Below are 72089 nucleotides of genomic sequence, written 5' to 3' on the forward strand. Positions count from 1 at the left end.
GAAGCTCGGCATGGCTCGGGCGATGCTCGGGCTCCTGCTGTTCCTGGGCTCCAGGATGGCACAGGATCCTGTCCAGGCACCCGTTGAGCTCCGGCTGCCCTCAACTGCACAAGGCAAAAATGTAATAGCTGTAAGTGGAGCTGTAAAAGAGCCAAAAACTCGGTGAACTCCATTACAGCCACTAATACCAAATCAACAGGAACTTCAAACTTTTGCACTCTTACGTTCAAACTTTTTTGCTACAGCGTCTCGGGCACCAACAACCATAGAGACTGGTGGTCTACCTTCCTAGACATGACACGCAGTTCTGGAGAAATAGGTAGAATTGCCAGCTGTGTGCATCTCCAGAATGTTTACTATGCATAAAGGCAAAAACATATACATTCGTTTTTGCGTAATATCGCAAATACAAGCAAAATATATATATACAGCAATTATTGGCATATAAGCACCTGGAGACACACACACAGCCGCCGGCCCTGCTCCAGAGTGGCGAGCGGCAAGGAACTCCATTACAGCCACAGGAAATTCAAACTTTCGTGCTCTTATTGTGCTTCGTTGCAAAGGGGGAGAGGAGCATACGTCATATCTTGTGGACCAATTGGCTGATAGGGGGGAGTGTTATGGGCGGAGCTGGGGGAAAGTGAGAAGAAGTACGGGTCCTCTCGCTGTGTGTGCGGGCACAAAAAAAGTATTTTTTTTAATCGAGAAAGAGCGAACAAACAGGCAAAGTGAAGACTGTCAGATGACAAACCGGATATGGAAAACATGGATTATCCTGCTCCGTTTGGATGAGCCCATAGATTTTGCCCTGATCTGAACAGTGCTTGGAAATAATGGGAGACATGCTGAGGTGGAGAAAACACCTGACCTTGATAGTACTGATGGATCACTGACCCTGCTTACCAAGTATCTTACCAGTCATTCTCAATATTTCATATTTTTGACAAGTGATGCTGCAGCATGTAAGATACTAAGACTTGTAAACAAAGAAGGGTATAGTTGAAATCTACTTCTGCCATAAATTCCTTGGGCAAGATACTAAGCCTCAGTTCCCCAGCTGCAATATTTCTAAAACAACAGTGACCTACAATATAGGGTTGTTGTAAAGATCACAAAAATAATGCATATGAAATGCTTCAAAGTATGAAATGCTAAAAGAGCCTGTGGCGTGCAAACCACAAAAAAATGATTGGACAGTACATGAAATACCTCATTATGCTTAAATGATGCCAGTTATTTATTGTTTATTCTGATTTGTTTGCAGAGAAGTTATTATCTCAAACCTTCCAGTGCATTTTGCCATCTCTTTCCTTATTACAAAAAGACCAATGGGGGGGGAGAGTGGGTTTGCTGCATGCTCTCCCTGCCTCCGACCTCCACAAGTTGATCTGAAGGTCAGAACAGAGCCCACGTGCATACAATTTGCATACAAGAGCTGCTCCAAATCAACGTTAATTATGCAGCCTGAATTTGCCATTTTGTGAACTGAATCCCAACCAAAAATAGTGACAGCTTGGAAGTACCTTAAGATTTAACTTGTCGGTTCTAGCACATGGGATAAGGGAAGGTACTACTCTGGCCTTTGCCTCAGGCAGCAAAATATCTTCAGCCAGCCCTGCTGCTGATGCTATGGCTAAGAGAGCCTTAGCACAGCTGATCCCATTACAGAAGTACCATGCAGCTCTGCTAATGGCTGCTACAGTGTCTGGGTTGCAACAACTCCTTCTACCTATCCTATTAACTGTAGCTAGAGAAGTTAATTTAATATATATATATAAATATATATTGTTCTCACACTGCCTTGTGGCCCCCCACCCCATCCTAACCAGACACCATCCCAATTTATTTTATTTTCTGTGTTCTTGGGTAGATAATGATAAAGAAACTGTGCTGTCAGAACTGACAAATGTTAATGAAGAATACTTTGCCGATTTATGCAAGGTAGCAGGAAGCAGTGTAGGAAGGCATCGCTCAAAGAATACAGAGGAGTACAATGTAGGCCAGTTTTTTAGTTGCTACCATACGGCTGTGAACAACTCAGCTATTTTTATCCTCAGTTCAGCCAAAGAGGACTGCCAAATGATCAAACCCTAACTACCACACAAGTCTTATTGAAGGCTATTATAGCTGCAGGGAGATGCCATGCCAATTACAGATAGGTAGGTTATAGGAAAACATTACACAATCAACTCACGCAACCCTGCCCAAGTCCCTGCCCGATCTCCCTATATAAACATGTACTTTGGCTCCTTTTTTTTCCAGAAAGGAAATCATAATCTCACCGGGTTGAGTACTTTCCCTTCAGGACTCCATTCCAGCTCTTCTGTATTCCCGGCCATCTTGGATCTAGTAGCAGGGTTCAACACTAGGGCCAGCTCCAGGTTTGAGTGGGGTGCTAGGCAATGCTTTGAAAGTTCATTTTAAAAAGGAACTAATTCTAGTTCAAGTTCACCCTTTTATAAAATGAACTAATTCAATGCAAGTTCATCCAAATGAACTTTTTGGTTCATAAAAAAATCATCCCTCAGGGGAAAAAAACCAGCATTCAGAATGTCACAAGCCATTGTGCCGAAGTATAGGGTCCAAAGGTAAATCAGGGTCTATGCACAAGTAATAAGATATCTGACAGACAGAATGTCAACAGGTGAAGCTTTCCCGATAATTGTATTTCCATACTAGAAAGGGCTTACCCTGTTTTATTTATGCCACCTACACAGCTGATAAAAGCACAAGGCATCATTTGTTTTGTTTCTCTAACTGTACTTCTGGCTACAAGCGCCTCCTGCTGGAAGACAGCAATTTTCTTCAGCAGGAAACATACAGGAAAAGCCCCACCTTCCTTCTTTCTGATTGCTTAGCCACAGTGATTAAGCATTTAAGCATTAACAGCACCTCTGTATCTACCTAATAAACCTTCAAATTGGTCTGCACATTTTACTTTCTAACTTTATTTATATATTATATATAATATTGTATATTATGTCCGATTCACTCAATTGTAAAAAAAAATAAAACTAAGAATCCAGGCCTCCTGCCAGTGGGGGAGGGGTTGAAACTGTGGATCAGGCTGGACACAATCTCCCAAAATTTTATATAAGGATCCAACCTCTGTCACATCCAACCAGGGGTCTATGGAAATCAGTCTTCCCCAACTCCTATCCTCCCTAGCCTTTGGCCATGGTGGCTGGGAATGATGGGAGTTCTAGTTCAAACTATTTGGAAGGCAGCAAGTTGGGGAAAGCTAATCTAAGTCAATACTGACTAGCAGCAGCGTTCCAGGGGCTTCTTGGGCAAAGGGAGGCCTGCAACCTCAGAGTGTTTTAATTGATCTTGACAGGTATTGAAGTCGGCAGCTGATGTGTGGAAAGTATGTGCTCTGCCACTTAAGCATAAACTAGGAGATTGCTACTATCATTTATGCCATTAGTATATGTGATACTAGGCAGAGTATCATAAGCAAAAGAAAATTTAGATATGTCTGTGAAGCAAAAACCACAGAGGGCAGGGAAAGATGGAGTTACAGGTAACAAAGGGTAGTTGTCAGCAAATGCAGTTATATATAATATTATTAAATTTATACCCTGCGTTTCTACACAGTGCTGTAAGCAGTTTAGTCTTAAAAACAATAGCATCTGAATACAAAATAAACAAAACCACAAAAGCAGTATTAAGACTGCAAAAATGGGTAAAAAGAGCAGATTAAAACAAATTCAGAAATAGTAGTAATTAAATGAGAAATAACACCAAACCTCTGTGAAATCTGATTGAAATAAAATTGCTTTCACTACCTCCCTGAAGGGGGCAACAATGGGGCCAGGCACATCCAGTACTTGAGGTTTCTTTCAAGTCCAGATGAAGACAAAAGGGCTGTCATACAGTGTCAGAGCATCTGGTTTCCATCCAGAATGTCACTGGTTTAATCCTTGCCTTCTCCGGGTAGGGTTTGGGAATGATTCCCACATGAAACCCTGAACAGCCAGTGTCAGTCACTGTAGGGTCCACTGTGGGTCCAATTAGGCCTGGCAGGGGTAATTTAGCCTGAGAGTCCATTTCTCTCAAACCATGCTCACCTGTCCCACTCCTGACATCGTATGGTAAAGACATGGTTGCAAAGGAAGAATCAGGAACTTAGTGTGCTCTCAACTGTTCCTTGGCAAGCAGGCCTTGAGGATCAGCACTGACAGCAAGCTCCTTTGAAGTTGTCCATTTGCCAATCTGCAGAGGAAAAATGTCCATTTGCAGGAACAGTGTGAATCCGCACTTACTACTGTCAAGGTGGCCCAAGGGGGACAGGGAGATCTGGATCCAGCCTGCCAACCGGATTCACAACCCCTCTTGGGTATAGACAGTTCTGAGCTAGATGGGACAATGGTGTGACTCAGGTATAAGACAGCTACCAATGTTCATAAAGGGTTAAGCCATGGGTGGGAAACCTGTGGACTACAACTCCCACCATGCCTAATCATTGGTAGAGGTTGATGGGGTGGATTCCAACAACATCTGGAGAGCCACAGGTACCCAACTCCTGGGTTAAGCCAAAGCCTCCTGGCAAGTTTTCAGGGAAAGAGGGATGTGGCGCCACATAGTTTTCTAGGAGATAGTTAATGTGACATTTGAAGATTTTAATTTCAAAAAGTCTTTTGAGACATGTGGCACTGTTAGGATATGAGTCACTAATAAGATAATGAATCCTCTCTTATTATTCCTTCCGTCTATGTTCACTTTTATTATTGTTCTGGAGGAAGTCCTAGGGACCAAATTTTGAAATTTATAGACAGCATATTTATAGCATACGTCAGTGAGCAAGCATCAGGAAATATCAGTTTTATAGGGAAATTAAATGAGGTTGTTATAGTCAAATTTATTGTTTAATCTGCGAAAGCACCATAGACCTATCTAAAGGTTAGAGCACTAAGTCACAAAGAAAGAGCATCACAATCGTCATCTCAATAAGCAGTATAACATGGATGTAAAATAAGAGGGGACAGGAAGTGACAGAAATGTCATAGCGATGCCCACACACAAAACATACACTTGCACAGGCTTTGCCAGGGAATCTAAGATTGCTAAATTACAGAGCAGCCATACCCAACGTTAATACAGACTTGGTCGTTTGTTTTTCATTTTCTGAAACCCTGATTTAAAAGTTTGCCGTCCAATCTAGTTTTTGTAAGAGGAGAATATGTATACTCTCAGAACTGTTTCTTTTACCTGTGGTGGATTTACAGCTACCAAACAACGTGTCCAATTTGTATCATGCTTCAAGCTAGACAATATAGAACTTTATTGTCCTATAGAACTATATTGACCTATAGAACATCAGGGACATGTTCCTTGGTAACTAATACAAATTATGTCCATTACATGAAATATAAAAAGGCAGTAAGGCTGCATTTAAAGTTAACCATTCTGAGGTATATCACAGAATATGTTCCTGTCAACAGGGTGCTCAGATTATGTTGAATTAACAAGGTTACACAATAATATTGTGCCACATTGAAGCTCTTCATGAATATGCAGTTTGTTTGGTTAAACAATTGGGATATTTTAACTAAACAAACTTCACATTCAGCTATCTGTAATCTATTTAACCCAAGTCAAGACAATGGGCATGGTCCATCCATTGATTTCAAACAGATTGTATAGAAGTCAGTGGGACTTAGAAGACTTTCCTTTGCCTGGATTTTGCCCAATGTGATATTCCATAATTTTATGCAAATGTTTCTTGCTTGTGTATTATAATGTTTATGGTAAGTGGGTTGTTTAAGAGTATTTGAAGTAAGTGGTGAGTGTTGGAAGGGGTGACGAGTGAGCAGAATGTTAGAGTATGCTGGATAGGGATTGGCTGAGTGACTGAGTGTAAGAGGTATATATTTATGTGACTGTTAGGTAATTAGAAAAGAAGGGACTGTTAAGAGGGACTGTTTGGCATTAGAGAGTGTAGGGTCAGCATTGTTTATTATTTTTGGATTAGTTGGTGAAAGGGTGGATCTAGTGTAAGAATATTAGAGGGGTAGGCCAGGTAGGGCTTTAAAGTGATTAAGGAACATACCACAGCTTAAGATCATGAGGCAATTTTATGAAACCACATGCTTATGAACAATAACTGAACTTGCTTCTTTTCAAATACATCCGTTATAAAATGAATATTGTTTTCACACAAGTGCGTCTTCATTGGCTATCCTAGAAGTTGAGTCAGATGCTTAGGGCTTATCCAAAAGGAGCGGGATAATCCACGGTTTCCATATTCGGTTTGTCATCCGATAGTCCTCACTTTGCCTTTTAGTTCGCTCTTTCCCAATTAAAAAAAAAACGCTTTTTTGCACCCGGACACGTAGCGGTAAGACCCCTACATTCTTTTCGCTTTTTCCAAGTTCTGCCTCTAAAACCTCCCCCTATCAACCAGTTGGTCAGCAAAAAAATTATGTATGCTCCTCTCCCCCTTTTCAAGGAAGCACAATATGGCTGTAAAGGAGTTCTCGCCTCGGAAGGAAAGGCTGCTGGTCGGTTTCACTCCTGCCTTGTTTGTATTTGCGATATTATGCTTAAATGAATGTATGCTTTTTTGCCTTTATTGATATTTAAGGAGATACACACGCTGGCAATTGCACTTATTTCTCCAAAAAAGCAAGAAACGTGTCACCCCCCCCTTCTCCCTTTCCTTCCCAGGAGAATGAAATTGACAAAGCTTTCCAGAGCAGGCTTGAAACCGACCAGAAGCCCTTTTCTAAGTTTGTATTTGCGATATTACACTTAAACCAATGTATGCTTTTCTGCTTTGAAGCAAAAACCCCAGCAAGTAGAATGAAATTGACAAAGCTTTTGGAGGCAGGCTGAAACCACCACCCCCTTTTCTTGCTTGCTGTGCATTGCAGATCTCACCCAGAGCGGCCGTCCAGTTTGCAGGCTGGCAAAAAATAAAATGCATCTGCGCAGTAGTTGCAGACCCCCCCCAACACCCCACCATTGCGATGATTGGTTCAATTTTCCCAGGCTTATTCTCACACATGCGCAAAAGTGCAGATACGTGATTGGCTGGAATGAGGAGAAGGGGCAAGGGGAAATGCCCAAGAACCGCCCATCAGCTGTAAAGTCTGCAGTATTGCATCCTAACTCCTGAAGGCACAGCGGATGATTCCCGATTTTAAACAGCAAATTGCATTTTTGCTGGTATTGCAAGGAGCGGATTTAACCCCCAAAAATGCATAACAGCGCGAGACGTCATTTGGACGACCGAAAAATAATGAACACACATAGCGGGCATGTCACACATTTTGCAGTTGTCTGGATGAGCCCTTAGTATCTGTGGTGGCAGCAAATTCCTGAAGGAGAATTTAATATCAGGTTATGAGGCCAAACTCATAGCTGTGACAGCTATGTGTCACAGGAAGTGGAGGTTTGGCTTTACACCTGGGCCATATAACAACGCCAAGAGTGTTGAAGTGAATCCTTGAATAGCATTGCTATATTGGGTAGTGTGAAGAGTAAAAAAAACCCGCATGTCCCCTCTCTGCTAACAGAAGTGAGTTGGTGAGGGAACAGGGGCGTGACACCCAACTTTTACCCTATTTTCTAACTTTATATTATGAATTGACCATTGTAGCATTTCTTACATCAAGAGATAAAACTGAAAAGTACAATACATTTGTTTGAAAACTGAAAGAATTATTGGAGAATTGTTTAAAATTGAAAAACAATGTTAAGAAAGAGTAATGCACCTGACTTCCGGAAAGGGTGACTTCGCTTGTGCCTGCTTTTGAGACGGGCTCCCGCCTCAGAAGAAGCTTATCCAGATATAAATCAGTCAGAACATTTCTTTTTTGACTGATGAAATTTCTCCCAGGTAGGGAGAAATATAGAGATCAACCTCAAAAGCCTGTTTTTGTTGGGAGGACTGGATTTCATTAATTTATGAGAAAAGGTCCACCCAGCAATGCCGGACAGACTTCCGAATAAGCTCTATCTGATTAATGCGACACGTTTATCTTTTCTTCAAAGAGAAAACGGAGTAACAGGCAAGCACCCTTCTTTCTATTCTTTTTTTTACTTGGTTTAAATTGTTGCAGCAAAAAGAGATTTGTCAAATGAATCAGCTTTAAAGAACTTCTGGGTGAGCTATAACTCTTCTCTGTTATTCACGAAATTAACAGCTTATCTCTGTTTCTATTGCAAAAAACTGTCCTGGAAGTGCATTCTAAAGATATAAACAGAAGAGGGATTTCTATTCCGAGGAGAAAAAAATAAAAAATACGAACTTTGGAACATTATACTGTCTGGGACTATTCTCTTTTTGGTCTATTTTATTTTGACGAATCTGCTTCTTCACGACGCCACTAACTGTTTTGATGCTGGGAACTAAATTTGTTTTGTATTCTTGAACATAGAGAGATAAGGCAGGCTGCTCTGTTTATACTGTGATGTCATCAAGCCTGGAATATTAACCCAATTGTTGCTGAAATAAGAAGTGGTTCTTCTTTATTTTTGTTTTGTTTTGTTTTCGTGGTTTTAAAAATGGCAATCAAGAAAGTGGCTGAGAATCTGGAAGTAATTATGTTTCAGAAAATAATGGATGAGATTGAGATAACGAAACAAACCCTGCGACAGGGCAGTAAGGAGCTGAAAATTGAACTGAGCAAAATGACGCAGGAGCTTAAAGAAATAGGGGATCCTGTGAGAGAGGAGAATGAGATCAGAGATGAGAAAAGAAAAAATAAAGGGAAGATACAAGCCCTGGAGATTGGAACAAATGTGAAATTGGAAAAAGATCTGGAGTTTATGGATATTAGAAATAAAATCTACTGTTTGGAATTTAACGTTATCTCTGAAGAAATTAATGAAGATATTAGAGATAAAGTTATCAATGGCTTGGATAATCTTCTGGACTGGAATGACGTGATGGAGCTTGATATAGAGAAAATATATGGAATTAACTGCAGCCATGTGACAATGGAAAAACTCTCAAGAGATGAGCCAGTGCATTTTGTAAAAAAGAAGAACAGAGATATGACTTTACAACAATATTTCAGCAACTTATTCAGAATTGATGGCAAGAAAATATTTGGGATAGAGGAAATTCCCATCAGACTCTTATTCTATGACTATGGCTATGACAGCAAGATTATTATGAATACTGATAATGGAAGATTGGACACTGAAATTACTGGACTTAACAGGACTATTGAAGATGGAAGATGGAATTAATAGGGATAATGGAATAATGGCTATTGAAATTATTGGACCTAACAGATTTTGATGAGATGGATTAATCGATATGTTTATTTGGACTATGGTTATGACAATAAGATTATTATTATTAACGAGATGGATTAATCGACATGTTTATTTGGAGAAAAATTGATAGATATATTTCTTAAAGAATTGAAACCTCTCTTTGACTTTTTGTGGAAAGAATAAAGTAATGTTTATGAGATTTGATGATTAATTAAGATAACTACTGGAGGAAAGTGATTTTATAATATAATTTAAGAGACAGGATTGTTATATATTGTAGACCTATAACTGATCTGCGACAAATGGGAAGTCAACATTTTATTTTTTTGTTTAATCATTTTTGTTTTGTTTTGTTTTTTGTCTTTGAATGTTTTATGATTTTGTTTTGTTTATTTTATGAAAATTTGAATAAAAATTATTGTAAAAAAAAAAAGAAAGAGTAATGCACCTCAAGTCTATGAATGTAAGTACCTGAAACTGAAAGTAAGATTTATAAAATATCCAAAATAGATATGAAAGAGACTTTAATCAGACTGCATCCTTTTCTGCGAATTAAGCTCCTGCAATTATATAGATTTAAAGGCAATGAATACAAGTTGATATAAATAGGGTTAATTTGTTGAGCTTTTAAAATGCATTCCAACTAAGAAACTCATGGTCATCACAGAAATTTCCAGGCATGCCAGCTAAAAATATACTCAGTAGGGTTGCCAGGCTCAGGGCCTGAGAATGATACTGTGTCTTTAACAGAAGGGAAAATTCAGCCAAGTGCAGGTTTTCTTGCAACACCGTAATGGGAAAAACCACAAGGTGCAATTCTCCCTTCCCCCTGCACAACTTTTAAAGGTGCAGAAGACCTCTTGGTTGCCAGGCCTGGCCTCCAAGAGGTCTTCTGTATCTTTAAAAGTTGTGCAAGGGGAGGGAAAATTTCACCTTGTGGTTTTTCCCATTACAGCGTTACAAGAACTCCTACACTTAGCTGACTTTCTCTTCTCTTAAATATACAGAATCATTCTCAGGCCCTGAGCCTGGCAACCCTAGTTCCCAGCACCATGTTTTTCTCAGAATGCTTCCTATATGCATCTGGTTGGCCACTGCAGGAAACCAGATGCTTGACTAGAATGACCATTCATCTGATCCAGCAGGGCCTTTTCTTATGCTTCTATGGTCACCAAGCTTATATACCCCAAACATCATACCCTATATGATGAAAAAAAAATCTAGTGTTATATTACTGCAGGTAGCAGCAATAGGACTATTGCTTGTTGAGAGGTGAATACCCACTTTAGCCTCCCTGGCCCTTCCACCTGCTCCTGCACCAGGAGAACTGCAGCCTATTGAGGAGCCAGAAGGTTGAGCCAGCTAGCCCCACCCTGGAAACAAACTATAAGAACTTTGCTCCAGATGTAGAAGCTTCCAGGAAGTTTATGGAGGATAGGGGAATTGTTTGTGAAAGGCAGCTCTGTTGGGAGAACACAAATCATAGAATAGTAGAGTTGGAAGGGGCCTATAAGGCCATCGAGTACAACCTCCTGATCAATGCAAGGATCCAAATTAAATTAAATGCAACTCATGAATGTATAAAGGGTGATTTATGCCTGTTAGTTGTTTTGTATATTAATTGATTTATTATACTATACCTTTGAATTTGTATTTACTGTAATTTTTTTTTTTTGCATTTTTATTTGTATTCATCTCTTTACTTCTTCGAGCCCATGGCCAAAAAGTGGTATAGAAATAACTGGTGGCTGATAATTTCTGAGCTTTCCGGCTGCTAACATAAGCTCCAAGGTGCGTGGGCAATGTCTGATGAAAATGCTGAAGGAAGTAGCATCTACTGGAAAAAGAAATTCTGTAAGATATTCAAAGACATATAAATAGGCTTAATTTGCATATTTAAAGAGATTGCAGGTTGTAGCCAACTAAACTCTACTCAAAACAGACCTGTTAAAATTAATGAACCTAAGTTACTCATGTAATTAATTTCAGTGGGTCTACTCTCAGTAGGGCTAGTATGGGAGACACTGCTCTGTAATTTGGCTTTTCTTGACACAAAATTTGGGTAAATGGGGGCAGAATTTTGCATGTCAGCTTAGTATCGAACTTGCCCTGGCTGCACGTGAAAACTATGTCTTAAAACTATATACATGCGGTGACCTTGTATTACTGGACTTTTATTGCTACGTTTTGTTATTAAATTTTATTTCACCCCCCTAGTTTTTATTGCATTTTGTATTAATTGTGGTTTCAATGTTCTTATGCTTAAAATTTTTTTTTAAATGACTTAGCTCAGTGGTGGGGAGCCTGTTTCGGCCACAGGGCCCCATTTCCTGCTGGGCAACTTTTGAGGAAGCATGTGCCAATGGTGGGTAAGGCCAGAGGCAAAAGCAAGCAGAGCAATGGATGCAAACTCTACCTTTATACAGTAGGGTGGTTTTGACACATGCTCACATACCTCATCCAGGCAAGCAAGAGGCCTAATCAAGGTTCAAGGATGCTTTCCAGCCAGGCAAAAGCACTGGAGGAGGGCTTGCAGCAGGGCAGTGGCAAGTGTAGCTGGGAAGGGGGTGTGGCCTGGGGAGAATCCAAGGGCCGGACTGAGGGGTGTGGAGGGCTGCATTCTGCCCCCAGGCCTAAGGTTTCCCATCCCTGCCTTAGGTTGTTCTGCCATTAGCAGACCTAAGCATGGGAATGGCACTTTGGATATTATTAAATAAAACAAATGGCTTTGCTTGCTATACTGCTATACTGCCAAGGCTTTGATGAAGAAATGCCAGCCAAAACTGAATTTTTATTTATTTATTTATTTATTGTATTTACATCCCACCTTTACTCCAAGGAGCACAAGGTAGCAGACATGGTTCTCCCCCTCCTTATTTAATTCCTACCACAACTCTGTGATGTAGGTTGGGCTGGGAAGCAGTAACTGGCCCAAGGTGAGCTTCATGGCCAAGTGGGGATTTGAACCCTGGTCTCTTAGTCCAACACTCTAACCACTGCACCACACTGGCTCACTTGAGTATCTCTTTTGAGACCTTGCCAATAAATACCAAAAGTATATTGGTTTGACATATAGTATATACTGAGAACTTGTAAATTAGCATCTTATATCAAGCCATAGGATACTGTAATGGGAGTAAAGAGCTTCCCCATATTCAAAACCACTATCCTTTGCTTCAGTGGAAGGAGCAGATCTGTTTGTCCATTCCTCTTTGTGTACAAGTATGTGCACTCTCTCTATAAAAGTGAAGGGGCAGTCTCTTGTGGGCCAGGGCTTGATTTCTGTGTGTCCATTATAGAGCCCCTATCATTACAGATGAGTAAGACTGCAATTTGCAAATGAGAATGGGATTCTTTAAAAGAGAAAAACAAGCAAAGCATTTTAATCAATTTTGTTCTAGGACATCGTCCGATATCTTAAATCTTAAACAATCCTGTCTTTTTTATGCTAATCAGAGAAGACATACAAAAGACTTTGAGTGAAAGACAAAGGTTGAAGTCAAGAAAAAAGACTTATGTAAAGAATGAAAAAAGCCCCTTGGACAGGGAATGAATGGAAGAAAGCACATCAGTCAAAAGTGATAGAAGCAGTAAGACACTAGATTGAGAAGATGAGAGCTGAAATCCTCTCCACAAAAGTCAGGCAAAGTCATCCCCTTCCCCACTATACAATCACTACTCCGAGTAAGTCAACTGATAAGAGAAATTTAGACCCACACATTTATTCTTTTTAATTTCTCTTACACAACGCTGGGATTTCGGTCCTATTTCTATTTCACATTTAGGGCTTATCCACACAGGAGCATTATTTCGCACTAAAGATGGTGGTTTTACCTCGGTTTTTTATTTGCACCATCCACAGTAAGGGCTCAATGCCAGCTGCAAACACCGTGTTTTCTATTCACACTGAGGGGAAAGATCAATCACACAGTTTCCTAATGACCACACCCTCTAATTTAACATTTCCACTCCCTCTGGTTGCTTGGCAACTGTTCATGCTCAGTTTGTTCTACCAGCTGCAGTAGGTTCCATTTTTAAAAAACAACAACCTGGAAATGTGATTATTTGTATTTTCACTGGTACAACACAGCTGAAATACAAATCTTTATTTGAACAGTGTTAAGCTTTGCACACAAGTTGGGGGGGGGAAGAAAAATAACGGCACAGTTTGCAGCAACATTACCGCCCTGGGCTGCTACTGGGAGGAAGGGAAGAACATAAATATAATAAATAATAAAAAAATAAAAAAGGCTAGCAGAAAGGAGAGCAGCCAGAATTGCTTGTCAGCCCACAGTAAATGAAATGAAAGAAGGGAGGAGATTATAGTTGGCATGAAGAGGGGAATGATTGACATGCCCACCTAAAAGCGGAGCAAAGCATCTGCAAGGAGGAGGGCAATGCAGTGGAGATGGTTTTTCCTTCTCTTTTTGTTTTATCAGAGGATTGGGTTAGTACAAATTTAGAGGGGGAAAACTGTGTGATAGCTTTTGTTAGCCAGTAACATCATGTGAACCATGCAAATTAAAAGGAGATGTGAGTAGCACCAAACACACAATAAACCACTGTGTAGATAAGCCCTTACTGTGAAGTGCTGGCTGTACAATAATAGGTAGTTGTGATTAGGCTTAGGCAAGAATGGGAAAAGGGGAACATGCAGAACAAAAGTCAGAGGCACTCTGTGCATGCCTGTGTTCTAAATAGATATAGAAGACAAATAGAAACTTTCCCTTCAAGCAAGACACCATCCAGTTTAGGCAGGGCTCACAATTAGGAGACAGCTGTGCTACTGCTGAGGCTCAGTTTCTTTTCTGCTGAAGTAGCATAGGAACTTTATGGTTGCAGAGCACAGCCTGAGCCTCAGAGTTCAGACTGTACCCCCTGTACTCAGAGTAGAGACACACTTACTGCTGTGCCAGTTCCCGTATGTCTCCACTTCTGTTTTCTGAAAAAGGAGCACTTCCGGGAAGGGTTGCTTTGCCTGTGCTGCCTCTGAGACGAGCTCTTGTCTCAGAAGAAGCTTTTTCAGCTTTAAAATCAGTCACGACGCTCTTTTTGACTGATAAAGATTTTCTCCCGGTCAGGGAGAAACGTGAGATTAAACACAAAGCCTGTTTTTGTGGGGAGGACTGGATTTCATTTATTTATGAGAAAAGGTTCAAACTGCAATGCCGGACGGACTTTCATTAAGCTCTTGCTGATTACAGCGACACGTTTATCTTTCCTTTAAAGAAAAACGGACTTCAACAGGCAGATAAGCATCCTTCTTTCTATTTTCTTTTTTTACTTGGTTTAAATTGGTGTAGCAAAAAAGAGATTTGTCAATGAATCAGCTGTGAAGAATTTCTAGGTGAGTTTATGGCTTTTCTCTTTCACTAACGAAATTAAGGAGGAAAGAAATAGAAAAAGCTTATCTTTGTTTTTATCGCAAAAAGCTGTCCTGGAGGTGCATTCTAAAGATACCAACGGAAGAGGGATTTCTATTTCGAGGAGGGGAGAACAAAAACTTTTTTTTTGGTCTATTTCATTTTGACAAATCTGCTTATTCACGATGCCACTAATTGATTTGATGTTGGGAACTAAGTTTGTTTTTGTATTCCTGAATACATAGAGATAAGGCAGGCTGTATTGTCTACACTGATATAAGCAAGCCTGGAACATTAACCCAATTGTGGCTGAAATAATTTTTGTTTCTGTGGTTTTAAGAAAGACAACCAGGAAAGTGATTGAGAAATTATGTTTCAGAAAATAATGGGTGAGATTGAGATAATGAAACAAACCCTGAGACAAGGTAGACAGGAGATGAAAATTGAATTTAACAAAATGACACAGGAGCTTAAAGAAACAATGGATTTTGTGAGAGAGGAGTTTGATGGGATAGGGAAGCTACAAGCCCTGGAGATTGGAACAAATGTGAAATTGGAAAAAGATTTGGAGTTTATGGATGTTAGAAATAAAGTTTACTGTTTGGAATTCAACGTTGTCTCTGAAGAAATTAATGAAGATTTTGGTTGTAAAGTTATCAATGTCTTGGATAATTTTCTGGACTGGAATGATGTGATGGAGCTTGACATAGAAAAAATCTATGGAGTTGGCTACAGATATGTGACAGTGGAGAAACTCTTAAGAAATGAGCCAGTGCATTTTGTAAAAAAGAAGAACAGAGATATGACTTTGCAGCAATATTTCAGCAACATATTCAGAATTCTTGACTGGAATGATGTGATGGGGCTTGACATAGAAAAAAGTTATGGAATTAACTACAAATATGTGACAGAGCAGAGATGCACCCAGAGCAGAGATGTGACTTTACAACAATATTTCAACAACATATTCAGAATTGATGGCAAGGACATATTTGTGATGGGGGAAATTCCCATCAGACTCTTGTTATATGAATATGGCTATGACAGCAAGATCATCATGGGATACTGATAATGGATGAATGGATACTGAAACCACTGGATTTAACAGGACTATTGAAGATGGAAGATGGAATTAATATTGATAATGGAAGAATGGTTATGGAAATTATTGGACTTAACAGATTTGACGAGATGGATTAATTGATATGTTTACTTGGACTATGGCTATGACAACAAGATTATTATGGGATACTGATAACGGAAGAATGGCTACTGAAATTACTGGACTTAACAGGATTATTGAAGATGGAAGATGGAATTAATATAGATAATGGAAGAATGGCTATTGAAATTATTGGGTCTAACAGATTTGAATTAGATGGATTAAGCAATATGTTTATTTGGAGAAAAATTGAAAGATATATCTCTCAAGGAATTGAAACCTCTCTTGGACTTTTTGTGGAAAGAATAAAATAATGTTTATGAGATTTGATGATTAATTAAGATAACTACTGGAGGAAAGTGATCTTATAATATAATTTTAGAGATAGGATTGTTATATATTGTAGACCTATAACTGATCTGCGACAAATCGGAAGTCAACATTTTATTTTATTGTTTGGTTGTTTTTGTTTTGTTTTGTTTCTTGTCTTTGAAAATTTGAATAAAAATTAATGATAAAAAAGGAGCACACAGTGCTAGTCAAACTTCACCCCTTTTTACTGTGAAACTGTGGTTGGATTAGCTTGACTGTGTGTGTTTTTTAAATTCAGCTTCAGACATATTTCACCACTGACTGGCAGATCAACCCGTTTGCCTACCAAGTGTGGCCAATGGAAACGCTTTGCTGTAGGCAAAGGCAAAGACAGTTGATATCAAAAATGCCAGCCCCCTTGCCAGTGAATGCACAGGGTTGAAGGTTATTGTTTTCTCCCTTCCTCCATGTCAATATAGAGCCCTTGTACTGTTATGTCAATTATTAGTTCATCTAAGCTCATAAATTATCAACAGCAGTCATCTGATGCAGGCGGAGAATAGAGGAGACCCCACTCAAGAATTCTTGAGTCTTGGGAGGTACCAGAGATTTTCTGTTTGGGAGTCATCTCAAAAAGGATATTCTAGAGTTGGAAAAGGTTCAGAAGAGGGCAACCAGAATGATCAAGGGGATGGAGCGACTCCCTTACGAGGAAAGGTTGCAGCATTTGGGGCTTTTTAGTTTAGAGAAAAGGCGGGTCAGAGGAGACATGATAGAAGTGTATAAAATTATGCATGGCATTGAGAAAGTGGATAGAGAAAAGTTCTTCTCCCTCTCTCATAATACTAGAACTCGTGGACATTCAAAGAAGCTGAATGTTGGAAGATTCAGGACAGACAAAAGGAAGTACTTCTTTACTCAGCGCATAGTTAAACTATGGAATTTGCTCCCACAAGATGCAGTAATGGCCACCAGCTTGGAAGGCTTTAAAAGAAGATTAGACAAATTCATGGACGACAGGGCTATCAATGGCTACTAGCCATGATGGCTGTGCTCTGCCACCCTAGTCAGAGGCAGCATGCTTCTGAAAACCAGTTGCCGGAAGCCTCAGGAGGGGAGAGTGTTCTTGCACTCGGGTCCTGCTTGCAGGCTTCCCCCAGGCACCTGGTTGGCCACTGTGAGAACAGGATGCTGGACTAGATGGGCCACTGGCCTGATCCAGCAGGCTCTTCTTATGTTCTTATGTTCTTATGTTCTTATGAGTCAGACTTCAGACAGCAGAACAGTCTCTATACTATATGCTATTTATTAATATATTGCATACCACAACTAATAAAATACATTTTAAGTGGCCTTACCCATCATTGCAGAAACAGAAAAATAGAAATACATATCAGCATGAAGGAAGTTGCTGGATATCCATTTAACATCAGAGTAAAAGACTTAGAAGGCACATCTTAGTTAAAACAAGTTACAATAGATGAAGAACTAAGTTAAACTCTAAGACATATTACAGAGCCAAAGTTACAAAGTACATGGGAAATAATGTCATAATACATCACCCATCAGATATCACAGATGGAATAGATGGATGATTCTCCTGCATTCTTTGACACCCCCCTCTCCAGCAGAGCTGAGGGGTAATGAGTGCTGTAAAACCTGGCCTTTAATACACTTTCTTATCAAAGAGAAGAGTTGTTCCCATGGCCTTATCAATTATGGTTACTAGAGGTGGCACTAGTGACCTTTCTGCCTTATAGAGATTACTAGAATGCTCAATATAAACTACTAGTAGAATGTGGTAGTGTTAACCATACCATATAAGGAACTTCCTCTTTAAAATGCCGGTTTGAGTGTTGACATTTTACCAGACATTTGTTGTCTGCCCAGACCTCTTATCTCTATGTGTTCCAGCTGCTTTCATAGGAAAATGACAGCTTTAGTCAGGAGACAGAAGAAAGGGGGGGCACTACTCCTTTCTTACTATTAGGGTCTTATGCATGAAGCAGACTTTATAAGCTATTTCAGTAAATCTTAAGCATATTCTAAGCAAATATAAGCAGATGTAAATGATTTCAGCATAATTTATGCATATTTCAGGCCGTTATCTGGGATGGCCCATTACAGTGATTGGCCTAGCCCTTTGCTGTGGGTGGTCCAGAAAGGTCTGAAGTCAACAATGGGGAAGAGTTGCTTCAAAATGCACCAAGAAAAATTGTTCTTGCTGCTTTTCAAGAGACTGGTGTGCCTACAACCTCAGTGTTGCCTGAGTCCAGAGCTTGGAAGATTACTTTTAAAAAGTAATAAATTACAGTTACAGTTACATGGCCCCCAAAAAGTAGTAATTACCTTTACAATTACTCTTGCTCTGAAAGTAACTGATTACTTTTATTCAAAAGTAATCGCTACAATTACATTTTAGTTACTTTTTTAAAAAGAATTGCCTACAAGATGCTGGCCTTGGCTGCTGCACATCTAAGTAGCCTAAAACAACATTAAAAATAAGCACGCACACACAAACAGAGGGTAGTAGAATAAAATTTTTTATCTGTAAGATTACCAGAATGGCATAACAGAATCCCACATCCCCACCACCCCACCGCCAGCAATGATGATACTTCCAACACACATATAATTCACTTGAAATCAAATTTTACACTTGAAATGCTGCTTTTACAATACATTTCTGTTATGTCTCAGAAGAACAAGATGCTCAAAGAGCATGTCAGACAAGGAATGTCTTTTTACAGATTACATTGCCACCAGTACTGAACAGGAGTTCTACTGCAGCACCTCTTCAACTAAAACACATTTTGATCAATATGGAAACCCCCTATCATCAAAGAAAAATGCAAACTTCAGTACTTTAATTGTTGCTTTTGTAATTTTTTTTGTCAACAGTATAACTTAGAGGTAACTTAATCCTGTACATACTTACCAGGAAGTAAGTCCCATTGAACTCATTGGGTAGACATGTATGCACAACTGAACTGTCAGAAGCAGAACTTAAGAGACATAATGTAGGTAAATAGAAAATGCACATATCAAAAGTAATCCACCAGCATAAATGTTATCCCTTCTCCTGCAATTAAAAATGTGGTCTTGCCCAGCATATAGTGAAACTATGGAATTTACTACCACAAGAAGCAGTGATGAGCACCAACTTGGATGGCTTTAAAAGAGGATTCAACAAATTCATGGAGGATAAAGCTATTAGCGGCACCTACCAATGATGACTATGTTCTACTCCACTGTCAGAGACAGTATGCTTCTGAAAATCAGCTGCTGGAAATACAAGTGAGGAGAGTGCTGCTTGTGCACTCAGGTCCTGCTTATGGGCTTCCCTTTAGGGCATCTGATTGGCCACTGTGAGCACAGGCTAGGCTAGATGGGCCACTGATTGGATCCAGCAGGTTCTTCTTATGTTCTTGTATGTATTGCAACAAACAACGAAGGCACTTGTGGGACCTTACAGATCAGGGATAGCTGACATGGTGCCCTCCAGATGTTGCAGGACTACAATTTCCATCATCCCTGTTAACTGGCTATGTTGTCGCAACGCTGAATTTGGTTCCTAGTTCCCAGTTCCTTATTTGCTTGGAAGTTCAAAACACTAAAAAACAAGAAAAGTTCACAGCTACAGCAACTCCATATGAAAGTTAACATGTCTCTGAACCCCAAAAATATATATATCACTGTGATCTGGGGACTCTCCCCATCAAGAATAACAAATTTACTCAATCAAAATTATCAGGCTTCTGAAATACTCATGCTGTACCAACTACAACTACCACTTATGTACATATATTGTCTCAGCCTAAGCTACCTCATAGGGTTGTAGCAATGATAAATGGGGGGAGGGAATGGCAATGGTCATGGCATTCACAAATCAAAATAAATCTGGGGAGGGGGGCACATACAAGTAATAAGATATCTGACAGTTGGAATGTTAACAGGTGAAGCTTTCCCCATAATTGTATTTTCATACAAAAAAGGCTTACTCCATTTAATTTCTATCTGCTCCACAGCTGTCCATAAGAGCCTGGTCTCCTGCAATTCTACCCCTAAACCATGCAAAGATCTCAAGTAAAAAAACCAACAACCACAGAATTTGGACATTTTTTTTAAAAAAAGAACATCTGTAACAGTATGAAATACGACATTTTCAAGCAAAAGGAAGTTATGAGACAGTAGACAAAAAAAACCCCACACAAAGCCTTGACAAACAGCGACAAAAATATTCTGAGCATGAGCATTTTCACATTTTAAATTTTTACTCATCATTGTTTTTTGCTTATTTATTGCCTTGGGCCAGTCCCTAACTCTCAGCCTAACCTTCCTCACAGGGCTGTTGTGAAGATACAGAAGTCAGAATTAAAATGGGGAAAAAGGAAATTAAGGCTGCAATGCAATACATGTCTACTCAGAAGTAAGCTTTATTGGGTTCAATGGGACTTACTCCCAGGTAAGTGTGTACACAATACACACTTGTCTGAGTAGACAAGTACTGATTGCAGGTTGGTCATTTTATTACATGCATCAAATTTTACTGGCCTTAACCACTTTGATGCATCTTTGTACTATAAAGGGTCATATTTTTTCTCTTCCCCCCCACCCGCAAAATGGTACAGCTTCAGTCAGTCCTTATATTGCCTGATTATAGCTAGGGTTGCTAGGTTCAAGGCCTGAGACTGATCCTGTATCTTTAGGAGAAAAGAAAGTCAGCTAAGTGCAGGTGTTCTTGCAACATTGTAATGGGAAAAACCACAAGGTAGAATTTTCCCTTCCCCCCGCACAACTTTTAAAGATACAGAAGACCTCTTGGAGGCTGGGCCGGGCAACCAAGAGGTCTTCTGTATCTTTAAAAGTTGTAGAGGGGGAAGGGAGAATTCCACCTTGTGGTTTTTCCCATTACAGTGTTGAAAGAAAACCTGCACTTGGCTGAATTTTCTCTTCTCTTACAGATACAGAATCATTCTCAGGCCCTGATCCTGGCAATCCTAGTCTGGGAGTTTATGCATTATGGCAGCTCCGTGCACAGACAGCACTGTTCCAGTTCAGCACAAGTATTGCCTTTTCTTTGAAGTGTTCATCAAGAGCAGTAATGCTTTGTTCAGAGCTTGGAAGTAACTAGTTACAAGTAACGAATTACTTGTAATTCATTACTTTTTTGAGCAACGAGTGGGTAATTCCTTTACATTTTGATTGTAATAGAACTAGGAGTAATTTTACTACTTTTGTGGAGTAATTGTAACGTTTCCAGAATTACTTGTGAGCATTACTTGGGGGGCAGCAGGGGAAGTCTTCTGCTCCTCTGATTTGTGGCTGAAAATCATGTGCCTCAAACTGGACTTCTGCGCAGTGTTGCTCTTTCCTCATGCTCTGTGGATGGGTAGGAGGTGACAAGGGAGGAGGTAGAGCATGAGACGTGGTGGAGTGGAGAAAACAATTATTTTAAAAAACGGATAGTGGTGGTGAAGAATGGAGTGGAGGGGGAAAGGATTCAGAGGTCAAGAACAAATCCATTGTTGTTTAGCTTTACAGCTGAGGACCACAGGTCAATGGTGCACACAGATAAACCTTTGAGATACTCAACGACATTGAATGAAGAGAGTCAAGGTTGGAAATACTTCACTAGCCCATGAGTAGCTTTACTTTTCAAACATAAAAATGACTAAATAGAAATAACAAACTAAAGAAGGGAAAATGGCCTAGAGTTGCCAGGTTCAGGGCCTGAGACTGATCCTGTATCTTTAGGAGAAGAGAAAGTCAGCCAAGTGCAGGTGTTCTTGCAACACTGTAATGGGAAAAACCACATGGTGGAATTCTCCCTTCCCCCTGCACAACTTTTAAAGATACAGAAGACCTTGTGACGCCCTTCCCTGGCTCTCCCTGTCAGGTTCCTACCTGCTCGTGGCTACTGCCTGTCACTAGGCACCACTCCACCAGTCCGGACTGTCCTTTTTTATGGTTTCCCTCTCCGCTCTAGCACAGATCTCAATAGATCCCCCTGCTAGGCAGCACCACCAGTCACGTCCTATAACCAGTATCCCCAGAGACTCTGCCTGAGTCTCTCTCAATCAGGTTACCTCTGTGACTGCGTGCTTAAACTGTCCCAATCCCTTTGATCTATACAGAATGCACATAATTCTGTTTTGCTCTGAATACTTGTGGTATTATTTTCTTCCCTTCACCGCTGCCACCATTTGTTACTGTTTCCCTTCAGCCTTGGTTATTACCTTACCCTCCCTTCTGGTCTGTGAAACCCCAGCCAAGGATCAGGCCTTTGGTAAATCAAATAAGTATTTATTTATATAACAAAGATAACAAGATTACTTTATAAAGGCACATAAGCATATGGTTTCATCTATTACTATTCCAAACTCCACCTCCCTCCTTCTCCACACTCTCCTGACAAACACCTCTCAAACAACTCACTAACGTCCACCCAGATTTAACTGTCATCCTTCCATTTATACTCTCAGCCATTCAAACACTCAGCCAATCATCCAGCATTCTAATGCTCATTTACTCCCCCCTCCTCTTTCACTCCACTTACCACATATCTTCTATGCAAACAGCACTTACCATATATACATTAATATAGGAACATCACAGACCTCTTGGAGGCTTGGCCTAGCAACCAAAAGGTCTTCTGTATCTTTAAAAGTTGTGCAGGGGGAAGGGAGAATTCCACCTTGTGGTTTTTCCCATTACAGTGTTGCAAGAACACCTGCACTTGGCTGACTTTCTCTTCTCCTAAAGATACAGGATCAGTCTCAGACCCTGAACCTGGCAACCCTAAATGGCACACAGGTATGTAAAGAGGAATATAATTAAATGTTTCTGTGCTGATTCATCAAGGACAAGGGTGGCTAATCAGTGGCCCTCCAGCTGTTGTTGGACTCCAACTCCAACCAGCCTGAGCCAGCATGACCAATAGTTAGGAACAGCTGTTGTTGTCAAGCAACATCAGGACTAGAGAGTTACAGGTTAGCTACCCCTTATTTAGGGATAGGCATAGGGAAGAAATTCGATTCAGTTCCCATTCAAAGCTGAATCGATCAAATTTGCACTGTCCAAAACAATATGAGAATTGAAACACAGCCATTCACACTTATCCAAATTTTGCAGTGCAATTCTCCAACCAAACAATGTTTACAAAATGCCTAGATTAGGAGAAAGTGTGCATAAAAATGACTATATTAGCAAAATTAATATACAAAATGCATTACATAGGAGAAATTGCTTGCAAAAAACATGTACATTTGTCAACACTGCATACAAACTCTTAAGAGACATTCACACTGAAATACTGACTTTTTATTTAAAAAATACAAATGCAAACACTGGTGTGAGGAAGCATTAACCCCATTGCTTTGGCATTGGAGTGTTGTCTGCTCTTTTATGAAATTCAGAGCATAGTCTGATGCACAAGAGGCTACCACTTTGTTGAAGCAAAGTAGGTCTGGCTCCAGACCACTTGGGGATCACATGTTTACAGCTGTGGGTTCTATGATGGAAGAAATGCAGGACATAAATTCAATAAATCAATTAAATAAATATGTTACTTTAAAAAACAATAAAAGGTTGTGACCAATTGCCAAAAAGAGCTAGGCACTTTAGAGTCAAGCGGATTAATGCAAGGTACCCCTTTTTCATTTTAGTACTATATTCAATATTTTGTACAAGTCACAATTTAAGCACTAATTATAAAAGCTTATCTGCTTCCTGGATTCCAATGCCAAGCATTGTTTGTGATACAAAACGAACAATCCCTTTTCCAAAAGATGAAAGAACACACAGGGGTTTTAATCATTAGATAGTTATATCAAATCATTTAAAACAGTTGGGTGCCCAAGTAAGTAAACAAGCTCTCTCCAAGAATAATGTTAAATGGAGCAGCCTTACTTCAACTGAGAGATATATAGATTTTTTTTTTAATTACAGAAATTGATTACTCATTTTTCATTAGCCCCTGTTCTTTTCAAGACAGCTTTCAAGGGGGAGCAATAATGAAGGAGCAATTAATGTGAGATGAGAGAAAAGAAACACATCACTGTGAAAAAAGATATACTGGACAAAGGACACAATAGGTCCGATGCAACATTTAAGAAATTGAGCCAGCACTCTCAGAGTGTTAGGGTGATAGGGTATATCTACTACTTTCTGCAGATGGGCAGATCTTTTGACTGTTGCCACAGCATAAAGGCATTGGTGAAACAGCTGGATGAATTATTTCAACAACCAATTTACTTTTTCTGGTCCCACTGAGTAAATCGTAGTTCTCTCCAAGGCCATAGGACAAAGCAGAACAGAACTCTTGCTATTTTATTTCTAAGAAAATGTTCATGGTCCTACTATTTTGAGGTTTTTTAAAAAGAGGTTGTTGGTGATGGTGGTAGTAGTAGTAGTAGAAGAAGAAATAATAATAATAATAATTTAATTTATGTGTCGCCTATCTGGCCTGCGGCCACTCTAGGCAACGTACATCTCGGTTACAATAAAATACATCATAATAATACAATACAAACGATAAAAATTATAAACAATGACAGTTCAGAGTAATGGGCAATTTGTCATAAGGATTAACCCTCCCCGGAAGTCCCGAAGGCCTGTCTGAAGAGCCAGGTCTTCAAGGCCTGGCGGAATACATTCAGGGATGGGGCATGCCGGAGATCATACGGGAGGGAGTTCCAGAGAGTGGGGGCCGCCACTGAAAATGCCCTCTCTCTTGTCCCCGCCAACCTAGCTGTTTTAGTTGGCGGGACTGAGAGAAGGCCCTGTGTGGCTGATCTTGTCGGGCAGCATAATTGGTGGCGTTGGAGGCGCTCCATCAGATAAGCTGGGCCAAGACCGTGTAGGGATTTAAAGGTTAATACCAACACCTTGAATTGGGCCCGGAAAACAACTGGAAGCCAGTGCAGGTCGAATAATAATAATAATAATAATAATTTAATTTGTGGGTCGCCTACAAGAAGAAGTATATTTATAGCCCACCATTCCTCCAAGGAACTCAAAATGATGTACATGATTGTTCCCCTCTCCGTTTTATCCCACAACAACCCTGTGAGGTAGGTTAGGCTGAAAGACAGTGACTGGCCCAAGATCACCCAATAAGCTTCATGGCTTAGTGGGGATTTGAACTCTGGTTTCCCAGGTCCTAGTCCAGCACTCTATCCACTACACCACTACATCTCATTAGTGCCATGCCATCAAACTCCTCTGATTCAAAACTGCTCATGAAGTGAACACAGAGGGCACACTCCACTCCACAAAGCGAAAACGACCATTTTGTGACAACCCATTCTTTAAAAAGGCCTAGCTTTAAAAAGTCATCCTGAAAGCTCCTTAGCTTGGAAAACAAACAGCCAGGGCTACCTTCAGGTTTGATGGGTCATGAGGGGACTGATATCCTTCAGTTATCTTTCTCTAGATGTTTCTGGCTGAAGTTGAAGCAGCTCCTTCTTCCCCCTTCTCTGACTCCCCTCTCCCATCTAATGGACTTATGATAACATTACGCTTGTGCTTTGCCAGCTGCACCGGTCTCCTATTTCTGGGTTCAATTCAAAGTGCTGCTTTTGCCCTTCACCACTTGGGATCAGGATACCCAAAGTACCTGCCCTTCCTTGGCTGGTCCTGCCACCTGAGATATGTCGAGTGGCTACAGGGGAAAGGGCCCACTTAGTGGTGGCCTACCCTGTCCATGGAATGATCTTGCCTGGCACGTCCCTTGATGTCATTTTAGCACAAGGCAAAAAAAGTCTCTTCCCAGCCTTTTTAATCCTCTCAAAGTTGCTATTATTGTATACTGCTTGGTGTTTGCTTGTATTTCTGCTGCTTTTATACTGCTCTTTTATATATTGCCAGCACATAACTTTGGTGCTTAAAAGTCTGCACTAGCTGTCCATTTGTTACTGGGCCTGGTTTAAGGTTCTTGTATTAATTTGCAAGGCTCATAACCACTTGACTTCAGGATATCTTAAGGACCGCCTGATCTCTGATCTTTGGGGGAGTCTCTCTTGGTGGTCCCCCACAGCTCAGATACATGTTGTGGGCCCAAGCCTGTGGAACTCCCTCCCAAGTGAAATTAGATATACACTCTGCTGAACCTCAGGCACAAGTTTGACAAAAACTTTCTTACTCCAGCAGGCATTTTAAGGTAGTGGTTGGGTTTTTCCATTTGGTTTTGTGATGATTCTATTGTTTTATTCTGTTTGTTTTATTTTATGTATACCGCTTAGAAATGCAAATGATTAAGCAGTATATAAATGCCATAAATAAACAGTGGTGTTTTAATATTTGTGTTTTTTTAGCCTTTTTTGTAATTTTAACTTTGTGTAAGCTCTCCAGGGAACCCATTGAAGGGCAGGGTTAAATAAATCAAATGAATAATATAAAGTAAAATAAAGTGGTTTTCTTTCAGGTGACACCAGAGGCCCCTTATGTAGCTACTACTGATGACTTGCCTGCTTGAAGCAGATGGGTGAATAGTGAGCTTGGCTAGGAGCAACAACAGCTATGCCACCACTTGCTTTCTCTATCTGTTAAGGAGGACAGGGAGGAGTTTCTGCCACAGATAGCTGCAGCATGGCCCCAAAGGCAGGAGGGGAAGGGAAGTGCCCTCGATTCTCCCCAATGGGGGGCACCCAGTTCAAGAGACAGAAGGTGGTGGTGGCTGACAGGTCTCCGCATCAAGGGTTAGTAATGGGCCCAGAACCATTTCCAGGCTGCCACAAGCTCTTAACATCAGTCCCCCACCACATGCTTGAGGACTCCCCACTCTGCCCAGGTGCAGCCTGGCTCCTCCCTGGCTCCTGTTAGGGTCCAGTGTTGGTGGTTGGGCAGGATTCTTTCCACACGTATTTGGAGAGAACAGGAGAAGATGACACTGACAGAATGGGTGGGAAAACTGGAAGTGGCATCATGGATGGGAGACGCAAGAGAGGGCAACAGGGAGAGGCCAACACTGGGCCACCTGCCCAGCTGGGCCGCCCAGTGCTGCTAGGCCTGAGTGGTCCCTACTACAGTATTGGGGCTCCTGCATCTACCCAGCAATGCTGATCCCTGATGCTAGACCCGCACTCAGCACTTCAGTAGACCCTAATGCTAATGAACATCAAAGAATGCTTGGATGGAGCAAAAAACCCTTTCCTCTATTGCTGTTATACATTTTTATAACAACAGAGGGAACTGTTTATATATATTTGCATTATTATAAGGTTTAAATTAGTAGAGTCGTACCATAAAGAACACCAGTCCACTTTATGCACTGAGAAAAATTAATATATTTCAGGCCTGGCTTCTTCATAGCAGTATATTATTTCTGGAGATAGGGAGAAGAGATATTTTCTCTTCATAAAGCTGCAGTTTAGCTGGAGGTGAGGAGAGACTTTAATAAATGGCAGTTTCATAAACATGTCCTAGCTAACTCACTCAGGTTTCAATCAAAGCCTTAAGGTAGAAGTGGATTAGTTCAGATCTTGTTAGGCTTGTGAGAAGATGTAAGAGTGAGAAATATGAAAAGCAGGAGAACATATGGGTGGATTAGCTATATTGTTCTTGTTTATGAAGATCTTTCTTTAGCAGGATTCAGATACACAAGTCTTTGGCTGCTGCTTCTATGAGTAGTGCAGCCTGCAACTTGAGAATGACAACAAGAACAAACACTTGGGTACTGCTCTGTGTGAATGCAGCATCATCATCATAAAAAAGAGGATACATATTTGCATTAAAATTGCATATTCTAATTCATAAGTATATATGCAAATTCATAAATAACCACTATAATTAAAATAGAAATACAACACATCTCACCATAGTGGGGAAGAATGTGGCCCGGTGACCTGTGTGCCTACTCAGTTTGTTGCCCAGGTATTAGCTTCAGGAGGCAACTTCAGGGCCTCTGTTCTTCTTTCGTATGGTTATCTTTAAACTGGACTTGGACGAGGCAGACATTCAAACAGAGGAATCCTTCAAACACAGTACCATCCTTTGACAGCCTTTCAAATAGAGGACATGCTCTGTAAAGTAGGACACATGGAAAATCTGTCAGGGAATCTACTATTACAGAGGATCTCATCCTTCACATTCATTTTTAAGTAACATCCATGAAATGATAGGCATGTCACTTCCTCCAAGTTGCCTAGTTCAAGAACATTTGGCAAACATCCTGTTAGATGCTGTTAGTGAATTCTTCTTAAGAGTCACAGAGTTGTATCTCAGGGCTTCCTGCCATCTCATATGATTGTTCCATGAATGGTCTACAATACAAGCTTCTGTGTGACAAACAAAAGCACAAAGTACATTACTGCAAATGTAGAACTAGTGCAAAATGTTGACCAATTAGGAAATTGCAATGACCTATCTGTTTTCAGAAGTAATAACTTGCAGACCAGACAGTGTGGATAATGTCATTAAATAGTTTAGTCACTAGATGGCACTGGACTTAATTGTATCTGCATGGACTCAGGAGTTTCCTGTTACTGTTCTATGCTTGTTTAAGAGAGACAGTAACTTCCTGACTGGTTTGTCCTCTAAGACTTCTATGACACAGACTATAGAAATATTCAGCCCTAGAGCTAGAGAACATTGAAGTCAGCCACTTGATCTAAAGAAAGATCTTCCATGCTCAGCAGATTTATCTAGAGTACATAAGCAGAGTACAAAATCAGGGACAACTATTTTAGATGTCTGCAGTTGTGCATACTGCAGGTAAGTACAAGCTGCTCTGTGATCAGCGACAAATCAAACCAGGGAGAAAAAGTCTTCTTGAGGCTATTTTTGCTCTAGTGTGCAAGGAACTTCCTCACAAAAACATTTTTTTTGTCTTATCAGTAACATATTTTCACATGGTGAAATAATCCTGACACCAGTTGTTGGCATCTACAATACTACAAAAATGGGGGGGGGGATATTTTCTCAAAAGAAAAAAAATTTAGAAGACCAAGAGAACATGGTACACACAGCATATTCTAAAGCAAGGGTGGGGAACCTGTGGCCCCCCAGAAGTTGTTGGACTCCAAGTCCCATCAGCCCCAGTCAGCATTGCCTATGATCAGAGATTATGTTAATGTTATGTTATGTTAATGTTTATTTATACCCCGCCTTTCGGCCAAATGGCCCTCAAGGTGGCTTACAAAAAAAATAAATGCAAATATAAAAATACATCAACAAGGCAATACATCAATAAAGCAATGCATTGTACAAACATTTAATTAAATAGCAAATAACATTAATTAAGAAAAAATATCCAGGAAAGGCATTCCATCTTGCCTGAACTTACAGCTATTTCAAGGGGTGGTACACCAGTCCGAAACGGCGACAGCCTGCAGCTCAGGCCAGGAGTAGTGCAGCTTAAAACGCTGGGGGTCTCTGTCTGCATGCCCTGGCCTTATGAGAGTTGTACTCCTGCAACACCTGGAGGGCAACAGATTCCCTGTGCCTGAAGTATCCTTAGGACTGACTTAAGGAGGCACTTAGCGTATAGACAGATGGCACTGGCAATAATATCTACTTTTACTGGAAATACTGAGGAAAACTGGGAATCATACATTTTCTCTTCCTGCTTTTCCTTCCACTAATTCTCACTTTACTTTTCCCCCCTAAAGGCCATTTCACACATTATTCAAGGCAACCTTGGGTTTGCCACCAATCATATACTCAGTAGGTATACGCCTAAAAAACAGCAAGTGTGAAGAAGCCTAAAGTCTCTACCTTTGGTCTGTGCCTGCATTTTATTCCATTGCCACCTTGCCCAGACTCCTGCTAATTTGTAAATGATGCTGGCTACATGTTGCTGGCAACTTTTATGAACTTGAACAAAGCCATGTTAAGTGGGAAAATATCAAACATCCATAACCATAAAATCTGCTCTTTCCATTTCACTGAGGGAATTTCAACTGAGGAAATATAAACCATATAGCACAGATGGACATTCTTAAGCCTGAAGACCAAATGAGACCTTCCAGGCCTCTCCCCAGGTCAACCCCCTTTCCTGGGCCACCCACCCACCCACAAATCCTGTTTTGCAGTGTTTTTGCCTGGTTGGAATGGATCCTTCAACTCTGTAAATGCTGTTTGCCTGGATTGAGACTAGAGAGGGGTGTCTAAGGCTGCACTCGCACTGTACATTTATTCCACTATTATTCCACTTTAAACAGTCATGACTTCCCCCAAAGAATCCTGGGAAGTGTAGTTTGTGAAGGGTCCTGAGAGTTGTTAGGAGACTCCTAATCTCCTCACAGAGCTACAATTCCCAGAGTCTCCTGGAAAGAGGGATTGACTGTTAAACCACTCAGGGAACTGTAGCTCTCTGAGGAAAATAGGAGCCTCCTAACAACTCTCAGCCCTCTTCACAAACCAAACTTCCCAGGATTCTTTGGGGGAAGTCATGAGTATTTAAGGTGGAATAATAGTGGAATAAATGTCTGGTGTGAATGTCGCCTCAGTATGTGTAGCAACTATTCTGCTATATAGAGATAAATGAGATAAAAGTCACATTTGTTGCTCTGACCACTTTTTCCTCTGACTCCACCCATCAATCCCGCCCCTCTAACACCACCTGTTTTTTCTTGGCGGTGCCGATAATGATAATGTTATTTGCTATTTAATTTTATTTGTTATTATAATGTTATTTATTTTATTTTATTAGATTTTTATACCGCCCGACTAGCATAGCTCTCTGGGCAGTGTACAACAGAAAATACAAATACATCTCATAAAATCCCATATTAAATACAACAAGAACATGTAAAAAGGAAAAACAATCTAAAATCAATTACACAAATTTTAAAATTTAATTAAAACGCCATAGAAAAGAGGCAAGTCTTAAGCTGGTGCCTAAAAGACAGCAGCGTCGGCACCATATGCACCTCATTGGGGAGACTGTTCCAGAGTTCGGGGGCCACCACTGAGAAGGCCCTAGTTCTTGTCACCACTCTCCGAGCCTCCCTATGAGATGGGACTTGGAGGAGGGCCTTCGAGGTAGAGCGCAGTGTCCGGGCAGGTTCATATCGGGAGAGGCGTTCCGACAGGTATTGTGGTCCCGTGCCGTATAGGGCTTTATAGGTTAAAACCAACACTTTGAATCTGGCCTGGAAGCATATTGGCAGCCAATGCAAGGGAGCCAGAACAGGTATTATGTGTTCCAACCGCTTGGTCCTCGTTATTAATCTGGCTGCCGCATTTTGGACAAGCTGTAGCTTCCGAACTGTCTTCAAAGGCAGCCCAACATAGAGCGCATTGCAGTAGTCCAACTGTGAGGTTACCAGAGCATGTACAACTGATGTAAGGTCCTCTCTGCTCAGGTAGGGGCGTAGCTGGGCTACCAACTGAAGTTGGTAGAACACATTCCGTGCCACCAAGGCCACTTGAGCCTCAAGTGACAGGGAAGGATAAAAAAAAACTCCCAGACTATGAACCCATTCCTTTAGGGGGAGTGTAACCCCATCCAGGTCAGGGTAAACATCCACCACCTGGTCAGAGAAACCACCCACCAGTAGCACCTCAGTCTTGTCTGGATTGAGCCTCAGTTTGTTAGCTCCCATCCAGTCCATTATCGCGGCCAGGCAACAGTTCAGCACATTGACAGCCTCACCTGAAGAAGATGAAAAGAAGAAATAGAGCTGTGTGTCATCAGCATACTGGTGTCAACGCACTCCAAAACTCCGGATGACAGCACCCAACAGCTTCATGTAGATGTTGAAAAGCATGGGAGACAGAACTGACCCCTGTGGGACCCCACATTGGAGAACCCACAGTGTCGAGCAATGTTCCCCAAGCACTACCTTCTGGAGACGACCCGCCAAGTAGGAGCGGAACCACTGCCAAGCAGTGCCTCCAACTCCCAACTCCACGAGCCTCTCCAGAAGGATGCCATGGTCGATGGTATCAAAAGCCGCTGAGAGATCAAGGAGAATCAACAGAGTTACACTCCCTCTGTCCCTCTCCCGACATAGGTCATCATACAGGGCGACCAAGGCTGTCTCAGTGCCGAAACCGGGCCTAAAACCCGATTGAAATGGATCTTGATAATCGGTTTCATCCAATAGCACCTGGAGTTGGCCAGCAACCACTCGTTCCATGATCTTGCCCAGGAATGGAACATTCGCTACTGGTCTGTAGCTTTTGAGATTTTCTGGGTCCAAGGAAGGTTTTTTCAGGAGTGGTCTTACTGCCGCCTCCTTCAGACAGCCCGGGACCACTCCCTCTCATAAAGAGGCGTTTATCACTTCCCTGGCCCAGCCAACTGTTCCATCCCTGCTAGCTTTTATTAGCCAAGAGGGGCAAGGATCTAGTACCGAAGTGGTTGCACGTACCTGTCCAAGCACCCTGTCCACGTCCTCGAGCTGAACCAACTGAAACTCATCCAATAAAACATGACAAGACTGCGCTCTGGACACCTCAATAGGATCAGCTGCTATAAACTGGGAGTCTAAGTCCCGACGGATGCATAAGATCTTATTCTGGAAGTGTCCAGCAAACTCATTACAATGGGCCACCGATGGCTCTACCATGTCCTGAGGGCGAGACTGAAGTAATCCTCGGACAACTCTAAAAAGCTCCGCTGGGCGGGAAAGAGATGACTTAATAGTGGCAGTAAAATGTTGTTTTTTCGCCACTCTCACCGCTTCTAAGTATAGCTTAGTGGAAGCACTTACCAGCGCATAGTTGCATCCATCGGGAGTTCGCCTCCACCTCCGCTCAAGCCGCCTCCTATCTTGTTTCATCGCTCTCAGCTCTGGGGTATACCACGGAGCTGCATGAGCTCTACATAGGAGAGGGCGCGCAGGAGCGATCTTGTCAACAGCCCGGGTCATCTCTGTATTCCACAGATCGACCAGGGCTTCGACAGGAGCGCCAGTCTTATCAGCCGGAAAAACCCCCAGAGCCTTTTGAAAACCTTCAGGATTCATTAGTCTCCGGGGGCGGACCAATTTAATATGTCCCCCACCCTTGCAGAGGGGAAAGGCTGCTGTAAGTCTAAACTTCAGCAAGCGGTGATCTGTCCACGACAAAGGGAGAGATGTAAAACTCCCTACATCCAGATCACCATCTCCTTGTCCAGTCGCAAAAATGAGATCTAGAGTATGCCCCGACACATGTGTTGGACCACTAACATATTGGGACAGCCCCATGGTTGTCATGGAGGCCATGAAGTCCTGAGCCGCCCCGGATAAGGTAGCCTCGGCATGAATGTTGACATCCCCCAGTACCAATAGTCTGGGGGACTTCAGCAATACCTCCGAGACCACCTCCATCAGCTCAGTTAGGGAAGCCATTGGGCAGCAAGGTGGGCGGTACACCAACAAGATTCCCAGTCTGTCCCTCTGGCCCAACACAATGTGCAAACACTCCAGACCAGTAACTACATGGACATGGTGCCTGATGAGTGAGATGGAACTCTTATAGACCACAGCGACCCCACCTCCCCGACCCTTGGATCTACCATGATGCTGAACCAAGTTCCCCAGTGGGCAAAGCTGGGAAAGACTAGTTCCTCCCTGCTCACCCACCCAGGTCTCGGTTATACATGCCAGATCGGCTGCCTCATCCATAATCAAGTCATGGACGAGGGAGGTTTTATTATGTACCAATCTGGCATTTAAAAGCAGCAACTGGAGATCCGAGAGTTGACTGAGAGGACGACCAACAACCCTGCGGGTGTGAGAAGGACCGGAACAAGGCACAGCCACTACATGTCTGGGCCGCGTTCCCCTTACCTGGCACGTCCTACGCACAAAACCATACCTCCCTCTGCCCATCACTACACTAATTGGGGCCCCCTCAAGTCCCCCCGATTGGTGAAAGAACCTCTTTCCCAGGCACATGATAAACTATATATAAACACTCACACTCACTCACATCAAAAACACTTACAAATATACATCAACATTCCTTCCAAGACCACACATACCAACACAATCCCACACAGTATACCAACAGGCACCAACACCAAAACGTCTCTTTGCCTATCAAAACCTCGTCGTCTGGATCGACTTCCGGGAAGGGTGACTTCGCTTGTGCCTGCTTTTGAGACGGGCTCCCGCCTCAAAAGAAGCTTATTCAGATATAAATCAGTCAGAACATTTCTTTTTTGACTGATGAAATTTCTCCCAGGCAGGGAGAAACGTAGAGATCAACCTCAAAAGCCTGTTTTTGTTGGGAGGACTGGATTTCATTAATTTATGAGAAAAGGTCCAGCCAGCAATCCCGGACGGACTTCCGAACAAGCTCTATCTGTTTAATGCGATACGTTTATCTTTTCTTCAAAGAGAAAACAGACTAACAGGCAAGCACCCTTCTTTCTATTGTTTTTTTTACTTGGTTTAAATTGTTGCAGCAAAAAGAGATTTGTCAAATTAATCAGCTTTAAAGAACTTCTGGATGAGCTATAACTCTTCTCTGTTATTCACGAAATTAACAGCTTATCTCTGTTTCTATTGCAAAAAGCTGTCCTGGAAGTGCATTCTAAAGATATAAACAGAAGAGGGATTTCTATTCCAAGGAACATTATATTGTCTGGGACTATTCTCTTTTTGGTCTATTTTATTTTGACGAATCTGCTTCTTCACGACGCCACTAACTGTTTTGATGCTGGGAACTAAATTTGTTTTGTATTCTTGAACATAGAGAGATAAGGCAGGCTGCTCTGTTTATACTGTGATGTCATCAAGCCTGGAATATTAACCCAATTGTTGCTGAAATAAGAAGCGGTTCTTCTTTATTTTTGTTTTGTTTTGTTTTCGTGGTTTTAAAAATGGCAATCAAGAAAGTGGCTGAGAACCTGGAAGTAATTATGTTTCAGAAAATAATGGATGAGATTGAGATAACGAAACAAACCCTGCGACAGGGCAGTAAGGAGTTGAAAATTGAACTGAGCAAAATGACGCAGGAGCTTAAAGAAATAGGGGATCCTGTGAGAGAGGAGAATGAGATCAGAGATGAGAAAATAAAAAATAAAGGGAAGATACAAGCCCTGGAGATTGGAACAAATGTGGAATTGGAAAAAGATCTGGAGTTTATGGATATTAGAAATAAAATCTACTGTTTGGAATTTAACGTTATCTCTGAAGAAATTAATGAAGATATTAGAGATAAAGTTATCAATGGCTTGGATAATCTTCTGGACTGGAATGACGTGATGGAGCTTGATATAGAGAAAATATATGGAATTAACTGCAGCCATGTGACAATGGAAAAACTCTCAAGAGATGAGCCAGTGCATTTTGTAAAAAAGAAGAACAGAGATATGACTTTACAACAATATTTCAGCAACTTATTCAGAATTGATGGCAAGAAAATATTTGGGATAGAGGAAATTCCCATCAGACTCTTATTCTATGACTATGGTTATGACAGCAAGATTATTATGGAATACTGATAATGGAAGATTAGACACTGAAATTACTGGACTTAACAGGACTATTGAAGATGGAAGATGGAATTAATATGGATAATGGAATAATGGCTATTGAAATTATTGGACCTAACAGATTTTGATGAGATGGATTAATCGATATGTTTATTTGGACTATGGTTATGACAATAAGATTATTATTATTATTAATGAGATGGATTAATCGACATGTTTATTAGGAGAAAAATTGATAGATATATTTCTTAAAGAATTGAAACCTCTGACTTTTTGTGGAAAGAATAAAGTAATGTTTATGAGATTTGATGATTAATTAAGATAACTACTGGAGGAAAGTGATTTTATAATATAATTTAAGAGACAGGATTGTTATATATTGTAGACCTATAACTGATTTGATCTGCGACAAATGGGAAGTCAACATTTTATTTTTTTGTTTAATCATTTTTGTTTTGTTTTGTTTTTTGTCTTTGAATGTTTTATGATTTTGTTTTGTATGTTTTATGAAAATTTGAATAAAAATTATTGTAAAAAAAAAAAACCTCATCGTCTGATGATATTATGAGGGTGAAGAAGTGTCAGATAGTCTCTGCAGGGCAGGCAGATGGACAAAAAATGCCAGCCGCAACGGGGAAACCAACCGTAGCGGCGGCAACAAGGCCACAGAATGAATACAGTTCGCAGCAAAAAACACCAAGCCACAGCGGCAACACCTTCCAGCATGCCAAGCAACTCCGTCTCCCAGTCACAGCCAAATCGATCAGAGCACCTCGTTCTCTTCTCTCCTTCTCGGTTTCTGTTCCTCCGTCACGATGGGGGGCGTCGCCGATTTCAGAGCCTCTCCCCCGCTCCCCCACAGGCAGAGACCTCAACAGACAAAACAGCAGGGCCACGATCCCAGGCCACCGCATCACACCCGCCGCTGACCACTTCCTCGCCCAAACAGGACGGCGCCCCAGGATCACCAAAGGGCGCAACCAACAGCAGCGGGAGGGGGACACAAGCCGCGGCGAAGAAACAAGCCGAAGAAGCCAAGACACGGACCAGCCCAAAGACACCAGCCACAGCAACGACGAGTGGCAGCAGCAGCAAAACAACGAGGCGGCAGCAACAAGAACGACGGAGACAGCAGCAAGAAATGCAAACTGCAGTGAAAGCCCCGGACCACAGCAGCCGCAGCCCCGGCAAAGCCAGCCCAGCCAAGCCGAGATGGAAAAAGCAAAAGGCACCAGTGGCACCAGCTGCGCCAAGGAGCACAGGAGCGTCAGCAATGGAGAAGGTAAAAGGCCACTGCGATCCCCAAGCTAAATTACAGCGCCTCTCGGTTCTCTCGATTCCTGCAATTGCCGCCCACAATTTCGGTTACCGCGCCAAGATTACGAGGTAAAAAAGGTGGGTAACAGCATTAGGGAGGGAAAAAAAGCAATTCGCGCACCTTTACAATCCCAGGTGAGCCACTTTTAAAGTGCTTAAAGATGTTAAAAAAGATGTTAAAAAAGGAGTTTAAAAAGATAAACGGTGGAGCTCTAAACACAGCTCCTCCACCTATGCCGCCATCTTGCTTGTTAGGTATGTCACCCTGGCAAAGTCAAGCACTTTGTGCAGGTCCCAGGGAGGGTAGCAGTGAACTATAGGTGGCACTGAAGGAAACGCTTGATAAAAGGATGAGAGCCGAGTGGATTGTCCGGGTATCTGGAGAGTATGGATGATAATTCCAAAGCCTGGAGCTTCAGGGTGTTTGGTCTGAGGCCCATAGATAAGCCATCTTGCAGGAAAGAGAGTAGCTCGATGATTCCCTCTTTCCATGGAAGAATTCCTTTCTTCTGTGACCAGGATGAGAAGGTCTTCCATGTGCCCTCGTATATTCTGACTGTGGATGTCTAGAGGCCACCATGGTTTCCGGTGCTTGGGGAGGGATGCCTTTCTTCAAGAGGCACTTCTGCTCAAATTCCATACATGAAATGCCAACTACCCCGGATCTGGATGAAGAAGCTGCCCTTGAGAGAGCAGTGTAATGTTCCTCCCACTGGCACCACCTGTCAGGCTCCCACCTGTGGCTCCCACCAGGGAGAAACGTAGTTTTTATTTTTCTTTAGCTCATCCGCTCTAGCACAGATCTCACAAGATCCCACTGCTAGGCAGCAGCACCAGTCACTCTCTGTAAACAATACTGCTAGAAACTTCGCCTTAGTCTCCCTTCTGGCTTATTGTTACTTTGTGTCTGGGTGCACTTGCAGGCCATAACCCCCCTGTATCTTTGTGCCAATAAAGCATACAGCCCTGGGTTGCCCTGGATACTTGATGATACACTATCTCTTCACCATTGCCACCATTGATACTGTTTTCCAACCTTGGTAATTACCCTGCCCACCCTTCTAGTCTGTGAAAGCCCCAGCCAAGGATCAGGCTTTTGGTAAACCAATAAAATATTTATTTATAAACACCAGGAAATAACAAGATTATGTAAGGTATGTTTAACAAGCGTATGGTTTCATATAGTGTCAATCTTTATGTTTCTGGTCATATATATATTGCCTAAATATCAGCCAAATACGATCGAAGCCTCCCTCAGAACTCTGCCAACCAAGTCCTCCAAAATCCCTCTCATCAACCAACCAACCTCCTCAACAACTCGCCCCCCGACTCAACTGTCACCCTCTCATTTATATCTTCAGCCATTCAAACACTCAGCCAATCATCATACAACATTCTCCAGCATTCTAGCCCCTCTCTCAGTCACTTACCATATATCGTTTAATAAATCCGCACTTACCATATTTACAGATATTAAAATACAGGGACATCACAAGCAGGTCTTCCCTTAGGGGAATTTTCCATGGGGGTTCCACTGCCAGGTCGAGGAGATCTGGAAACCACATACATCTTGGCCACCAGGGAGCTATCAGGAGAACTGATACTTTTTCAGTTCGGATCTTGTGTATCACCTTGGGAATAATCGTGAGTGGAGGAAAGGCATACAGTCTGCCTGGAGGCCAGGGGGATGCGAAGGCATCTATTCCGTCCACTCCTGCCATCAAGTACCTGGAGAAGGACCGTCTCACCAGTCTGTTGTGGCTAGTGGCAAACAGGTCCACTCAAACCCTGCTGAATCATGTCACTATCTGTTGGAAGGCATCCAGGTGAAGCATCCATTCTCCGTGATCAAATTTCTTTCAACTGAGCCAGTCTGCTTGGTTGTTGTCCTCCCCCTTGAGGTACTCTGCTGATATTGAATCCACATTGTTTTCCGCCTACTGAAAGAAGAGAGAGGCTTCCTCCTGGAGGTGACAGGAGCATGTGCCCCCTTGACAGTTCAAATAAGATTTGGCCAACACATTGTCTGTTCTTATCAGCACCACCCACAACTGTCTGAACTCTCCAAAGTGTCTGAGGGCCAGATGGACCACTTGAAGTTCCAGGAGATTGATTGGCAGAGTGGATTCCTGTGAAGACCATGTGCCCTGTATCATCTGACCCTCGCAGATAGCCCCCCAGCCTGATAGGGTTCAAGGGGGATCCTGAAATGGTACTCCTCTCAACAGGTTGGGTTCGTGAACCCACCAAAGTAATGATCAACGTACCTGTGGTGACAGTGCCACTCTGTGGTGGTGCCTTGAAGCTATGTCATTTGGAATGGCAGAAGGGCCCATTGAAGTGTCTGAGAGTGATGACTCACCCAAGGCATAGTTTGGAATGTAGACACCATCAGCCCCAGGAGAGCATTGTATCAGATCTGCTGAGTTGGATGACAGAACTCTTGACGCCATCGCACTTATCTTGTTTATTCTTTCCTGGGATAACCTTAAGGTTCCCTCCTGCCAATCTATAGCGGTTCCCAGATGAATTATGCTGTGAGATGGAAATAGCTGACTCTTGGGTTTGTTGACTAGAAAGCTGTGGTCCTTCAGGAACTCCAAGGTGACATGGAGGTCTTCCCAGGCCTTGTGTAATGATGGGGACCGAATCAGGAAGTCATCCAGATAGGGAAAGAGATGAACCCCTTGTGTCCTGAGGTGTGCCACCAGGGCAACCACGATTTTAATGAACACCCTGGGGGCAGATGAAAGGCAAACGGCATAGCCTTGTATTGAAAATGGTCTTGACCCACCGCAAACCTGAGGTAGCTCCTGTGAGGAGGAAATATAGGGACGTGGAAGTAGGCTTCCTTCAGGTCAATCGAGGAGAGAAAGGGGGACTTCTTGTCCATGCAAAACTTGTGGTACTTTATGAATCCATTGAGGTTCTTTAGATCCAGTACCACCCTGAACAATCCATCTTTTTTTGCAATGGTGAAGAACAAAGAGTAGTTTCCCAAAAATCTCTCCCCTGCTGGAACAGGTTCTATAGCCACAATCTGTATCAGATGGGAAATTGCCTGCAGGACCCTTTCCCTGACAGGGGGATGGAATAAATTTCACTTGAGGGGTGGAGGTGAGCTCCAACCTTAGGCCATACTGGAGGGTGTGTAGTATCTATTGGTCTGATGATGAGTCCTTCCACCAGTGAGCAAAGTGTTGGAGATGCCCCCGCTCTGGTGGAATGTTGGCATCAGAACTGATGCTTATTGCCCCATGACTGAAAACCAAAACCCGAACGATTGGGGAAATGTTGTTGTGCCCTAGGTTGATTGCTCTGTCTGTTCCAGAATGGGCGGCTGGAGCGGGTGGCCTTCACTCGTCTGGATGTCCTGGAACCATGAAAGGAGTGAGGTGACAGGTAAGGGTGGAAAGAATGCCGAAAGTACCTCCTGTCATCCCTTTTCCTGGAGAATGGCATTGACTTTCACTTCTCCTTAGATTCCAAAACATTTGCTAGGGCGACATCTTCAAACAGGTTGCCTCTCACATAAGGTTTGGAGGGGAGATTGGAGTGGACCATGGGGTCTGCCTCCCAGTGTCAATGCCATAGGGTTCTTCTGGTGAATACGCCTGCCACCAAGGATCTTGCTGCAAACTGCATAGCATCCATGGATGCATCTGCCATGAACGTTACTGCCCAAGAGACTTTGAGTAAGGACTTGCATACTCAGGCCATGTCCTGCTGCGGTCCATCGAGCAGATCCTCTAACCACAGAAGGGAAGCTCGAGCAAATACAGAGGAGGCTGCTGTTGCTCGGATTGAGAGTGCCCTGGCCTCGTGTATCCTTTGAAGACGCTGATCCATTTTATGCTCCCTGGCATGTTTCAGATGAGTATCCAAGTCCTTTGGGTTCAAAGATAGATTCAGTAAATTCACAATGGGAGCGTCTATCAGTGGGTCCTTCAGTTGGTCCATGTTGTGTTGCTCCAGTGTATAATATTTGTTGGCAATCGAGACTGACTTCTTGCATTGTAGTGGAATGACAAACTCTGACTTGAGTACTTTGGGAAGCAGGGAAGGGAGCTTCAGGACTCTAGACTTGGGTTTCGGGTCAGGACACACCACTGAAACCCTAAAAGTAGAAGGGGCAGGAGGATCCTCTGCAGAGGTTAGCATCAGGGCTTCCATTGCCTTACACAGATGTTGAGCCCCAGGTGACCCAGGGGGCCTGGATCAGGAGGTGGGGGAGCCCCAGGGCCCCTTCCCGGTGCAGAATGACTTTGAGGGGGAGCTGTTCGAGGGCGCACCCCAGCTCTGCAGATGGGAGAGATGTCAGATGTGGAGGATGCTCCTGAAGATCTGGGGGGAGGAGACACGACCAACCACTTTCTGATTCCCATGGGAAATTCACCCACTCACGTGGAGACCCCTCCCTTGCCAAGTGCCCCAGGAGAGCCATTGGAGCAAGACCTCGTGCATGTGCCAACTCCACACCCCCCAGGATTCCTTGACTGGCCCTTCAAATGCTTCCCTGTCAGAAATGTCTCCACCCCTTCAATGGAGCCGGCACCTGAGGAGTCTAGACTGTCCAATGAGCAGGCATGTGTGCGCCCTCTGTCACCTCGTGCACACCGCCAAGAAAAGAGGCTTGGCCAGAGGGAGGTCCCACACAGGAGTCAGAGATTACGGGCAAAAACCTTTCCTACTTAAGCCTGTGCCCCCCCTAAGGAGGGTGCTGAGTCAACTCCTCTTACATGCTACAGAGTAAGCCTGAGTAGTTTAGTTAGGGATTACAGTGAGCTAATTAGCGAAATCTATGAGAGGCCTTGCCTTCGATGTTACTCTAATAAAACAGGAATTAATTCCAGTCTCATCTCCATTTCATGATTCTCACTCTGGGCAGGACAACAGGAGGGGGAGGAAGTGTGGCTCCTGGAAAATCCTAGTAGTTGCAATCTCTTCGGTTTCAGAATCCCCACTCCATTCCTCTTCGTCCAGGATCATTAAGTCAGTGTCCGGGTCTAGAGGAGCATCTTCTGGAGGGTGAAGGTGCCTCTCCTGGGCAGTGGCTTGAGGATCGGGAGATGCTGTTTTCTGTGGTGGACATGCATTGTTAGCTGTGTGGTCCACAGAGGGATCCTGCAGTTCCAGTCTTCTAGGAGGTGTCTGAGTGGGCAAAGGAGCTGTGGCTTCCTGTGATAGGGCCCGTGAATGGGCTGATGATGCAGACAGGTCCCTGGCCAAGTCCATTAGGAGAGAGTCCCTGAGTTGTACCTTTAACTGCTGAATCGACTGGACTGAAAGGTGTAATTGAATGGGCTGAGTTTGAGCACCAGAAATTTGCAGCCTTTGCCCTCCGCCGCCTCTTGGGTCTGTTGAAGAAGTACTGGTTCCTCCCAAAAGCCTGTGAAGGGCAGGAGAGGAGCTGGTAGAAAAAATGGAACCAAAGGAGGGATGAGGAAGATTGCTTTCTTCATCAGATAGGGGGTCTTGGTCCCTTTCAGATCTGCAGGTAGCACTGTGCGAGGCCTTGCCTGCTGATCCAGACTGCTGATCAGGGTCCTGTCTGTCTGTCCTAGTGGTCTTGCTGGAAACAGGTGCCCTGCCTTCCTGAGCCACCCTGCCTGCCATAACCTGTGCCTCAGCCACCTCATGCCTGCCAGTAGAGGGGGGGCATTGCTGCCCCTGACTGGGCCACCAGAGGATATGAAGGAACTGGTCCCTGGAGGGATAGAGGTTCCAACGCTGAATCGGATGCTGGTGAGGGGGGAAGCAGTTTTGTCCTCTTAAAGGGGTTATCTGATTTGCAGGTTGCTTTCCCCATAGGTGCAACATGCAGCGGGGCTTATGGGGGCAAAAGGCCTCAGAGACAGTTCTTAGGAGACATGGGGGTGGTGGAAAAATCTCACGTTGGGCAAAAAGGTGCCACTGCCTGCTTAAGTTGAGGCCTGTCAGGGGAGGTCCAACGCCGTCTCCCCACTTGGCGCATGCCACCTCCTCGCTAGTTTGGTAGCAGGGAGGGAGATTCTGAGGGTGGAGACTGCCCATCATGTGTTTCTCCCGTGGATGTGCGGGAAGAGGCCGGTTGCAGTCGGGAGGCCTGCAAGGCCACAATGTGATCCAGGCGTCACTGCGGTTTGCAGGGAAGCCGCTGGAAGAAGAAGGTTGCTGCCGCTGCCATTCCCGCTCTGAAGGAGCTGAAATAGGCTGCGAGTCTGGTGGGGGGGCTGCTAGGAGGGTGCACATCTGCTGGTGACTGAGAGGAGGGGAAATACCCCTCATGAAAACGTTGAGCCACGGCACTCTGGGGGAAACAAAAATGAAACCCCCTCTTTGTTTAAACTGGGGGGGACTTGGAGTCAACAAGGAAAAACACTAATATAGAAACATAGAATAACAAATAGAACAATTAGAACAAAGAATACAGGCCTGAAACCAAGGAGCAGAGAGGGCCCAACCGAGCTTGGTGACGGCAAAAAAGAAACTGAAACAAGAACTGAACCAGACCAGGAAGGGCCGGCAAAAAATTCAACAGTGCTCTTTTGCCTTCAACCGCTAGGTGGAGCTAGCTACCCACCTGGTATCATCTTTTACATTCACAGGAGAATAGCACTGAAGACCTCTGCCAACAACCTTGGTCCTTACATACATACATGCATCTGATACAGCAGGGTGGGGAATCTCAGGCTCAGGTGCCAAATGAGACCCTCTAGGCCACTCTATCTGACCATTGGGACTCCTACCAGGCCACACCTCCTCTTCAGTCACACCCTCTTCCCCTAGGCCACATCCCTCACCAGGCTTGCTTCACACCTACATTGAGTGTCTTTGCAGGACTGGAATGTGTCTTTGAACTCCAGTCAGGACTCTTGTTTGCCTGGATGGAGGATAGAGAGGGATGTGTGAGTGTGTGTAGAAACTAGCCAACTGTATAAAGGTTAATTTTACATTCATTGCTCCATCCAGATTTTGCCTCTGGCCATGCTTACCACTGGTGAGTGGACCCCAGAAGGTTGCAGAAGATTGCCCATGTTAATGCAACCTTCTGGGCTGGAAAAGGTCTGCAGTATAGCCAGACCAATACCCACAGTCTCTAAACTAGCCATGAATCATTTTCTGTTATTTCAATTAGGGTCAAATTAGCAGAGCTTGGAAAAGTTACTTTTTTTGAACTACAACTCCCATCAGCCCAATCCAGTGGCCATGCTGGCTGGGGCTGATGGGAGTTGTAGTTTAAAAAATTAACTTTTCCAAGCTCTGCAAATTAGACATGATGTTACAGTGTGTTTCTGAATCTCATGCTTGAGATTCTCCACCTTCATCTCCTTTTAGGCTAAAACACACCAGTAGTTGCTAGATCAAAGTGTTTCCATTAGCCGCACCTGGGGGGGGGGGTTGATCTGACAATCAATTACAAAATCTCTTCGAAGCTGAATTTTAAAAAGCAACACTCAGGGTGATCCCACTAGGTTTTACAGTAAATAGGGGTGGGGGTTTATCTAATGTTGTGTGCCCCCGTTTTCAGAAGAGGGAAGGGGAGACGCACTGGAACCAGCAGAACAGTGAGTGTGTTTCTACCATTAAAGGAAAAATTAACAGCAGCTGCAAAGGGGCCTGATCTGGATCAGGACAGTGGTGTGGGAGCATGCCTTAATGCTCTCCCCCATTCTATTCTCCTATTTTCAGCCAATAGCAGTTTCAGTGTGATTTTTAGTGGGAAAATGGTGCAGAGGGAATAATGATACCTCTTCTCAGAGACCAGGATTGCTCTCCCAATGGCTGCTGATTGTATCGAAAAGAAAACATGTTCAATGGTGAATTTTCCTAAAGATACACAGCTGCACACTTCAATTAATTTCCCCCTTCACACATACCCCCCAAAGCCCTTTGGCTCTAGTATATTTAAAGAAAGCAAACATTGGTTGGTGCATTTCCATTTGACATCCTATTGATAGGACTGTAGAGGTCTATACCGAGCATGCTATATTCATTTCTATATATCTCACAGATTTTGCATGCTTGAAGGTTATGTGAGTGTTTACAGGACTGGACATTTATTAGCTAACTGAATAGCTATGCCAAGCCAGCAGAGCCAGAAAAGCAGAAAATTAAATGCTCCCAGGTTGTCTTATTGAAATTTCAGTTCTTCCGACTTCATGAAGAAAGCAAGGCAAGAATTTCAGACATGCATTATGATCCTAGGATTTTTTTATGGAGTTCCTCTGCCTGACTAATCAAAGCTGAAATTACCACAATAAAACTGCAGGAGGAGATGCCAATATAACACGTTTTGTGCCAATGTCCCAAGATATATTCTACAAATAAATTCAACTAGATTTTTGTAGATTGATCTGCTTACGGAATAGGAGAATCAGAGGCCATCTCAGCAAGTACTATGCACCTTCCATGGTTTGACACAGAGGTGGGGTACTTGTGGTCATCCAGCCATTGCTGGGCTATAACTCCCATCTGCCCCAGCCAGCATAGCCAATGGTCAGGGATGATGGGAGTTGGAGTCCAACAGCATTTGGAGGGCAGGCTCCCCGTCTCTGCTTTGACATGTGGGCATGAGAAACATTCCATGTTACAGCAATACTTAGCACCTATGTAGCACATTTAAAGCATTCAAAACACTTCACACACCTCAGTAGCCCTTTATAACCATCCACTAAAGTAGGCCAGGATTATTGCCATTAATGCTTTATGGGAAGCTACCTGGTGAATCCATGGCTGTGATGAGATATGAACCAGTTCACAGCTTATATGAGAATTATAGCTTGGCAGTGAACTTGTGAATCCACATGCTGCCTGGTGATAACTTCTCTGCTGAAAGCTCATGATGCTGACACCCAACAGTCTGTATCTGGTTAGCGCATGGATGAGAGACATCTGGGACCCCTATGTACATCTCCTTTATAATGGAAGAAAGGAATGCTACAATGCAATATACAACACTCCCCCCCATCTGCCACTTTCATCCTACAACTCCCCCCTAGCCATTGTTCTCCCCCATCCAGAATCATGTTTCATGGCTGCCATGCAGTGAAGACTGGTGGTCCTGGTGTCAGTATCCACTGCTACCATGTATTTGGATTCACAACTCAGTGGATTCACTGACCCAGTCAATGTGATATGCACAGCAGAGTGCAGTGCTCCCTACACTGAATTTTGACTGCATGGGGCAGTGGGGGAGGAATAAGATATCTCTGTAGAAATAATTGAATATAGATGAAATTCTGGGTTGAGTGGTGTTTACTGATCTAAAGTTGTTTCTGCCTTGCCATATCTCAAAGCTAATGGGACCCTATAATACTAAACAAACACACATAAGGACAATTGAAAGATAATCATTTCTAAATATATCACAGTTAGCAACAGTTTAACAGCTACACCCTAAATCCCACGAACTCTGAAGCACTACTCATAAGGAACACAATCCAGGCCTATTAGAAACAATGGGAATAATTAGAAATATTGTAGGAGATTGTTTACATCCCAAAAGCCTGTTTAAATCGTGAGCCTTCCTCTGTTTTCTAGAATCAGCCTTTGGGTCCCCAGATGTTGCTAGACTACAATGCCCATCATGCCTGATTATTGGCCATGCTGGCTGTGACTGATGGGAGTTGTAGTTCAACAATATCCAGGTACCCAAAAGTTGGGAAAGGCTGCTCTAGATGTTAAAAGAGAAGTACATCACTGTATATCAGGGGTAGGGAAGAATGCGGTCCTCCAGGCCTCTTTATCTGGCCCTTGGAACTCTCCGCAGGCCACACTCTTCATTGGCCAATCTTGCATCCTAAGTGTTTTTGCCTGGTAGGAATGTGTCCTTGAACTCTGATCATGGTTCTTGCTTGCCTGGATAGAGAACACCGTGTGTGTCTGTTGAAATTATCCTACTGTAAAAAGGTAAAATCTACATTAGCTACATCACCCATTTTTGCCTCTGGACCCACCCACCGCAGGGCCCCAGAAGGGAATGTGTCTCACGGGCTGAAAAAGGTTTGCCACCCTTGCTGTATATCCTTGAGGAGTGCATTCTGCAGTTTTGGGATCACAAGGGAAAAACACAGAGGCTGATCAACGCACGATGGACATGTAGAAAGGCCCAGCCCGTTTTCTAGAAATACTTATAATTATTACATTGGTATCACTAACTCCATGCTTTTCCTCTAGAAGCCACATAAATATGTATACCTTCATTTTATTTACAAAAAGGGGAAACAGATATGAATAAGTTATTTGATTACAATATGAAGTAGTTAATAACATCCAAAATTACAGTTGATTGGGAAATTAATAGAAATTAGTGAGAGGGGGAACACTTTACAATTTTGAAATGGAGAAAAATATTATTAGCCTTATTTAATGCCAAATGACTTAAGAAAAAAAAATCCAAAGCAGCAAGAATATTACATTTTGAAATAAATGTAGGGATTTCTGCCCTTTACAGAATTAAAAGTATTATTTTTTCTTAGTATTTTTTGAGAGGTTCAACAAATACTATGCAAATGTAGGCTAGAAGCCTGTTGATTTTAAGAATGTTATGTTTTATGGAAAATCTAGCCTATAAGATCCATTCATTTTATCAACTCCTAATAGTTTTTACAAATACTGACCAGCACTATCAGCTCCTCACCAAATCTCTTTCCAGAGGGTGAGCCATGTTAGCTTGCTGCAGCAAAATAACCATATTCTGGTGGTACTTTAAAAAAACAATACATTTATAAGCTTTCATGGACTGGAATCCATTTCATGAGATACATTAAATATTATCCTTAGTTGCCAGGTATGATGGGGAATTTTGGAGTCTGTTGGACCGGAGGTCCTTGAGGAAATTGAAGACACAGTCTTGAAGCAAAGGTAGGCCTTTATTGGTTACCTGCACACGGTCAGTCTCCCTTGGTCTTGGTGGAGCACTGCAACATGGCACTGTTTGCCTGGGGTTTTTATATATTCCAGGACAAAGACATTAGCATTTCCCAAACATGGAGTTACACATAAGTATTACATAGAGATTACACTGTCTACATTATTTTCTAGCCATTCAGGTAATGTTCAGCACTTTTCATACCAGCACATTTCTACTATGAGCTAATATATTCCAGTGCTAAACCAGTGGTTCCCAACCTTTATGAGCATGGGACCCCCTTTATAAGCTGGAAAAAAATTGTGACCCCCTCCCTCCAGGGAGGCAGACTGGCTACCAGGAAGGTAGGGGGAAAGCAGCCTTTCTTTGCAGGCTTTCTTCTTTTGCTTCACAAAAAGCCCTCTCCTCTCATTCTAAGTAAGGGTGTTGCCAGTAGCGGCAGTGCAAGGAGATGGGAATTAGTGATAGTAATCCCCTCTTCTTCCTGGTAGCTCCACTCTCAGCCTCCTTTGGCATCTGCCATGTATTTTATAGGCAGATGCCTGTCCTTAGTGTGCCTGAAAGACGCTCTGGAGCTTCAGAAAAGGCCTCCCCTCTTGTTTGGAGCAAGGGGGAGGTGTCATCTGCAGCGGCAGTGGGAAGCAGACAGTGTAGAGGGAGTGAAGACTTTTTAAAAAAACTTAATAAATAATTCATTTCTATACTGTTCATGGCCCCCTCTGGATTACTTCGTGGCCCCCCTGGGGGTCCCGGCCCCTAGGTTGGGAACCACTGTGCTAAACCTTCTCAGGCCTTGGAGAGTACAGAGATGTTCAGTATCAGTGTTCTGTTCCCCTTATCTTATTGAGAATATATTTTGCTTACTATTTGTATCTAAAAATTCCCCATTAAATATATATACACATTAGGTCAGAGGAAAATGAAATGCAAAAGGACAGGCAATTACACTAAAGCTCAAATGTTTGTAAAATAATTACAGTAACCATTCACAAAGCAGTGGTGGATGCATCCTGGCATTCATGTACCAATTAACTCCTGTAGTGGTATAAAAATCCATTATCTCAATTTAGGTCACAGGTGATAGAATTAAACTTAAGTTAGAATTCAGCAATTTCATGTTGGAGACTCTTTGAAGTTCTTTTGTTCAAGAATTACTACTTCAAGGTCAGCAGTAGAGTGTCCTGGGAGGCTGAAATGTTCTCCTACTGGTTCCTGAATATTGCCCTTTATTCCCTCATGCATAGAGACTGACTTGTTCTTCCTATATGGAATGCAGAAGGTCATTGATGTATATCATATTGGAAAATGAGCAGGTGACTGAACCTTTGATGTTATGGACCTCATTAGGTCCTGTAACAGCACTGCCTGAGTAGATAGGGGACAGCATTGGCAACTGGGTTTGTTGCAATATCTGGTTCCTGTGTTTGTGTTGGTAATGTGTCCTATTATTGCTGATGGGTAGCTGTGAAAAAATGACCAATGGAGGCTGGTGGCTCTGAGGGCAGTGGGGCAGTGAATCTGCTCTGGGTTCTAGTCTGAACTTTCAAGAAGCTGCAAAACTGAAACAAGTAATATAGAACAATAGCACAATACTAGGACTTCTAAGTTCAGATCAGATCTATCTCCCTAACATGATGATATAGATGTTAGGATAATTTTAGCTGGGAGCTATAGGTGAGAAATGGTGTTCTCTCACTTTCTGATTCTGTCCTGTAGTAGATTATTCCTGGATACCAGTGTGGCCTTGCTGACGTGCTTTTTCACTTCATTGGATGGGTATTATAAACTAAGAAGAGCTTGTGTAAATCCTTAAATCACGAGTCTCCATCCAATGAGGTGTAACAGAAGCAATTTATCATAGGACTTTACTGTAGACAAAGGATCTTGTGGTGTATTGTGGAGGGAAGCTAGAAGCATGTGGGTATGTGTAACAGGCAGTAGGTTTTGCATATAAGAAAATGAAATAATAATTGTCCAGAAAGTGTCCAGAAAATGAACCTGTTCTGTGGAGTGGTCTGGGCTCAAGATGATTCTGAAGTAGAACTTGTTTATGTGGTAGAATTTCTGAAGAGCCTCCTGCCCATGGGTCCAGGTGATAAAGATATCATCAGTGTTATCTCAGGCAAGGGAGAGCCTTTTGAGGACAGGAGCTGAGAACATACACTATGAAGCCATGCAATTACACATAGCATAATGCTTTGTGAATCTGATGAAGTAGACTTTGGTCCACAAAAGTGTGTAACTAATGTGGTAGCTCTATTCCTCTCCCCGCCACAAAAAAAACCCTGTTACCCATAAACTCAGTCATCTACAAATGCAACCCAATTAAATAAATGTTAAATGATTAAATTAATGTGTTTAGTCAATTAATCTATTGTTTAGGAACAACAGGAAGCTGGTTCTACATGGTCCATTGAGCTCAATATTGTCAACAACGAGTGGCAGCAGATCTCTAGAGTATCAGATGGGACATTTCCCAGCCTTACTTGAGATACCAATGATTGAACCTCAGACCTTCTGCATGCAAACTATGTGCTCTACCACTGAGCTTTGACATACTGTTTGTGACTCAGTTAACAAGTCATCCACATACTGCACCTCCATAGAGTTGGGGGGGGAGGTAAGGGTGTCTAAATCCCTTTTTAATGCCTGAGCGAACCAGGATGGACTATCTCTGAACCCCTGAGGTAACCTGGACCAAGTTAGTTGAGAATTTTCCCAGGAGACAGTGAACAGGAACCAGGAATCAGGGTGTAGAGGTATAGAAAATAAAGTAGAACAAAGATCTACAACTGTAAAGGTTGCAGCAGAGGCAGGGATAGTGGTTAGGATAGTAGCAGGGTTTGGGACAACAGGGTGAATAGGAATAATGGAAGAATTAATACTGCACAAGTTCTGTACAAAATGAAAGATGGGCTTGCCTTGGGGATCAAAGCGTCCTTCCTTTTGAACAGGAAGTATTGGGGTATTACAAGGTGAGGTTGTTGGGACCAGAATACCCTGAGACTTGAGAGATTCAATAACTGGACGTATACCATCAATTGCTTCCAAAAAGAGGGCGTACTGCTTCACTGAGGGAAAGGGTCAGTTTTGGGGATATTGAATCACAACTGGTTTAGCAGACAAGACTTTTCCAACGTCATTGGCATCTGTAGCCCAAAGGGAAAGAGGTAAGGTTAAAAGAGCAGTTTCATCCTCATCCAAAGCAGTAGGATTGGATATCTCAGCTGGTGAGGTCAGGAGGGCAACTAAAGAATGCATACTGGGTGCAGGGACATCCAGGTACACCCCATCATGTGAGCAGTAAATAGTAACCCTTAGTTTACAAAGGAGATCTCATCCCAACAATTCATCGGAGAGCTGGAAGATAAAAGAAAAACATATCAGCAAGAAGAGGTCCCAAAGTTACAGCTGTTGGGGCACAGAGCTGGTAAGTATTGGGTTTGCCAAAGATAGATAGATGAGAGAGAGAGAGAGAGAGAGAGAGAGAGAGAGAGAGAGATTTTATTACGACCATGTGGTCAGCATGAAAACATTATAAACAACATATTCTGACAACAACATAGTCCAATAGTATTGGATACAAAGTTTAGTCGGTTATACATATACATGTTATAAAATAGAGGTAAAATAGATAAAATGTTATATGAGTATAAAAACAATTTTTTTTATAAAGTTTACTGAAAATTACAATTTATCATTCATTATGTCTTCAAAGTTAAAATCGCAGTAACTTGGTCTAGGAAATTTTTATAAAATTATTTCTTAATTTTTGTGCAATAAAGCTGAACTTTGCTAGTTGTACGGTTATCTTTGGTGATGTGTCATTTAATAAATATTCTAGCCAGAATTGTTCATTTTTATGCTGGAGACCAGACAGTAAAGGAGTAATTAATTGGTGCCTTAGATTCCTATATATGGTGCAATGGAAAAGGACATGTGTGTTATTTTCCACGGCATTTTCCCCACAGGGACATAACCTATCTTTATATGGGATTTTAGAGAATCTACCGTCCATAACAGCTGAAGGGAGAGTATTCATTCTAATCCAAGCAAAGGCTTTGCGATATTTTGGCACTTCTAAATTCGTTAAATAGGACATTGGAATAAAGAACTTGGCATTATGCCTTTGATTTTTTACTAGGACTAGCTGTTGTTGAAAGTCTAAATCTTTCAAGCACTGGCGAATATTTGCTAAGGCAGCATCATGTCCCAGGGAAAGAACATATTGGGTGGAAAAACCTATTTTTAATAATTTTTCAGTTACAAGATCCGCCCATGGCGACTGGAAGTTATCACTTAGGATATCAGGAGCAAGTCCTATAGGGTCAAATATAAGTTTTAACCAGGCGTTGGTTCTTAAAAGCCAGATCTTAGTTTCAATTAGTAATACTCCCGTTTCCAGTCTCAATATGTTATTTGGGATACATGAAGGAATTGCCATAATTGACCTCAAGAAAATAGTTTGAATTGATTCAAATTCATTGGATTTCAGATTTTTATTCGTTTGGGAACCAAAGGTCAGCTGAGGTATTACTTTGGTATTAAAAATTTTTGTAGCTGGTAGGAAAGCTTGTCCACCTTTGGAGAAGAAGAACGCCAACAAAGTTTTCATCGTTCTTCGTGCATTTAAGACCGCAAGTTTATTGTGGAACTGACAGCTACCTGACGCTTGGAATACGTATCCCAGATATTTGAATGAATTTACTTGTTCTATTTTATGGCCCTGTATCTGCCAGCGATAGTTTATCTTTTTGCAAGTAAAAGCAATTATTTTAGATTTCTCATAATTTATTGTTAACAGCTTGCTAGAACAATAATCTACCAGGCTGTTTAAAAGACGTTTCAGACCGACAGAAGTTCGAGAAAGTAGAGCTACATCGTCCGCATATAACAAAATGTTCCTTGATTTCTTAGCTAAAATAGGAGAATGGGCAGGAACAGATGCTAGCTGTTTTACTATATCATTGATGTAAATATTAAATAGAACAGGAGCAAGTACACAGCCCTGTTTGACGCCTTTAGATGTTGGGACTGGCTTAGATAAATGGCCCTTAGCACTGCATCTTATTTGTAGTGATGTATTACTATAGAGACCCTGAATTAAAGCCAGGAGGCGTCTGTCCATGTCGAGGTAATTTAATTTCGACCAGAGACGGGGGCGATATATGGAATCAAATGCAGCTTTTAGATCTATGAATGCTGCATAAAGGATTCCATTTTTTCTAGCTGCATATTTGTCGATTAGGTGATGCAATACCAAAATATGATCAAAAATTGATCGTTTGGTACGAAATCCTGCTTGTTCAATAGCTAATATCTTATTTTGTTTGAGCCATTCATTTAGTTTTATATGGAGATGAGCTGCGTACAGTTTACTGATTATATTTATCAGACTGATCAGTCTGTAGTTGCCAGAGATTCCAATAGCAGAAACCTTTTCACCAGAAGCAGGAAGAGTGCAGTCAGCAGTACGAATAGTGGAAAAGGAGGGACCTGTATCAATGAGAAAAGGAAGAGTTTTACCAGAAATTGTTAAATTAATAAAAGCATCAGAAGTAGCAGAGGAAACAGAAAGACATTGAAAAGAACCAACGCTCTGCCATCATTGCTGTTGAATTTCCTGAGGTTGAAATGGTTTGGCATTCGCATTTGAGAATTTTGGTGTTGGACTATCACCTGCTGGACGAAGAGGACAATCGTGCTTCCAGTGACCATGTTGATGACAATATGTGCAAGTATAACGAGGGAGGGGCTGAGGCGGCGGTCCCTGAGCCCTCCCTCTTCCCCGACCCAGCCCAGTGGAGGGTGGTAGGTTGTAACTTTCTCATTGAGTCATTTGCTCTTTGCCAAGGCCGGGCTGCTGATAGTCAGACAGCTGAATAGCTAAATGGGATTTCTTCTTTTTACTTTGATCAGCCTGCTGTTGATCAAAAATCTGGGTAGCGGCTTTAACTACTGCCGGTGCAGGCATTCCAGCCCATCCTAACATAACAGTCTCGAGATGTTTGCGCACAGTGGATTGGAGCCCATTTACAAAACTACCAACCACCAAGCCATTCAAGTCTGCATTCATCATATTGACCCCCCCCCCGTGGCGCCTAAGGATCATTCACATACGGGCATAATAACCTCCAGGATTTTCTTTCTCTCCCTGCTTGCACAACTCTATTGGGTCCAATCTAATTTCATCGGCTGCACTTCCAGGCATGCCTTAACTAGCCGGACACACAGGTTGGCTAAGCACGTTCTCTCAGCTTGTGTGGAATGTCTGGGATCCTCAGACAGCCATGCAAGCCCCTCATTTCCGTCTCCTACTCCCATTTGGGCTACTTGGGCTGCCTTCTGTTCTGGGGACAGGAGTCCAGAGAACAGCTGATTCATATCAGCCCAAATTGGATTATAAATGTTAATGATTTGTTCGTGTTTTTCTTTAAATTCATTGGGAGGCTCACTGAGTTTCAGGAAGGTATTGGACCAGTTCATGAGGTCCATGGTGGTCCAGGGGAAAGGTACAAAAGTAGTTTGCCCCCCTGCAATTGATGGGGGATATTGGCGAAGTGGATACATGCCAGCTGGCTGAATTTGGGGAAAACACCCAGGGAAGTCTTCTGGATTAAAGTGGATAGAGGTAAGTCCTCCATCACCGCCTTTTTTTAACTTTATTTGGCAAATGGGGCAGGTGCGGCTATCTGTAGAAGTAGCCACAATTTCAAACTTTGCCTTTAATTCTGGCACAAGCCCTTTTTGTAACTCTTGCATCAACAATTGGGAAAACTGTTCCTTAAAAGTTAATTTCTTAAAAGTTAACCTTTTGTCATGAGTGTTGACTTAACCGGGAACACCTTAATGAGGGGCTTTGAAAAACTGTGGGAAGTTCTTACTGCCCATCCAGAAGTCCCAGGGTTGGAGACAGGAGCTAAGCGGGAATATTTGATCAAAATGAGGTCCTCTTACTTCTTGGGGTGCATGCAGTCCGCTGCTCCGACCTCCCCCCTTCGGGGTCCTCTAGACAGGAGATCCTCACATCCCACTTCTAACACCAGGAAATGTTATGGAATTTATGACTGGGTTCTTTTTGGAGGAGAAGAGACCCAATAATGAAGCCAAAGCCTATTTTAAGGTTTTTTATTCAGCAAAGCACTTTACTGGAGCAAAGTACATAACTCGACTAAAATGGCGGGTGGATAAAGACATATATATACCCCTACGTTCATCATAGCCATAGCAATGGTCTCATCCAATTATTCTATGCTACTGTGATGCTCTGCCCCTGTACCAGCCACCCTCCTCTTTGCATTCCTGCAATATCAGTATCCTTGGAACATGTTCAGTCTGCTATAAAGCCCTACATGGCATGGGACCGCAATACCTGGTGGAACGCCTCTCCCAATATGAACCTACCCGTACACTATGCTCAACATCTAAGGCCCTCCTCCGAGTACCATCCCATCGAGAGGCTCGGAGGGTGATGACTAGAACCAGGGCCTTTTCAGTAGTGGCCCCCGAACTGTGGAACAGTCTCTCTGATGAGGTGCGCCTGGCGCCGACGCTACTATCTTTTCGGCGCCAGGTGAAAACCTTTTTATACTCCCAGGCATTTTAAAGTGTATTTTAAACAGCATTTCCGTATTTTGGATGTTGTTTGGTTCGTTATTGTTTTTTTATTATTATTATTATTTATTGTATTTATTGTATTTATATATTGTGCTTGTTTTTATCTTTTTGTACACCGCCCAGAGAGCCTTCGGGCTTAGGGCGGTATATAAATTAAACTAAATAAATAAAATAAATACCGCAGTTCTATTCAGTATTGTCTACGTGACTTCCCTGCTCAGAAGGAATGGCGGCCAGAATCCTCCTCAGTCTGCACAATGAAATCTACACTAGAAGGTGATGATTTTCCAGAGATGGTAAATTACTTTAAATTACAAATGAATTGTGGGACTCTCATTACTTGATCATTGTAATTCCAAGTGCTTAAAAATCTTAAATCATTTGAGTAGAAGCTACAGGTCCATCTTCTCTTTATGCCCTTGAGTATTGCACAATTACAAGCACGGTTGCTTTGAAGAAGGATAGCAGTGGTAGGACACAGTAGGAAAAAGATATTTTGCCTCATAAAATAAATAGCACATATCCGGTAGCTAATTTCTGCAAAGAAAAACACTTATCCCTGCAAGATATGCCTCCTGGACTAGAAGTTCTGTTCCTGTCATTCAAATATAGGTCAGACTTTATGGTAGGCTGAGTTGCCCGTAAAGAAGGGGTTCTTTCCCAAAAATCACAGGACTAGAGCAGCGCATGCTGGTAACCTGTTTCCTAGCTGGTCTCCCTTCTTTCTTTTCCCCCCTGCTATTATTGGTGTTCTCTCATTTTTCTTCTCTTCCCATTTAATACCCCACAGGAAATGCTTATATTACAGTAGCTCCTTTATTGGATGGCAGGCAACTGACCTATTAATTAACCAAAACACGGAGTCATTATTGAATCCTGTTTCTCTGATCCATGTAAAGTTCTCCCTTGAAACTGAATAAACTGCCCCATCTCTTCACAACCATGGAAATTGTCCACCTTCTCTCCTGTTTTGCTGGAGCTTTGGGCTCACAGAGGAAGTGGTAACAATTCAGAGTCTCTTCCAGTCAGGGCCCATCAAGACCAGTCACATTAAGTCCAGGAAAGGCAGGCCAGGCAAGCCTCTGGGCAGTTCTTGGTGGGCTTTGCTGGCTGAGTTATGGATGTTTTAGCAAAAGAGCAGAGTCATCTCAAAGCTTTAGATGACTGGCAATGCCTTCCTTTCCAGTGGTTCCACCTCTCTGAGAGAACTGTCTGCAGTCCTTAAAGGACCAACAGCTGATTCTGAAGTGGCATGTTCCTGCATGGTTGTGGAGCAGGAGAAATTACAGGGGAGTCTTCCTCAGAGTTTGAGAAGGAAGACAGCGCCACATCCACAGGCCAGGGCAGTGTAGAAAAGGGTGCCACTCCCAAAATAGGGTGACCTGCAAGCCATTCAATTTTGAGTCCTGGATGTGGATGCAGGACAAATGGCACCTTCTTGTATATGAAGTTACTTTTGTACCATCAGACCATTGATTCATCTGGCCTATCTATACATTCTAACAAGCAGTAGCTCTACAAGTCCTCGAGGGAAGGTCTGAGTCATCCGATTTGAATTCCTTTTTAACTGTAGATGCCAGAGATTGGGTCTGGAACCTTCTGCATGCAATTGTATGTGTTTTACCACTGCCGCCTGCTTGATTATGCTGGCCATTGGACTTACATGGAGCAGCAGAACCTTTTCTCCCATTTCCATCCCCTTCACAAACTTGTGAAATACTGAACTTTGAATAACTCAATGGGATCTAGATGTCACAAATACAAAGGGGGAAAAATGGAACCTTACAAACTTCTATGGCAAGCCAGGTTAAATCCTAATTAAACTACATCACATCAGTGCCAGAATGCACCAAGGGCCAGTTTCAAAAGTGAACTAAACAACAAGCATAGGCAATGCCAACGTAGGAGCCAATCTCTCTTAGAAAGCTCACCTGCATAACCTTGCATTAAGTACTTAGATATAGTTGTTAGACTGGTGGTAGCTTTCCAGTGTAACAATGGAAAGGATTCCATCTTTTTGTAAAACAACCTTTAGGGGATATCTTCAAGTACCGTAGCTACTCAATCCTTGCCCCTCATGTTGTCTAACATCCATTTCAGAAATGGTGACATCTGCTACTAATGCAGCATATGTTGCACTGAGAATACTTGAAGAGAGATTATATTAGCACCATAATGTTTACTGATTAGCAGCAATACATTATGCCTCCTCTGCTGTCATGCTCCAACTAGGCAGTCTAATTAGCAGTTGCTAATATATTGCTATGAGCATGGCTGCATTGCTGCAGGTTGAACAAAGGAGGTTTCCCCGTTGATGCCATACCAGGAATTAATTTTAATTTTATTAAATTTATATCCCGCCCTTCCTCCCAAGGAACCCAGGAAATGCAATTTGATGGGGTATAAAATGGACTCCAGCAACATGTAGAGGTGGTACCTCGTCATCAAGATCTGATTGATGGGGAGCAGAGGGCTGGTTGGAAATTGGTTTGACAACTCGGCCAGATAGGCCTGTCATCTCCTGACATTCCACATTTGAGGGGGTTTCCAGTAAGCCAGGATCCCAATGTGTCTCCCTGTTGTGTCAAAGCTTACATGTAATCAGACACTATGGCATCACTGGGGTGGCAGGGGGAGAAAGGACAAATAGTGCACCTTTGAGAAGAGAAGTGAGGAATCACTTTGGCTGGATTCACAGGATCTGATGGCCAGAATGTTGTTGGCAGAAAGAGGCAGGAAGGTGTGGAGTTGAAGAAAGAGTGGCTGTGGAACTAGGGACATCACAGAGAATCTAGGAACCAGATGTATTGGTACTATAATCAGGAAAAAATGTTGCGCAACAAGCCATTTAAAGGCTGGGAACTGTGGTCAAGGTAGCAAGTTGGTTTATGTAGGCCAAAAAGATAGGGTAAATTGAATTTCACATAGTTGTTTGAATTAAGGAGCTAAATTTTAGCCTACCAGGCAGTAGTTATCACAAACCAATCGGTCCAGGGTGGGCGAAAGTGAATATTAAGTAAACTAGTAGGATATATTTTACAATATTAAATAAATATGTGAGAGAGCAAAAGGAAATACAGAAATAGTGCAGAATAGCCAATGCAAGGGGCTGAAAATACTTTACTGGACTCTAATGTGTTGGTAAACCATATCAAGAAACCTAGGAATCAAAAAGTGCTCCGCTGGGAACAGGGAAAAGAGCAGTTTGAATTCTAAGATCAGCAGGAAAATCTTCTGTCCATGTAGAAAATACTGGCAGGCTTTATTTTATTTTAATTGTCTTGATATCCTCTCCTTCTTCTGAGGAATTCATGGCAGCATCTACATTGGTATTATGATTATCCATATTATCTTAACAACAACACTGGGAGTTAGGGTAGGTTGAAAAAAAATAGAGTGGGTGGCTCAAGAGCACCCAGGGAACTTTATTTTATGAGCACAGATTCCAGCCCAGGCCTCCCTGGTTCCTGGTGTCTCCAGTACATCATACTAACAAATGGCACCAGAGACCAAGAAAGAAGGGTGTAAGTAAGTGAATACTGAAAAGATAGCAAGCCAGAGTAAAGCATGATTAAAATCGATATAACATGACTAGCATCATTACATTCACACTACTATTACATCTATTTGAGTATGTCAACAGGGTTATAACCCATGCTATTTTAGTTGTGGACTTCATGCTGTTATGCTGCCGCATAATTATAGCTTTCAAGCTGCTTTATGAGTGGCATGCTGTTGAATTTCCCATACTAACAGGTCTGAAGTCACACATAGAGCAGATAAAGCCTAACACACAGTAAATGGACAGAACTCAACCTCAGAAGCACTGAGCTATTTTATTCCTAATAAACTAATTGATTTAATGTGGGATCAAAGTCACTGGACATTTTTCAGAGCATGCATTATTTCCTGACAAAGATGTTCTCCCATAGCAGGTCAAACCTCATCCCACTGGAAGAGGGCAATTATAGCTATGGGACAATTCTAGAGAAATAGAATGTCTGTTGCAGTAACAGAAGGAATGGATTTCCAGAGCTTGGAAAAGTTACTTTTTTGAACTACAACTCCCATCAGCCCAAGCCAGCATGGTCACTGGATTGGGCTGATGGGAGTTGTAGTTCAAAAAAGTAACTTTTCCAAGCTCTGGATTTTCCTTCACCTGAACTGCCTGGGTGCTAAATTAGTCTCCATCTGCAATATACATTTACGGCAGTATCATACCACTTTAAACAGACATGGCTTCACCCAAAGAATCCTGGAAATTGTAGGTTGTTAAGAGTGCTGGGAGTTATTAAGAGACCCCTGTTCCCCTCACAAAACTACAATTTGCAGAGTTCCCCACGAAGACAGATTGACTGTTAAACTACTCTGGGAACTGTAGCTCTGTGAAGGGAATAAGGGTTTCCTAACAGGCCGGGTATCTGTGGATTATGGCTCATCCTGGGGGCACCATACAAGGCTTTTGTGGATGCCATAGCACCTGCAGATGCTGGGTTAGCAACCTCCATGTTATACCAACGCATGTCAGGTTAGAGTAAATCAGGTCCATTCAAGCAGGTCTGGTCAAAATCAGTCAGATTCAGGTAAATCCAGGTATGGCAGGATATCACTACTGGTTTAGGCTGCAATCCAATACTTGTCTACTCAAAAGTAAGCTCCATTGGGTGCAATGGAACTTATTCCCAGGTAAGTGTGTGTTGGATTGTAGCCTTAGACTCCGATGTAGGAGACATGACAAATGATAACTTTATTTATGTATGTATTTATTATTTGTTATTTGATTTATATCCCACCCTTCCTCCTGGCAGGAGTCCAGGGCGGCAATAGGACTGCAAACCTTTGGGGACTCCCAGAGAGCCTGGGAAAATCCTTCAAGAGACAAAAGGAGTCAAACGTCCACCAATTTCTATCATCTCTTGCAGGGAAAAGCCATCTGCATTCGAATCAACCCATTCAGTTCAAATCCACAGACTGCAGGACGCAATTGAAAAGTGTCTATGGAATACATTTGCTCAAGCTTAATCCAGCCAAAACAAACAAAAACCAACCAACCAACCAACAAAAACACATCCTAGGGTTGAGGAGCAACTGCTAGAAGCTCTGGATCTGCAGGCCATGTAGAGTACACAGAAGCCGGACTTCCGGGAAGGGTGACTTAGCCTGTGCCTGCTTTTGAGACGGGCTCCTGCCTCAAAAGAAGCTTATTCAGATATATCAGTCAGTTTTTTCTTTTTTTTTTGACTGATTAAACTTCTCCCGGGTAGGGAGAAACGAAGAGATTAACCTCAAAGCCTATTTTTGTTGGGACGACCAGATCTCATTAATTTATGGGACGAGGTCCAGCCGACGAAGGTGGGACGGATTTTCAACAGCAAGCTCTATCTGTTAAAGCGAACGTTCATCTTATCTTCTAAGAGAGAACGCACTAACAGGCAAGCACCCTTCTTTCTATATTTTTCTTTTACTTGACTTAAATTGTTGCTGTTTAAAAGAGATTTGCCAGATTGATCGGTTTTTGACATCTCACTGGGGAGCCGTAACTTCTCTCTGCTACGCACTAATTAATAGCTTATCTCTGTTTTTGTTGCAAAAAGCTGTCCTGGATTTGCATTCTAAAGATACACACAGAAGAGGGATTTCTATTCCAGATTTTTATTTTGAAAAATATTATACTGTTTTGAGACTACTCTCTTTTTGGTCTATTTTATTTTGACGAATCTGTTTCTTGACGATTGCCATTAATTGCTTCGATCCTGGGAACTGCATTTTGTTTACTTAACTATTGGAGAGATAAGGCTGTCTGCTCTGTTTATACTGTGATGTCACCAAGTTTGGAGTATTAACCCAATTGTTGCTGAAATAAGAAGTGGTTTTCCTATATTTTTCTTTTAAAATGGCAATTAAGAAAGTGGCTGAGAATCTGGAAATAACTATGTTTCAGAGAATAATGAATGAGATTGAGATAACGAAAATTGAATTGAGTAAAATGAAGCAGGAGATTAAAGATATAAGGGTCCCTGTGAGAGAGGTGACCCTGGAAGGGGTCCCTGTGAGAGAGGAGACCCCGGAGATTGGAATAGGGGTCCCTGTGAGAGAGGAGACCCTGGAGACTGGAATAGGGGTCCCTGTGAGAGAGGAGATCCCGGAGATTGGAACAAACGTGGAACAGGAACAAGATTTGGAGTCTATGGACTTTAGAAATAAAATCTATTGTTTGGAACTCAATGTTATCTCTGAAGAAATTAATGAAGATTCTAGAGATAAAGTTATCAATGGCATGGATTATCTTCTGGACTGGAATGATGTGATGGAGCCCAATATAGAGAAAATCTATGGAATTAACTGCAGCCATGTGACAATGGAAAAACTTTTAAGAGATGACCCAGTGTATTTTGAAAAAAAGAACAGAGATATGATTTTACAGCAGTATTTCAGCAACTTATTCAGAATGGATGGCAAGAAAATATTTGGGATAGAGGTAATTCCCATCAGACTCTTATTATATGACTATGGCTTTGACAGCAAGATTATTATGGAATACTGATAATGGAAGATTGGATATTGAAATTACTGGACTTAACAAGACTACTGAAGATAGAAGATGGAAAATGGAACTAATAGAGATAATAGAACAATGGCTACTGAAATTACTGAACCTAACAGATTCTGATGTGATGGATTAATTGAAATGTTTATTTTGACTATGGTTATGACAATAAGATTATCATAATTAGTAATGAGATGGATTAATCGATATGCTTATCTGGAAAAAAAAATTGATAGATATATTTCTTAAAGAATTGAAACCTCTCTTTGACTTTTTGTGGAAAGAATAAAGTAATGTTTATGAGATTTGATGATTAAGTAAGATAACTACTGGAGGAAAGTGATTTTATAATATGACTTAAGAGACAGGATTGCTATATATTATAGACTTATAACTGATTTGATCTTTGACAAATGGGAAGTCAATATTTTACTCTTTATTTTTTTTTTTTGTTTTTTTTTTTTTTTCTTCTTTTCTTTTTTTCTTTTTGTTTAACTATTTTTGATTTTGTTTTTTGTCTTTGAATGTTTTATGATTTTGTCTTGTATGTTTTATGAAAATCTGAATAAAAATTATTGGAAAAAAAAAAAAAATAGAGTACACAGAAGCCTAGAGCTCTCTTCCTCATGGATAAACTATCACAAAAACCCTTCATTCTTTTGAGCTCAAGCTCTTAACGTCTGCTTCTTATTTGTGGGGGCAGGGGAAGATACAGAGATTCCTGCTCTAGTCCAAAGCAAAGGGCAGATTATTTCATATGCCTTTATATTCAAGAACCTTCCATATTTAAAATTAAATGAATCCCCCCCCTTTTTTTTTGTAATACAAAACCCATGATGATGTAATTACATGTCAAGGAACTTGGTTCATTTTAGAAAGAAGAAAAGCAACCGCAGAGCAGAGACAGGCCTTTTGTGGCCTGGTGATAAATATGACACTGCCACCAGCCGCTTTAAACAGTGACATTGTCAGATTCTACAAGCCCGGCAGGGTTAGGTAGTCTGTACCTGAAGAAAGCAACTTTGGAGAAAACCCAAGGGAGCTGTGGAACGTAAGACATATTGCTAATGAGCAGCAGACAGGACTTTTCTCTTCATGTCAGTATTGGAGGGCATCATGTTGCCTCTTTGGGGATGAGACATTACATCAAGGTCTTCAGCAGTGTGGTCATTAAATACAATATCTCCCCCAGAAGTATTGCAAAGGGATATCCTGGACGGAAACCAATTTGGAGACCTAAATTATATCAACCTAGATTCCTCTGCAGTTGTAAAAGGAAGCATGCAGGAGGAAGTGTTGCACCGAGACAGACAGACAGACAGACGGACAGACGGACAAGAGAGACAGAGGGAGGGAGGGAGGGAGGGAGGGAGAGAGAGAGAGAGAGAGAGAGAGAGAGAGAGAGAGAGAGAGATGACTAAAGTTATTCGCCTGAGCATCCTCTGATCTACACTTCCTTGGATACTTTATCTCATATAATCATTGTTGCACACTTATGCAAGTCGCTTTGTCCAATTTCTACAGCTGAATTTTAGAATTGGAGACTTTAACATCTTAAGGCTGAGAGCAAGGGAAGGATAACCACACAGAGAAAGAGAATTCCTCTCCCCCCAAAGAAGTACATAAGGAAAGAACAGCACTTTCCTTTGTTTCAAGAGGAAGCACCATTGCCTGTGTCATATCAGTAGCAATTATGCTAAGACCTATCTGCATGCTTGGTAAATAACACACTTCATATTAAGGAAAGTGTTCAGTGAGTCTGGAAGCAATGAGCCCAGGATGACTGGAAAACACCCAGAGGTCAACTTATTATCCAGTCTGAATAGTGGAGCACTGGGGAAGCAGAGATAGCAGTGATGATTCCAAGGAATGGACAGAGAAGAAAGAAGCCATATGCACTCATTTGGAAGTAAACAAACGATGATGAGCAGGGCCATGTTGCCAAGCCCCACGTTGCTTCATTTTTATTTTTATATGGGCAATTTCTGTGCTACTTATATTTAAACAAAACTCTAAGCAGTTTACAATATGAGTTCAAACATCTTAAATAAACAGCAAATACCAAAAAACCCAACAAAGAATTTTTACATTCTATAAAACACAATTAACAGCTAAACAGAACGTCCTCTTTAGTATCAAAATAAATACTGCACATAAAAATAAACTACAAAAACAGTGAACAGCATATCCTCTACACATCAGAAAATAAAATTATTAAAAGAAATCAAGGAAAAATATCAACATGATAGATTATTAGACAACAGAAACCACTATACATCAGTAATATCCCCAACCACTATACATCAAACATATCATTAAATAAAAATAAAGCAAAGCCTCCATTATGGTAACAGAACTTCATCTGACTACAGCTAGAAATATATATTATTCAGTTCACTCAAGCCCATCTCTCTCTCTCAATCATTCATATCAAGCACTTCCCCTCATCTCTCACTTGGGGGAGGGGGACAGAATCTATCCCTAACAGGCTCTCACCCTGGGGGTATAGAAAGCATTTTTCCCAACATGCTAGGCAATGACACTTCACTCATCTCTCACTCAAAGAACCAAAAAACTATCCAAATATCAAGCTTTCAGCTAAAGAGGTAGGAACCAGCACTTCCAGTTTATAGTCATTCATGAGTTTGAGGGCAACTGTGTGAACTCAGAGTGAGGGAATGTTCAGTTTTAGCCCTAACTCCATACAGGGGCCTCCCCAAGTACAGCAGACTCCTCTAGATCTCATGAAGAGCTATAAACTGGACCGTTCCCAAGGGCTTCATATAGATGTTAAATAGCATGGGGGACAATATGGTACCCTGCGGCACATCATAGCACAACTGCCAGGGGGGCGAAAGACATTCACCCAATGCTATTCTCTGAAAACAAGCCTGGAGGTAGGATCAGAACCACTGTAAAACAATGCCTCTGATACCCATCTCACTAAGTTGGCTCAGAAGGACACCATGGTCAACAGTATCAAAAGCTGCAGAGAGTCACTCTCCCCCTGTCCTTCTCCCAATAAAGGTAATCCATCAGCGCAACCAAGGCCAATTCAGTCCCATAACCAGGCCTGAACCCAAATTGGAATGGGTCAAGGTAATCTGTTTCATCCAAGAGCATATAAGAACATAAGAACATAAGAAGAACCTGCTGGATCAGGCCAGTGGCCCATCTAGTCCAGCATCCTGTTCTCACAGTGGCCAACCAGGTGCCTGGGGGAAGCCCGCAAGCAGGACCTGAGTGCAAGAACACTCTCCCCTCCTGAGGCTTCCAGCAACTGGTTTTCAGAAGCATGCTGCCTCTGACAAATTGCTGCGCCACAAATCTCTCAATCACTTTCCTAAAAAGGGGGTATTTGTGACCTGGCAGTAGTTATCACAAACCAATGGGTCCAGGGTGGGTTTTTTGAGAAGCAGTTGGATCACCACCTCTTTTAGGGCAGTTGGAACCACTCCCTCCCACAATGACACATTAACCACACCCTGCATCTACTTGGCCAAACCCCCTCGGCAAGCTTTAATAAGCCAAGAAGGGCAAGGGTTGAGAGGACACATTGCTGGCTGCATCGTCGCAAGCACCTTGTCCACGTCATCAGGCTGCACCAACTGAAACCAATCCCAAGAAGTTGCAGCAAACGTTGCACTGGACACCTCACTGGGAACTACAGTAGATGTGGATGGGACATCAAGATTGCTAGGGAGGCAAGCAACTTTATCCTCAAAGTGCCTTGCAAACAATTCACAGTGGGCCTCTGAAGGGTCTAAAACTCCATTTCCTGGAGTTGATGACAATACAGAAAAGCTCCACTGGATGGCTACTTGAGGATGTGATGGTGGCAGAGAAGTGGGCCTTCTTCACCACCCTCACTGCCACACAGTAGAAATGGTTATGATGTTTTACTCATGCTCGATCAGCCTCACAGCACACCTTTCACCACTTGTGTTCTAGCCATTGTCCAGTCTGTTTCATTGCCCTTAGCTCACTGGTATACCAAGGTGCAAACCGGGGTCCACAATGCCAGAGTGGCATTCTATGGTACCTCATCACCTCCCCATGGCTATACCTCCCTCTACTCATGATCAGTGAAATTGCAGTAGCAACACCCATTTTCCCCTACTAAGACTCCTCCTAAACACCTGATATGAACACAAGAGCCCACCAACAAAACCTGCCTGAACCAGTTATTCCAGAAGGCCTCAGAGAACTGGGAACAGTCAGACCCACTCAATACCTTTCACACAGGGCACATCTACTTCCCCACGTCTCACACCCAGGGAGGGCCAGCCTTCTGCCAGTTGCCGACTCTCATTCTGAAGGCATCTGGGAACTTTCTCCTATCACTCAGTTCACTGCACAGGCTCTCATCCTACACAGGAACTACACATGCACCTTACGCCCCCCTCACTATCAATCTCAACTAGACTGGTAAAAAAATATAGAAGGGGTAGCACCCTCACCCTTGGGACTCCCTAAGGGGCTCCCCAAGAGACGACCCTGCCGGCAGCAGACCCACAGCCCAAGGGCAGCCAGACTTTTATGCCATCTGACCCAGCCAGGAACTGATGCAAGTGGCTTCAAGACTGACTGCAACCTCTCTCTGGATTCAGAGTCAGGCTGTCTCAAGAGGCAGCAACCCAGAGGAGCGAGCAGGCAAGCACCCAGATATTCAAGTACTCACTCCCAGGTCAGGTCTTCTACGGTCCAAATAACAAGCTATGTTATTTGGATGGCAAGTGGCTGAAAAATTTTGTAGTTCTGTTCTGGTAGCTGGAGAGTTGGACTTTGTGTGAAAGAGAATAAGAGCACAATCCAACTCAGCAGAGGCTGGCAGAAGTGGAGACAGGGAAAGGGAAGGCAGTAGAAGGGGCCACCACATCCCCTGGTAAGAACCTGTGGAACTTATTTTTTCCAAGACAGCACAATCCTCTGCTGATTTAAATGTTTTCCGTAGCTTTGTGAATCCCAGTCTGCCTTGTATTTTGGGGAAAATGTGCTAGAATTGGCAGAGAAGCTCAAGAGTGGTTTGGTGCAAGGCTGTAGAGCCCAATTTGCACTGCGCCTTTTTTGGGAGACATATAAGGAATTTTGAGTCATTAGGAAAATTGGGATTTCAAGGGGTGGCCTCTGAAGACCATATGTGAAGAGAAAAACATGAAGGGTTCTCCAGACTAGTGGAGTTTTTTGTGGGTGCATTCCACATGTCATTGACACAATAACAGTGCTTTAGTGGTCTACTGATACTGGGCTCTTCTCACATCATTCCACTTTATTAGCTACTATTAAATGCTTGCCCAATGTTATCACATGATTGCCATCTGGAGGGGCACTTTTACATTATAGCACTATGCAAAACATTCATGCTATGAAGAGTTACAGGATCTCAGCTACAGGACATGCACTGTCTGGAAATGAAGCAGTATGTCCACCCTGAAAGTTTTGCAGGAACAAACAGTATTGAAAGTGGGATCATGTATAACTGCCCCAATATAATCATGAGCACAAATCATCATGAACGTGCAATAAAAAGGACATCTGGAGGGGCCCTATGAGGCCTCTTCTTCATCCCTCCTTCCCTCTTTCCTATCATGTAATAGTCAGGAGGCACACAGAATTAGTTTACAACTGAAGCAAACACATCCCTCCTACATACACACACATAATTAGGATTATGCACTGTGCTCAAGGTACTTTTAGACTAGCACATTTTTCAGTGTGAGGTAGAAAGAACAAGAAGGGGGAGTGTCACTCTTTCTTGCCTTATGCTATATACACATGGACAAAGCTAAAGTGAGAAGGAAAACACTTAAACAAAGCCCTTCAGCTGATAAACATAAGGCTGAACATCAGATGTAGAGGCAGCAAATTGATTTTTAAAAAGGAGAAGCATGAAAATGGATTACAGGGAAATAAAGATAGTTTCAGACTTCAGGAACAAGGAAGGGATTAATTCGGACTAACCCGATTCAGTGTTTCCAAATTTTATTATGAATCAAAACTCAACTATTGATCACGTTGTGCATTTCTCCAGATTTTGCAATGTAGCTTCAGTCCCCAAAACTACATAAAATACGTATTTTAAGCACAAAATGTGTGTTTGAGAGAAAATTGCATTAAGGAGTAGATACAAAATGCAGAATTTTCATGTGATCTCCTCAAAATTCTAAAAGACACCCAGAGCAGAACAGACCTGTGACAATGTCATTCCTAATTAGGGGCGTATTTGCCTCCACCATAATTACAGGGAAGACTCGGGAATATTCTCGAATCATATGCTAGGAGCCACGTGGGATCAATCATCCAATTAAGGAAGGCGCAGAACAGCGGATATAAGGCTGCTCCGTCCTTCCCGCTCTTGCCTTCTTTGCCTCGCGGCACTTACTGCTGGTTCATGCTTGCAGGGGCTCTTTCAGCGTTCTGTTGGTGATCGTTTCCTTGCTACATACCTCGTTTACCCTTCTCTGCTCTTTCCTCCCGGTCCCGTTGCTCTTCATCATTCTCTGTTGTTGTTTTGAGCCCCGACGAGCAGCTGGGCTGCGGGCGTCCGCCCATGCACCCTGCGGCTTCTCGCGGGCTTGCCGGCTGTTTTCCTTTGTATTGCCGGCGCTTTAAAGCGTTTGTTGCTTGTGTAGAGCCCAGCTTGTTTTTTCTTAAGGTGTTTGTGGGTGGCGACATTCCTGGTTGGGGTATTCCCTTGGTTATATATACAAATTTTGATTCCGTTTGTTTTGCCCCCCCCTTTTCTTCCGGTTTGTCTTTAAATTGTTAAAGTTGCTTGCGTTTGTGTGCCTTGTTAGTTAGTTTCAGTGCTCTTTGGTTCTTAGATATATATATATATTTCGATTGTTGATATATATATTTTTATTTATTTGCTATTGTGTTATAAACCCCCCCTCTTCCCTCCCTTCTGTTATTCCGCTGATCAGCTGTGAGGCTGGATCAGCTGTGAGGCGGCGTGGGAGGCTTTTCCTTGCTTGCCTCCAGCCGTTTGTGTTTGTTTGAATTTCCTGCCTTTTGGTGTTATCCCCAGTTTGGTTTATACTTTATATTTGCAGCGTTTCCCCCACCCCTTATTTGATATAGCAATCAAGTAGTGTTTATTTATTTATTTATTTATTTATTTAATTTAATTTAATTTAATTTATATACCGCCCTAAGCCAAAAAGGCTCTCTGGGCGGTGTACATAGAGGATAAACAAGAAAATATATGAATAGAACAAATATAAGAAAATCAAATAGCAAAACAAACAAAGAACAGAAACCAAACAACATCAGAACATACCAGCAATGAAACACTGTTTTAAAATACACTACAAAACAATTTCTTTAAAAAGAATATTTAATTTTTTTTAAATGCCTGGGAGTATAAAAAGGTTTTCACCTGGCGTAGAAAAGATAGCAGCGTCGGCGCCAGGCGTACCTCATCGGGGAGACTATTCCACAATTCGGGGGCCACCACCGAAAAGGCCCTGGATCTAGTCACCACCCTCCAAGCTTCTCGATGTGATGGCACTCGGAGGAGGGCCTTAGATGTCGAGCGCAGTGTACGGGTGGTTTCGTATTGGGAGAGGCGTTCCACCAGGTATTGCGGTCCCATGCCGTGTAGGGCTTTATAGGTCAAAACCAGCACTTTGAATTTAGCTCGGAAACAAATAGGAAGCCAGTGCAGACGGGCCAGAACAGGTGTTATATGAGCGGACCGTCTGGTCCGCGTCAATAGTCTGGCCGCTGCATTCTGGACTAACTGTAGTTTCCGAACTATCTTCAAGGGCAGCCCAACGTAGAGTGCATTGCAGTAGTCCAACCTAGAAGTTACCAGAGCATGAACAACTGAGGCGAGGTCATCACTGTCCAGATAGGGACGTAGCTGGTCTACCAATTGAAGATGGTAGAAAGCATTCTGTGCCACCGAGGCCACCTGGGCCTCGAGAGACAAGGAAGGATCGAAAAGAACTCCCAAGCTACGAACCTGTTCCTTCAAGGGGAGTGTAACCCCATCAAGAACAGGATGAACATCCTCCATCTGGGCAGTGAAGGCACTCACCAGCAGCGTCTCGGTCTTGTCTGGATTGAGCTTCAGTTTATTAGCCCCCATCCAGTCCATTATCGCGGTCAGGCAACGGTTTAGTACGTTAACAGCCTCACCTGAAGAGGATGAAAAGGAGAAATAGAGCTGCGTGTCATCAGCATACTGATGACAGCGCACCACAAAACTCCTGATGACCGTACCCAGCGGCTGCATGTAGATGTTGAAAAGCATGGGGGACAGTACCGATCCCTGAGGGACTCCACAATGGAGAGTCCAGGGTGTTGAGTAATGTTCCCCAAGCACTACCTTCTGGTGACGACCCACCAAGTAGGAGCGGAGCCACTGCCAAGCAGTACCCCCGACTCCCAACTCCGTGAGTCTCCCCAGAAGGATACCATGGTCGATGGTATCAAAAGCAGCTGAGAGATCAAGGAGAATCAACAGAGTCACACTCCCCCTGTCCCTCTCCCGACAGAGGTCATCATACAGGGCGACCAAGGCTGTTTCGGTGCCAAAACCGGGCCTAAAACCGGATTGAAATTAATTAATTAATTGGATTTTGAATTAATTATAAATTAACAAATAAATATATAAATAAATTTAAAAAATTATTTTTTAACATTTTTATATACATATAAATAATATCTGCGTTATATTGATAGTTAATTAATTTGTAAGTTGTTTTAATATATATTGGGGTTTTCTTTGGCATAAATTGTTAATTATCGTAAGTATTGGGAATTGATTGGTGTTTCATTCTTTACCCCCCCCCCCATTTTAATTATGTTTGTACTCCTACATTCATGTTTTGGTTTTAAAATGCTGCTCTTGATCAATTAGCTTCATAATTTTGTTGCATTTATTGTGCATGGAGAAAAAGTATAGATGCTTATGTAATATCATCTAAAGGGCAATAGATAATTTATTTTAAGGTGAGTTCATTGGAATCCCACATCTCAGACTTCTTATGTGGCTTCAAAATATGTATAAGTGTGATTCAGAGAAAGGTAATGCTATGCAAGCATAAAGGAAATGCTCTACAGCCAGGTGAACTCATTGTTGTGGCTTTCTGAGAGCCAATACGTTAAGGTTAATGGAAAAATAAATAAATAAATAAGTAAATAATTATATATATATATATATAAGTTTGCTAAATCAGTGTTTGTTGGCTTTTTGAGTGATTAAGTTTTAACTGTAATTTTCTTTATGGATCTCTAGTAGTTAATAAGCTTATAACAATAGTTTTTCTATAGCAGGAGGGTAGCAGGAATGTTTTAATATGTTGGTTGCTTAAGGCATTCTATTGCCTGTAGTTTTGAATGCTTTGTTTTATCCCTGAAATAGCTAAATGAAATATACAATATGCCTATTTTAGGAATGATAGCTTATTGGTTCTTGCTTAACCTGCTCCTCTAGCATTTGGTAAATCTATATCATGAAGCTTTTCCAAGGCATTTTTAATTCAATTTAACTTTATTCCAAAAATATGAATAGTATACTGCTTGTTTCACAAGATACAGGTACCCTCTTCAATCACATCTATTTCATGGCAGTCTCGTGCATACTAGGCGCTGCTACCTGTTAGATTCACATTCATTCATACGTCGGGATGGCAGCACTTGTTTACATCATATGAAGAAGAACCTTCTGTGGGAAACCTGCATAGGTTGTGTGGGCTTTTGCGTTATGGCCAGGCTGTCGTCTGGATCCTGATCACTTCTACTGGGTTGTGCAAGTGCTGCTGGCCAGATGTGACTTCAACGGCCATTCTTTCTTCAAGAACAAAGGACTTGCTCCTGTAGCTTGAACTGTAGGTAAGCTTTGATGCAGTCGGTGGTTGGTATTTTGGTGTCAGTTTAGGATCTTGGGTGTGCCGAATAATGGCTGGCTGCTTTTAAGGGGCCTGGGGGCTCACAATAGAATTTAATTTCTGGACTATTTTCCAACAGTGCTTGCGGTATATATGTGGCCTTCTGCCCTTCTGATCCGCATGATACGTTCAGTGCAGCACTTGGCTATGGTTATGTGGTAAATCCCCAGAACCTCAACGTGATTTGAGCTATGCGCCTTGTGCATGCGTTTATTCCGCAAAGTACAGTTGCATTCCAACCAAATGCCGGCTGATCCTATGAGGCCATCCCCCCCCATGTATGAATGATGTACACCTTGTTGCAGCCCATGCTCTACTAAGGGGGGCAGGACATTACCGTTGGGAATATATCTTGCCTCCTTTTTGCCTTTTTTCTTTAATTTTCAGGCCAAATGCATTCAAGAACCCATT

The 72089-nt window shown here is 42.3% G+C and overlaps 1 long non-coding RNA gene across 1 annotated transcript; it reads right to left on the reverse strand.

Annotated features, from left to right (window-relative positions):
- Nucleotides 1-18448: 18448 nt before the first annotated feature.
- LOC133390015 (uncharacterized) lies at nucleotides 18449-28290 on the reverse strand. The gene is made up of 3 exons (XR_009764267.1): nucleotides 27889-28290; nucleotides 21354-21453; nucleotides 18449-19684 (listed from the first exon to the last, which is right to left on the reverse strand). It is a non-coding gene; the product is annotated as an uncharacterized LOC133390015 (long non-coding RNA).
- Between the last annotated feature and the right edge of the window lie 43799 nt (nucleotides 28291-72089).

The sequence above is a fragment of the Rhineura floridana genome, chromosome 8 (genome assembly GCF_030035675.1).
Source record: "Rhineura floridana isolate rRhiFlo1 chromosome 8, rRhiFlo1.hap2, whole genome shotgun sequence".
In the NCBI taxonomy this organism is placed as follows: Eukaryota; Metazoa; Chordata; class Lepidosauria; order Squamata; family Rhineuridae; genus Rhineura; species Rhineura floridana.